General features: G+C 34.2%; 6 protein-coding genes and 2 pseudogenes across 8 annotated transcripts; 4 read left to right on the plus strand and 4 right to left on the minus strand.

The window, feature by feature from the left end:
* Positions 1-314: 314 nt before the first annotated feature.
* On the plus strand, positions 315-8,814 carry LOC114722696 (phosphomannomutase/phosphoglucomutase-like). Of its 3 annotated transcripts, none has more exons than XM_028908784.1 (18): positions 353-429; positions 1,044-1,259; positions 1,536-1,602; positions 2,510-2,693; positions 3,031-3,083; positions 3,664-3,752; positions 4,307-4,543; positions 4,749-4,813; positions 5,755-5,815; positions 5,890-6,007; positions 6,089-6,170; positions 6,275-6,347; positions 6,581-6,642; positions 7,266-7,361; positions 7,630-7,784; positions 7,865-7,961; positions 8,181-8,258; positions 8,338-8,814. In XM_028908784.1, the coding sequence occupies exons 1-18, from the start codon at positions 423-425 to the stop codon at positions 8,446-8,448; spliced, it is 1,851 nt and encodes a 616-aa protein (XP_028764617.1). In that variant the 5' UTR covers positions 353-422; the 3' UTR covers positions 8,449-8,814. The 3 variants fall into 3 exon arrangements, with proteins under 3 accessions (XP_028764619.1, XP_028764617.1, XP_028764618.1); XM_028908785.1 differs by having other exon boundaries at positions 7,865-7,946; XM_028908786.1 differs by lacking the exon at positions 1,044-1,259 and having other exon boundaries at positions 315-429.
* Positions 8,815-11,776: 2,962 nt separating this feature from the next.
* On the minus strand, positions 11,777-12,319 carry LOC114722687 (thaumatin-like protein). The gene has a single exon (XM_028908779.1). The coding sequence runs from the start codon at positions 12,317-12,319 to the stop codon at positions 11,777-11,779; it is 543 nt and encodes a 180-aa protein (XP_028764612.1).
* Positions 12,320-14,696: 2,377 nt separating this feature from the next.
* Positions 14,697-15,397, minus strand: LOC114722688 (protein P21-like). Its single transcript, XM_028908780.1, has one exon. The coding sequence runs from the start codon at positions 15,395-15,397 to the stop codon at positions 14,708-14,710; it is 690 nt and encodes a 229-aa protein (XP_028764613.1). The 3' UTR covers positions 14,697-14,707.
* Positions 15,398-19,924: 4,527 nt separating this feature from the next.
* LOC114722690 (uncharacterized) lies at positions 19,925-20,434 on the plus strand. The gene has a single exon (XM_028908781.1). The coding sequence runs from the start codon at positions 19,925-19,927 to the stop codon at positions 20,432-20,434; it is 510 nt and encodes a 169-aa protein (XP_028764614.1).
* An 8,097-nt stretch (positions 20,435-28,531) lies between these two features.
* LOC114722691 (phosphomannomutase/phosphoglucomutase-like) lies at positions 28,532-33,126 on the plus strand (annotated as a pseudogene).
* Positions 33,127-35,618: 2,492 nt separating this feature from the next.
* Positions 35,619-36,161, minus strand: LOC114722692 (thaumatin-like protein). The gene has a single exon (XM_028908782.1). The coding sequence runs from the start codon at positions 36,159-36,161 to the stop codon at positions 35,619-35,621; it is 543 nt and encodes a 180-aa protein (XP_028764615.1).
* A 7,581-nt stretch (positions 36,162-43,742) lies between these two features.
* Positions 43,743-44,426, minus strand: LOC114722693 (thaumatin-like protein). Its single transcript, XM_028908783.1, has 2 exons — positions 43,990-44,426; positions 43,743-43,854 (listed from the first exon to the last, which is right to left on the minus strand). The coding sequence occupies exons 1-2, from the start codon at positions 44,424-44,426 to the stop codon at positions 43,743-43,745; spliced, it is 549 nt and encodes a 182-aa protein (XP_028764616.1).
* A 17,494-nt stretch (positions 44,427-61,920) lies between these two features.
* LOC114722694 (phosphomannomutase/phosphoglucomutase-like) lies at positions 61,921-71,473 on the plus strand (annotated as a pseudogene).
* Positions 71,474-72,089: the final 616 nt, after the last annotated feature.

Below are 72,089 nucleotides of genomic sequence, written 5' to 3' on the forward strand. Positions count from 1 at the left end.
AAAATAAAAAAATTATAAAAGGGCTTAAAAGGGCCGGCCTGCGGCCCTCCAGGGCCGGCCCTTTTAAGCCCTCAACTCTTTCGAGCTTATTTCTCATTTTAAGAGAAAAATATCAAGCCCGATTCTCATAATTTCAAGGCTTAAATGGGCCGGCCCGACGAGCTCGGCCCGTTTTCCCGGCTCTAAATTTTAGGGGCAAGCAGAGCACGCAGCACGTGGCCGGAAGGAAGCGGCGTTGTCAAGATCCACAACGATTCCCCCCCCCCCCAAAAAAAAACAAAAAACAAAAGCCAAGCAGTGTACAGTACATACCACTTGGCGATTTCTCCATATACCTGCGCGCACACACCTGCCCCTTCTTCCACCTTCTCTTGGTTTCTCCATCGACGAAATCGAAAACCATTCCAAATTTCGATCCTCCAATGGCAGGTAACAGTGGAACCTACTTCCCATATCGGTTTAAATTTGGGTTTCATGTAATTGTAGTTGAAATGATATAGTTTGACTATAATGAAGATATCAGTGAGTGATTTCTTTATTGGATTGTCGTCAGCCGCAATATCCTAGTTTCGAAGCATTAGCGTTTGCGTGTTAGTTCTGACACACTCATGCAATCTGGGCTTCAGCTCAAGTGTTTCTGATAAAACGATGAGTGGATGTTGAAGAAAGCTCCAAAGACTAATTTTTGGCAAAAGCTGGGTTGGATTAGGTGTGATGTCCGGTGAATTAGCTTTTCTTATTTCTGTACTGACGTAATATTGGATGAGGGATTATTGATGGAAGAATGTTTGAAATGGGGCCGTGGGTGTAGCTTAAGAATTTCATGAAAATTCTAATATTATATGGTTTACTTATCCGTAAAGAGCCATTAACAACTTGACCTTGTTGTCAATCTAACCCACGTGGTAAAAAAATATAGAAAGTTAATTTAAAGGAATTTTATGAGATAGAATCATAGCAAGTGAGAACTGAGAAAAGGTTTTTGGCTAAGCTTTTATGAATCTGGATCTGGAATCTGATAAAAATGGTAAATTTTTATGCAGCGAAGATTGTCCAAAATGTTTTTGTATCACAATGCTACCAACAGAATAGGCAGTTCAGCACCCCCAGTCGAAGGGACTATTTTTCCCCTTATAAGAACATCTTTCTTCCCTCCCAACAAGGGAAGTTGGCATGGATTGGCACCTCTTCCATGCAATTGCGAGCATTGGCAAAACACCAGAATGATTTTAGTATCCAGAGAAATATTCACTGCAATGGTCTGTTCTAGACTCTCATTATGCAGGTTGCTATCAAGGGAAAAACTATACTTTTAACACATTCAAACTATAATTCCTTCTCTTTACCAGTCCCTACTCTTCCCTGCACTTCTTTTAATGATTGTTATGCATCTATATTTGTTCTGTGAATGGGCGTACATTGTCCTTGCTCTTTTAGTAGGATTGGTTGTATGATGTATCATGCACCATCTGTCATGGTTATCTAATCTACTTCCTAATGGATATCTGTTTCTTCCATTTGGTCCATTTTTGCAGCTTCTGCCTACACTTCTGCAGTGCCATTTCTAGACAAAGTTGATTTTCTAAAGCTTCAAAATGGAAGGTCAGGAAAATTCCACTAAGATATATCCACATATATATATACATGCATATTTTAAGTTTGGGTTGTTAAGACTTCTAATAACATGAGTTCTAATTTATTTCATATTGTTTTTCCCCTTCCTTGTATTGAATTTCTTGCATAATGTAGCGGAGAGACATTACTGTTTTACTGGAAAGTTAATGCTATATGGATGGAGTTAATAATTCGTGATGTAATTATAATTTTTTTGGGGATTTGCATCTAATTTAGAATTAGGACAACTTCAAATTAAATTAAGGATTTCAATGGAGGCATTTTGACTTACTAGGTATATGCATCCTGATTCCTGAAGAATTCGGCTGAGCATTTGAGGTCCTAGCTTCAAAATTTTATTCATAGTATTTGGCCGATACATACAGGAGGAGAAGTAGGTTTTTCTACAATAAAAAGAAAGTAGAATCTACAATTTAAATGATAGATATCAAATCTTGTCCAATCTGATTATCTTTCCCTAACTAAGATAGAAGATAAAAACACATTAATGTTCTGATTAACAATTAACTAGAGAAACCCATCTCAATGGGCTTGGCCTTATTTTGGTGTCTTCCAGCACATCCTATATTGTAGTATTGTGTTAGGACTCAATTACCTTTTTCCCCTTAAATTGCCTGTAAATCGGCTGCCTGTTAGAAGTTGCCTTGATTATTATTGATAAATTGATACATTGAATTTGAGTTTTCTTGTTTTTCCTTCCTTGCTTCCTTCCTTCATTTTTTTTGTTTTTTGGATGTGATTCCTTTACGCTGGTCCTGTCCTACTTCAGAAATCTCCTTTCTGCAGAAGCTCATCATGTCCCCCCTTTTATGTAGTCAGCTAGGGTCTAGCTTCCTGCAGACTTATGTTGTTTATATGATACAAACTTAAACAGTGACATACGCGGTGTGGCTATTGATGGTGTTGAGGGAGAGCCAGTTAACCTCACCGAACCTGTTGCTGAAGCAATAGGAGCAGCTTTTGCTGGATGGTTAGTGGAGAAAAAGAAAGCAGATCCCTCTAAGCACTTGAGAGTTTCTGTTGGCCATGATTCCCGAATATCTGCAAAATTCTTACAGGTCAACATTTGTTACTTATATCCTGTGGTGGTGGTTTCTATCTTGTGCATTTGTGTCTTTTAAGGCTCTGGTGATTATGTTAAATTTGAAATGGCCTTACAATTTAATATGATTCTATAGAAGCTTACTGTCTCAATCGAATAAACAGGCTCACACAGAAACTCACTGTCTCAATTGAAATTAGCGAATTAGATTTTGATTTCAGTTCTTAATATGCATGGCTTTTGTTTGGAAGAGACCTTTCTTACAACTTTCAAGTGGAAGGGCGTGTACATAAATAGCTTACCATATTATCCTTATCTGGTTACTGACTCATTGGTGATCAAACCAATTTCAGAATGCGATCTCTCAAGGTCTTGTTGGTGCTGGCCTAGAAGTTGTCCAGTATGGGTGGGTGATAGCTGTTTTCCTTGAATTTAGTACTCGTATGTTCTTTAATCTTACACAGGATTGCTAAACTTGTGTGAAACTTTTGCTGAAGTTATAACAGATATTGGCTACAAGATAAATTCCTTAAGGTAAGGATAAGAGGTAACAACGGGGCTCCTTGAGTAATAAAATTCAAGACTCCTAATTAATAATTCAAGCCAGGTCATTCTCCTAATAGTGGTTAGTTTTACAGTAACTCATATAATAGTGAATGAGATTGGTAATCTGCTATTATTGGTTACCTTCTGAGCTTCTTCGAAATGGAAAATAGATTGAGCTGCTTTTACTTTTGATTATAAAAATGGGAGTTTTAATAATCTCTTCAATGATATTTCATGGAAAGCCATTTAAAGTGGAGCATTTGTGCGCTTTAACAGATTTATTCAGTGCTTCTAGGTCTCGGACATAACCTAGCTAGCTTATTTCCGTTTCAACGAATGAGCTTTTCATTGAATATGTTCTTACCATGGATACTGTTATTTTTCTTCCAACGTTATTGATGGCCAAGTGAGCTGATATTTTATTTTTCTCCTCTTTGTAGGTTAGCATCCACACCAGCCATGTTTAATAGCACTCTCACGATGGATGAGGCAGTTTGTTGTCCTGTTGATGGGTCCATTATGATAACTGGTACATTTTGATTTCACTGATTCAATGACTCTTCTTCTACTTTTTAAAACTTTGGACAAGGTAATGGAAATCTTGTCCTATTGTTTAGGAACTATCAAACATAAAAGTTTGAGTTGTCAGACAGAATCGCAGGAATGCCATAAGAACCTTTAACATGCTTTGTTGCTTGAAATCTTTTTTGGCTTGAAGTGTAGAGATGCACAGCCAACAGCATCTGCCTTTCTGTTGAAGTTTTGACGGTTACAAGCAAGGATCTGACACCAAAAGGAAAATAAGGAAAAGGAAAAATAGTTAAGCTTTTAAAAACTTACAAAAACTATGGTAAGACAAACTTTTAATTCATAACAAGAACTCAAGCTGTTAGGTTGAATATTTAATACAAACTCTGCAAGCATGATTTGACACTTTCCTGTTAACTACTGTGTGTGTGTGGTGCAAACGACATTCTAGAGTGAATTTCTATCTGGATTGTGGTAACTAAAGTAGTTTCATGTATACATCACCTTTTAATAGTATTACATCCGCTAATTATAAATTTGCATGTTTATGAACAGCAAGTCATCTGCCTTTCAACAGGAATGGATTTAAATTTTTCACAAACTCTGGTGGGCTTGGGAAGGCTGACATTACAGACATCTTAGAGCGAGCTGCAGACATATACACAAAATTTACAAAAGAGAGTTTGATGAATACGGAGGGAAAGGCTTCAAAATCCATTAAGAAAGTTGATTACATGGCTGTGTATACATCTGATTTGGTGAAGGCAGTTCGTAAAGCGGCTGGAAACATAGGTATGAATTCCCTGAAATACTGCACGACAGTAAGTATATTTAGGAGATATAGATATTAAGTTCTTGAATGAAGTGGAGATAAGAAAAGAGACGCTTTGCCTCTACAGACTCTTTATATTGTGTTGTAACTACTTCTCTGGTTTGCCAATTTTTTCTCTCTATATGTATTGTTCACTAACTATCGCATGATACTATCAATCCACAGAGAAGCCATTGGAGGGATTCCACATAGTTGTGGATGCAGGCAATGGAGCAGGAGGATTTTTTGCGGTAAATGGTCTTTATTATCTCCTTGTTCTTTTTCAAATAATATTTTGAGTATTAAGGCATTTATGTCAGAAAGATCCATCAAAATGAACTTGCAAACTAAAGGAACAAAATATATACTCATTAAATCATTAACAAACATGTAGTTTTCTACGGACAAATTGATAGTGTTTAGAAGTGCCTATGACATTCACACACAATCTTTTTTGAAATCTGACGGGAGGAAGACAAGGGGTGAATGTTGGATCACAACAATCACTGCTCTTGCGAAGCACTAACTGCATTACTTCTAAGCCTCAGATTGGCAAATTGAAATCAGACGAAACAATAGGAGGGCTAAAAACAACCACAACAAACCTTATCTTGTTACATGAAGTTGGCTATGTGGATTACATTACATCATTATGCTCTATCAAAAATCAACTCTTCATATATACCTTTCACCAAGAGATTTCTTTGGTATTCTTTCCAGTCTCCTTCTACGTCTTTTCATAAGGCTAAAAGCTATTTGCTCAACTTTCCTCCCTGACTATCACGCTTCTTTGCACATGTTTAAACCATCTTAAACAATTTCTTTCCATCTTTTTTGGTATAGATGCCATGCCAACTTTTCTTTGTAAGCAGTCATTGTGGACCTTGTCTTTTCTTGTATGATTGTACATCCATCTCAACATCCTTTTCTCCGCTACCTTAATTTTTTTATCTTGTTATCCTTTTAATGCCCAATATCCACTGCCATATAACTTTGCTAACTTTATAGCTATTCAATAAAACTTCCTTTAAGCTTAGGAGGTACATACATTGCAGTCATAAGTGGCTCTCATTGCCTTCCTCCATTATGACCACTTAGCTTGAATCTTATGCATAGCATCCACATAAATTCCTTTTATCTTATGCATAACATCCACATAAGAAATTCATACATTTCATCAATGATTAATCAGGCAAAAGTTCTTGAACCACTGGGTGCAATTACTACTGGAAGCCAATTTTTGGAGCCAGATGGTAATATCTATCTCTTGGGGATTGATTTGAGCTGTGTATTGTGGTCAAAATTTAACTCAATGTTTTGTGTTCAGGCTTGTTTCCAAATCATATCCCTAACCCAGAAGATAAGACAGCAATGAAAGCTATAACACAGGCGGTTCTTGATAATAAAGCTGATCTTGGAATTATCTTTGATACTGATGTTGACAGGTAAAGATTTTCTTATTTGTTTCATTCATGTGCTTATTATTTTTTTAAAAAACAAAATCAACATCTATCACTTTCATCTAGATCTGCTGCTGTGGACTCCACTGGCCGTGAATTCAACCGGAATCGCTTGATTGCTTTAATGTCAGCTATTGTTCTGGAGGAAGTATAACCTTTTCCCTTAGCTATCTCTGCCCCAGTACTTGTAATCTGAGACTTGTGTAAATATTTTGGCTGACTTAATTATTTTCCTTTTATCATTTTCCCTAGCATCCTGGAACAACAATTGTCACAGACAGTGTGACGTCTGATGGCCTCACCTCATTTATTGAGAAGAAGCTTGGTATGAACGAATTTAATTTGGGCATGATCTTTAGCCTCTGACGGCCCCCTTGGTGACTTGGTGTTAGAATAACTCGGACCTATTCTTTGTTATTTGAATTTCAAAGTACTTTTGCCTTCAAAAAAACACTTATGGAATGAATAATCCAAACCTGTCCTTGCTTCATTTTGAATTTCAAAGTAATTTTGCTTTTAAATGGTGTCAGTAACATGCTAACTGCACTTTCTGTTAAGGTGGGAGACATCATCGGTTCAAGAGGGGCTACAAAAATGTGATTGATGAAGCTATTCGACTGGTGAGATGAGAAGTTCTCTATCATGGCTTTTCCATGGATAATATGCATGATTTTTGTCATGTGAGGCAACCCTATCGTTGGATCGGAATTGTTATGGAATTTGATCATGAAAGAGAGAGAAAAGAGAGATGTCGGGAAAACATAGGGGTTTGAGAGTAAGAGAATAATCTGGGAAAATATGAATCTTATTGCAAGGCAAATCAGGTCCGTGTGCTGCATTTATTTATAGGCATAAATCTGAATAAATAAATCTACTAATCTTATCCAAATCTCACTAATATAAATAAATCCTGATAAAAATCCAAATAAGTAATAAATTTAACCAAATCTTATCATAGTTCATAATTACATATCAAGAATACTTCACCATCGTTTGAGATTTGAACGTCATAAATTTTAATTGAATTTATTCGACAATGAATCCTAGTATGCATCCTACCTAGTTATTGCTGCTCATTGACAAGCAGATAAAACGGAAACTGAAGTTATGCACAGAAGAAATTTATATTCTTTATATTCGTCATTCTTTATTTATTTATTTTATCTCCGCATGCTTTGACATGGATCTCTGATTTCTATGTAATTAGCTAGATATTTGCCTCATGAAGCAATATTTCTGACAGAATTCAATTGGCGAGGAGTCACATCTGGCAATTGAAACCAGTGGACACGGAGCTCTCAAGGAGAATCACTGGCTTGATGATGGCGCATACCTCATGGTAGGCTTTTATTAAAGCTATGTCATCTAGTCAATCATTGACTATTGAGTACGCTCTCATTTTGGTCCCTCAACGTATTAATTTGCCTCGATTCTTATTCCATATATCCTTGGCACATTGCATTTTAAGCAAACAAGGCTGTAAAGACTAAATTGAAGAGGACTAAATTACGTGAATACTTGATGAATTATAATAGCAAATCGCATGCCAAGTCAAGGAAAAAATGTCTTGTTAGGACAGAAATGACAGTTGGTCCTGTGATATGCAGGTCAAGATCTTAAACAAACTTGCCTCGGCAAGAGCTTCCGGAAAGGGTGGTGGAAGCAAGGTTTTGACTGATTTAATAGAAGGACTCCAGGAACCAGCTTGTGCTGTGGAACTGAGACTAAAGATCAACCAAAATCATCCGGACCTTAAGGGAGGGTAAGTTGCTGTATATAGACTCTGTTCGCGTGCACCTGTATTCTGATGTTGTGAACTCACTTAGAAGCCAGAGTTTTCAGATCATTTCGGGATTATGGAGAAGCTGTGCTGAAGCACTTGGAGAACTCAATTAGCGCAGATCCAAAGCTACAAAAGGCACCTGTAAACTATGAAGGGGTATGCTTGACCTCATTTGCAGATAGATTTGAATCTGTTGGCAGTAATTAAAATGAATTTTTGCAAAGCGTTTATGAAAAAGGCATCTCAATATCGAAATGGGAAACCATGAAATACAAATCCAGTATAAAAATAGCTTACCTACTCTAATTGGTTTATGTATTCTCATGTTTTCAATATAATTTCATCTTGTCCCCCCTCATTCTGGTTATGAATTAGGTCCGAGTTTCTGGCTATGGCGGATGGTTCCTTCTCAGGCTCTCACTCCATGACCCTGTCCTTCCCCTTAACATTGAGGTAAAGGGTTCTTAAGCCTTTGCTTGAGCAGTTATGCGCTGTACTGAAACATTGCAGCTAATTCGGAATTATCATCTAGGCACCAAGCAATGATGACGCTGTAAAGCTTGGACTCTCTGTGGCTGCAGCTGTAAAGGAGTTTGCAGGCTTAGACACATCTGCTCTGGACAAATTTGTAGGAGCATCATAGTTTTGGTGCTTCAATTCTTGCGAGGCTTGCGAGCTTGGTGCTGAAAATGCTTTTGCTTCTTGTATACCTGCGTAGGCTGCAATTTACCCAGAAGGGGATCTTTGGTCTTCAGCTCCTCATACAGCTTGAACTGTGAGTGAATAAAGAGGTTGAGAGAGCATTTGGAGGAAATCTTAGCTAACACTTAGGGTTGTCCAGTGTATGCTTAGTAGTCCGAACCTAGTAATTTCTGAATTGGATGATCTGATGTATTCAATTTTTAATTTTGTTGCGTATGGCCACCGTGGTGCGCTCTTTTTTGACTCCTCCTTTATTATAGTTAGGAATGTTCTTTGGATTTGGTTAATTTAAAAGTAAGTTCTTTAATAACGGGGTACTATTTTCGGTTATAAATATAAGACTATAATCTACTTTGTCTTTCATATTTATCTAAATTTTCCTAAGGTAGTTTTTGTAATAATAGTAATTTTAGTCAATACACTTTATTAGTAAGGATATTTTAGAAAAAATAACACTTATTTATTGCAAATAACTAATATAACTATTTTCTTAATCTATTCAAATTAGTCAATTAGCTTTTATATTGAAAGAGGATAGCTAAGATTCGAAATAATTAGATTATGCCTTTGAAACTCTGAAACGAATTGTGATGAGAGAGAGAGAGAGAGAGAGAGAAATCTCTCTTTTTAAAATGCGTAAGCCCCAAATCAATCCCCACTATTTAACAAATGCCAAATCAGTCCGAGGCCAAACTTAGCACCAGCTGCCACGCCCTTCTTTGCAGTTGGTTTTTTTTTTTTTACCAGATCTTAACAGTTAGTTAAACCACTAAAGCATCTTAGTAAACTAATACAAAATATAACCTCCCAAGTATAAGTGCCAGTCAAAGATTTAATCTAATTTTAAATATAAAATGTAATCTAGCCTTTAATATTTATTTATTTTACTCTCAAGTAATTATATAGTGATTGCATAAGAAGTTATTGTCAAAAAGTATTTCAAATACACATGATTAATAAAATATTTTAGAAAAAAACAGCATCTATTATTACAAATAACTAATTTAATTAATTTTTTTAATATTTATAAATTATTTATCTAACTCATATAAGAAGCCTATCAAGCTTTGATTGCACAAACAATGAATTAATTATTAACTTAGGTGTTAATCACAACAGATTACTACTTCCGCTCTTTAATATAAGAGTTAATTTGACATTTAATTGGGTTTTAATTATAAGACTCCAATCCACTTTATCTTTCATATTTATCTATTTTCTTCTAAAGTAATCTTTATAATAGTTGCACATGTTAAAGATTTCATCAAATGGCAATTCTAACTAATACACAGATTAGTAAGAGTATTTTAAGAATGACAATACTTATTTATTATAAATAACTAACTTAACTAATTTTTTTAATCTACTCAAATTAGTCTGGTTATTATGTTAAGAACCGGAGGTAGTAGCATTTATCAATTCTTTTCATTTTTGGTTTACAATTTTGTTACAAGTTTAAGAAAATTTTGATATTATAGCTATTAACTATAATATAATAACTATTGACCATTGATCATAACATATTATATTGACTGGACAAACATTGAATTAAACTTAATAAAACACATAAACTTGACACTTGAGATTAAGTTAAGACATAATGTATTCCGTCACTCATCAGCCATTTGTTGCCTCCCTCATTTCGCACCCATCGCCCCCCGTTTTTGTTCAGCTCCACTTCCTTAACTGGTATACAAGAAGAAAATTGAGCTGCAGGTCTAACCCATCGAAGATAAGGGGGTTAGAATCGGTTAAAATCCAACTCGCAATAAATAAGCATTTTTAACCCACCATCAAGCCCGCAACTTGTCATGAGTTAGCTCACGAGAGTTAACTCGCGTTTTATTTTTTATTTTTTTATTTTATTAATTATTATAATGATATTACTAGTTATAGTTTTAAATATAAGAGCTAGTTGATTAATTTGAGTATATTAAGAAAATAAGTTAAGTTAGTTATTTGTAATAAATAAATACTGTCTTTTTTAAAATATCCTTGCTAATAAAGTATATTAGCTAGTACTACCATTATTTAAAGGACTACCTTAAAAAAATACATAAATATGAAAAAACAAAGTGGATTAGGGTCTTATATTTAAAACTAAAATAAAATTCAAATGAAATCTTATATTAATTAAGTACCGGAGGTAGTGTTATATGTCACGTCTTATTTAAAAAAACTAAAAAAATATCTATATCATTTATTTGATGCTTTCAACCAAGTATTTGGAAAGAAAACAAAAATTTCATTATATATTTTTAAATTAAATAAGAAAAAATATTTAAAAAATAAATAATTGTTGCCAAGTCAACCCACCAAGGCATGTCAATGTTGGCTAAAAGCCAACCCTCATACAAGCGAACCTCAACCTGCACTGTATAGATTCAACTCGTCACGAACAAACCCACAATCCATGAATTGGTCTATATTATCACCCCACATGCTGATAACAGAAGGGTTGCATGAGAATTTACCGTAAAAATACTACTTATGTAGAAGCCCAAGGGGTCGAAGAAGCTATGACGACAAGACGATCACAATAAAAATAAAGACATCAATCCAAGTTTACGGATACACACATATATCATCAACCCCCAATTATATTACTCAAGCTGAGAATTTATTACTCCTTCCGTCCCTTATTATAAGAAACAACTTTTAAAATCTTCAAAATGTTAAATTTAATTAAAAGCAATAAATATGTAAAATATATATTTTTTAAATTATACCTTTGTTTATAAAGCGAGTATATAAGAGATAATGAGTAAAAATTTAGTGCAAATAGATAATAAGTGGCATATATCTAATAAAAATAAAAGTGAAAAGATAAATTTAAAATTTTAGATAAGAAGGGTTTGTTTCTCATAAGGACAACCACTATATGAAAGAGATTGCTCCTGATAAACAGGGATGGAGTGAGTATATTTTCAATGATACAAGTTCACATGTAGGACAGATATTCTTGATAGTACTACCACCAACTCATCATGACAGGGTTGGTTAAAACCCAACTCACCTACAAACATACCGTTTCCACAACATGTGAGTTGACCTCCATGTAGTGATAACCGAAAGGTTGCATGAGAATTTAACGTAAAAATACTACTTATGTGGAAGCTCGGGGGGTCAAAGGAGCTATGACGACAAGACGACCACAATAGCAATAAAGACATCCTACATGGGCAGATGTCCTGAGAATGAATCTCATTACATTTACTGCCTTATTTGAAGGTAGGAATATGAAAACATACTACTTTAAATACTTGCATCTAATCTTGAGGGCAAAAGACGACCCTATAGTTGGTTCCTGATGGGCAAGTGTGAGATTTAGTATTGTCCTGTGGATAAAGATAAGCATCAGGGCACTTATTGTCGTCGCATCGGAGGCCACGGCATTCAAAGGTTGGAGTGAGCTTCATCGGAACATTGAAGCCACTTATCACTGAGATAGCATAGTAGTCATTATTCTTCCAGTTAAGGAAGAACTCCGCCACGGTGGCCGACGGTTCGCAAGAGAGCTGGCCTCCACAATCACCGGTCTCGCAGTGCCCACGTCCCCACCAGTAAAAGATGCACTTGGTTTGGCCCCATATGCGAGCACGGAGGGGTCCTGATGTTGCCACGCTTAAGACGGTCGATCGGCCGGGATCCAGCGGTTGGCCTCCTCCTAGCGGGAAGGCGGAACCAGCTGCCCACACCGTGTAGGGGCAACTGTTTGTGACCTCAAACTGTGCGGCCTGGGTGAAGGTGAAGTTGATGAGAGCTGGAAGGAATAGTAAAACCAGGAGGTGGCTTTTGACGATGAGTGCCATTTTTTGAGCTAGGGTTTAAGGGAAGGTGACTGGTTTGTGAAGAAAAGAGACATCAACAATGGGGTATATATAGGGTTTATCAGGCTGGGTTGTTCTGAAATTTTCGACGATGATGATGTTATCAAAGTGATGCAACAGGCCTGACACCATGGAAGTGGATCTTGATATTGTGCTAGTCTAGTCATGATATTGCCCTAAAATATCTTCCATTTGCTCAACTGTACATAAAATACCATCTCGAGTAGGATGACGATAACCCTGCGATATAACTAGACATTCACTCTTGTTTTTCTACATTTTTTTCACTTGCAAAACGATATTAAAGATAAATAAGTAATTTATATTGAAAATAAGTACTACTACCTCCCGTCCTTAATATCATAGTTCATTTAATTTTTATTTTGATCATAAATATAAGAGTTTAATCTATTTGATTTCTCATATTTATCTATTAGTCTTTGTAGTAATAATAATTCTATTCAATACACGTGATCAACAAGAATATTTTAGAAAAGACAACTACTATTTATTACAAATAATTAACTTAACTAGTTTCCTTATTCTACTCAAATTAGTCAGCTAGCTCTTATATTAAAAATCGGATGCCAGGTAATAATTCATAAATGTTACCTTCTTTCTATGTGTTGCATTGAGTTTCACTTCTCATAGTGTGTGAATAATGTGGTGCATCACTTTGTTTTGGTTATCGCCTAATATTTCACATATCGATTTATATAGGTAGATTTTGTTATTAAAAGAATTCTATCAACAAATTATGTGTCATCGTGTTAAAGTCATTTCACGGGTTAAAAAACTATTAGTTCTATAAATATATATTGTGTGAACTCAAAGTCTTCTTAAGTCACTTTAAACTTGAAACTAATCTCTATTGGATTAGAAGTGTTTTGGGATTTAAACTTGCGTTCTCCTTCTTATAGAGATGAGAACTATTAACATATATTGTTAAGTAGGATTAGTCCAGTTGATAAAGAAACAATTTATCTATAATACAGCTTTGGATCCTATTATTGATGTGAAACTCAATGATAAAACAATGTTTGTAAATGCTTTTTGGGCTTCAAGCAATTTGTTGTATCCTTTTTGCACTATCAAGATCTAACTCACATAAACTTTTATAGCCTGTTTGGTTTGATCTTCTCTACATATATTTATCGATTCTATTGAGGATGTTTACTTGTGTTTATGTATAATGGGAAGGAAATGACATTATATGTAATCATAATCTCATGTGCATTAGAATTATACGTTTGAAACTCATGAATGTGGATTACATCACATGTTAAAAGACACTCATATCCTTATTCATATTCCTTAATTCTTACCTTCGTGATTATTCCTCCTTCTCCTTCTACCTCACCTTCATCGCCTCCTTCCTCTGCCCTCTGCCTTTGTCGTCGGCCTCGTCAACTACCTCCGACACCTCTCTGCCTTCGTTGTCACCCTTTTCATCCCTATAAATCGCTGCCACTCTTACTCCTCCCTTTGCCTTTATCGATCACCACCTAAATTTTCTTCATCTTCCTCCCACCTAAATTTGAAGGTCGTTAATTAGACTAAAATCTGTGAGACCCACCAGCCCCACCTTTGTCTTTCCTCTCCCACTGATTTCATCATCATGAATTTATTGCAAATGTGGTCTTATAAATAATTTATTTTTTTAGTTCGCAATGTGATTCTGTGTTTTGCATTTTTTATTTTTTTTAATTGATTGATTTCGGAGTGTGCGTGGGTGGGGTTAATTATTTTATGGCGGCTGGGGAAAGGAAGATTGAAGGGAAGAGAGGAAAGAAACCATAATTTTTATGGTAGATCGAATGGAAGGAAAGGGGGGGGGGATTTTGTGAGGCCGTTATGGTCTTTTCACTTTTAAGAGCGCTAAAATAAATATAGAAAATTAATTTTGTTTCAATATTTCCACTGTTATAGTACGTTCGATCCTTAATATAAGAACTAGTTAACTAATTTGAATAGAATAAAAAATTGGTTAAATTAGTTATTTATAATAAATAGGTGTTGTCTTTTTTAAAATATTTTTTACTGATAAAATATATTGGTTAAAACTATTATTATTATAAGAACTATCTTGTAAAAAATAAATAAATATGAGAAATAAAATAAATTAAAATTTTATATTTAAGAGCAAAATAAAAATTAAACAAGCTCTTGTACTAAGTACGGCAGGTAGTATCAAACAAACCCATGATAATCTGCATTACACTCCATTATATTCTCCATCATTATATTCCCTTGCATTAAAAAAAAATTAAAACACAGCGGATATTTTACAAACCATTGATGTGGTATACATTAAAAAGATAGTGGTTATTTGGAGTGAGAAAACACAACACAACGTACGACGCACATATTCTAATTCAAGGGGCAAAAGACAACCTTATAGTTGGTTGTTCCTCCTGGGCAAGTGAAAACGCTGTCAGCATCATCCTTAGGGTAACTATAAGCATCGGGGCACTTATCCTTGAAGAATGTTGAATAATTAGTGGGTCCACAATTCCCAGAATTGCAACAATATTGATCCGTTTTAAACACCGTGCAAGGGTTGTTGCAACCACCTGGAGCTCTTAACTCGTTTAAGCACTGCCGGTTGATGTCAACGGCGCACCGGATTCCGCGGCACCGATTAGACGTCGGACTAAGCTCCATGGGAACATTGAAGCCATCAACAAGTGAGATATCAAAGAAGTCCAGATTCATGTATTGGTTTAGGGCAAATTCTGCAAGTGTGTTTGGGGGTGTCCCATCGGCTTGGCATCTAAGGAGACCTCCACAATCGCCGGTCTGGCACCGTCCACGGCCCGACCCGTCGAATTTGCAATTGGTTCGGGCCCATATGCGAGCACGGGTAGTGCCAGCAGCCACGTCGAGGCTCCACGTCTGGCAAGGTTTCAGTTGCTGGCCGCCGCCTGGCACAGCTGCCGCCCAAACGGTGTAAGGGCAACTGTTTGTGACGTCAAACCTAGCGCCATGGGTGAAGGTGAAGTTGATAACAAGAAGGAATAAGGAGAACACAGTAAGGAAGCTCTTATTGATAACACTCATTTTTGTGATTGCTTGTTGAAGAAAAGAAGTAAAAACAATGGAGTATATATATAGGGTCAGCAAAGTGGTGGTGCTTAGCACATTAAAAAACCGGTGGTGATCGGTGAATCAATGTTGTGATTGGTCCAGGCAAGAGTTTTGAACAGAGTAATCAAGATGCATGAATTTTCTTAATTTTTTTTTTCCTTCTCTCCCCGGTTTTAACTAAAGTGATCGATGCCATTTTGAATGAAAAAGAATAAGAGTTGGTCATATTTGTGTTTTAATAACTCTTATTTGTTGGATTATGTGTATTTTATACATAAATATGTTCTGAATGTTTTGTGCATTTGTGAATTAATAACTTTTTATTTAAATAATATTCTTTTCAACCAGCTTACATATGAATAATAAGACCTAGATACAATGTATCGATTCACTTTGTTTATATCTATTATATTTGTTTTTTTTTCCAAACTAATTTACCTAATCTAAACTAATAAATAAAATATAATATTACATTGGGTGTGTTTTCAAGATCAAGTCATATTTATTATAATGAACTAATTAATTTATTTAACTGCTTTAATCTGCTCAAATTTATTAAATAACTCTTTCATAAAGGACAAGAGGTAGAGGACTATTTTGATCATCATAACTGAGTTATCCCAATTTAATTATAATTAGACTACTAACACTTTAACTATTATTATCGCTTTGAATGGTTTTGAAGTTGACATTGTGCCATGTATTATGGTTGGAAAACGGGATCCACTTGTCCTAAAAATTGTATCTGCACTTTTTTCCTCCACTCACGAATTTAAACAAACAAACAAATAAATACAAGAACAAATTGCCAAATAAAGGTTATTATTCCGCTTAAAATCAGTTCAAACTACCCGTGCATTTTTTTGTTGTTGCATAGAGTTTGAAGAGTGTGTTAAAAGCAAAAAAACAATTGGTGTAGGAAATTTAATAGCACTCTCTAATATTTAATATAAGATCCATTTTTTAATAATCTTATAATTGTAGAAAACATTTTTTTATACCGGTTTATAATTTGTTTTATAAGCAAGAACTTGATTTTTTTAATATATATTTGCGTAAATTTAATTATATGCAGAATATGGATGTGGTGGCGCTGTTACAACAAAAGTGGCCGAGTATAGCAATGGAATTATGTGGCCCTACTTGGTATTGCCTCCGGTCCTATTTATAAGACCTAGTTGACTAATCTGAGGAGATTAAGAAAATAAGTTAAGTTAGTTATTTGTAATAAATACATGTTATCTTTCCTAAAATATCTTACTAATCAGGTATATTGGTAAAACTAATATTATTAGAAGGATTATATTGAGAAAAAATATCTAAATATGAGAGACAAAATAGATTAAGATCTTATATTTAAGACTAAAATAAAAATTAAATAAGATCTTATATTAATAATCGGATATAGTACATGGGATTGAGAGGTTGGCGTTAGGATAGGGACAGGGATTGGCCTAAATGGTCTTGTTTGGTAGGAGGGTCTGGAAGTACCTTCGAACTGAGGAATTGCTGAAGCTACCCTGGGATTGAAAATTCAGGGACAAAATTATCCTCGTTTTAACTTGAAATTGCCTTCACCCCACCACCTCTTCTCACTTGTCTCCCATGTGCTCATCTGAAGCGTTCAAGGAAGCTTTTTTTTTTTTTTAACTAAGCATATGTATTCTTTTATTAAGACAATCCTATTTGAAGCATTGTTTGAAACTAAGTGTGGACACCTTTCCTAACGGAGATTAAAACCCTGGTTCACCACATTTTGAAAGACTAACCTTTTCTGTTAAATCCAACCCGATTGATTGTTCAAAGAAGCTTTTTTTTTTTAATGCTAGGCACGAGTATTCTCTTATTAGAAACAATCATATTTAAGGCACTGTTAGACACTAAATGTGAGTCAACTCTCCCAACAAGTATTCAAATCTTAATTCGTTGAGCTATAAAGGACTAACTTCTTTTACTAGATCCAACTTTATTAGTCGTTAAAAGAAGATTTTTTTCTGGGTTGTCCAAAATATCTTCCACCCGAATGATAAGAAACTAATCTCTTAAGGTACTATCAGATGTCGTGACGGGAATCCCTCCCAATAATATTTTCTTCAGACACACTGCCCTAAAGATTAAACTTGAAACATGATTTTTAAAGTACTCAAGATCTTTCTACTTAGATCAATACTTGTTGGTAAAGAAGAATTTTTTTGGTAGCATTGACCTAAAAGAATGGGAGCAATTTTTAACATGCGACAGACCGTCAGATGGTCCTGCTAATTTCTGAACTTGACCCAATACTTCCTAATTATGATCCAATTCATCAGAATTAAATGAAGCCGTTGGGCTACTCCCTTTCTGCTCCAAACAAACAATGTGACGTTTTGGGTCTCTTATAGTTGAATGGCTAATACACTGACCATCAAATTTCAAATATATTGGTCCCCAGAGTGTCCACAACAACTTGTTCCTTTTCAAATAAGAGACGGCACTTCAATTCTGAAAACAAAATATATGTTATGAATATTGCATGAGTGGATGTCCATAACCCCTAACCCTTAGAATTCTCATAGGATTCCTCACCTTCAAGTGTCATAAACTACATAACCTCCCTAATGAATGTTTTTGGGAGGAGTTTCTTATTGTTAATGCTATTATGATGTTCTTTATTCCTTTGTAACCTTAGTATAGGACTTCAATGCTTGGAGGCCTATAAATAGAGGGCATACATGAGGCATTTGTACCTTGAACCAAAGTGAATGAGAAAAGGCCATTGTCTTCTCTATCTCTTGCTTTCTTTTCTACTCTTCATTCTCCTTATTTCTTGTAGTTTTACAATATGAGAAAAGGCCATTGTCTTCTCTATCTCTTGCTTTCTTTTCTACTCTTCATTCTCCTTATTTCTTGTAGTTTTACAACACGTTATCAGCACGACCTTGCTCTGAAAATTTGAGGTATAAACCCTTCGTAAGATGATGCACTCTTCTCATCGTCTAATTATCTCCTTACTCAATCATCACAATATATATCTATGTATTGACTACATATTAACTTTATATTATCTCCTTTCTTAATTATCATGTTTTATATTATATAATGTTACTCTATTGTTCTTTTCTTTACATTTTAATTTTTTCATTATGTTATATATATTTATTTTATGTTAACATTCTGTTTTATTTTAAGTCATTTTATTTTTGTTGTCACATTGTAAAATATTATGTTTGTTTCAAATAATTGATGTAATTTATGTATCATCTCCATTTGGTATCTATGGTATTTTACATTATTTTATCTGTGTTGTACTAACTCTCATATACATATAATTTACAGTGTCCCATGTTGTTTTATCTATATTGTACTAACCCTTATATACATACATATATATATATATATATTTACTGTTGTTTTATCTATATTGCACTAACTCTCATATATATATATATATAATTTACACTGTTTATATATATATATATTTTTTCCTATCATTCTATTTGTTCGTATTTATTTATGTTGTTTATATATGTTGTTTATATAATTTATTTATAATAAGGCCTAATAATTTATATGTTGTTTATTCATTATTTATCAATTTATATTTCGTTTATCTCACTGTAGCATTATTTTTATTTTTATTTTTAGTTTAATTTTTATTATATATTAGTTAGTCTATTGTAATATTTATATATTTATTTATATTACCGCATTTACATTACCCCCTTCCCCCTATATATATTTATATATACATTGTCTCTATATTATTATTGTAACTAATTATTTGTGTTGTTTATTTTTTTCCCCTCATATATGTTTATTTGTCATTGTTTATTTATTCATTTATTTTGTTTATAATTTTAAAGAATAATTTATTTATGGGTGACTTTTGAATCCTAATATTTTATTTATTGTGTTTCAGTGTGCATCAATTTTATTATAATTCTAATTTTTGTTATTATCATTTTAGTTTGATCCATGGCCAATCTTACCAAACTCGAGTTTACGGCTCTTGATATCACTGGAAAAAACTATTTGTCTTGGGTCTTAGATGCTGAAATCCACCTAGATGCCAAAGGTCTAGGAAGTACTATTTTACCTGGAAATGAAGCAACTAGCCAAGACAAGGCTAAGGCTATGATTTTCCTACGCCACCATTTGCATGAAGGGTTGAAAGCTGAATACCTGACGGTAAAAGACCCGTTAGAATTGTGGAATAATTTAAAAGAAAGGTATGATCATCAAAAAACGGTAATTTTGCCTAAAGCTCGTTATGAATGGATGCATTTGAGGCTCCAAGATTTTAAATCTGTGACTGAATATAATTCAGCAGTTTTCAAGATAAGTTCTCAATTGAAATTATGTGGTGAGAAAATAACAGATGAGGACTTATTAGAAAAAACATTTTCAACTTTTCATGCTTCAAATGTGCTCCTGCAGCAGCAATATCGTGAAAAGGGTTTTAAGAAATATTCTGAATTGATCTCATGTCTTCTTGTGGCTGAACAAAATAACGAGCTATTAATGAAAAATCATGAGATCCGTCCCACTGGATCAGCTCCATTCCCTGAAGCGAATGTGACTGTACGCAATAATCATCATACACGTGGACGCGGTCGTGGTCGTGGTCGTGGCCGAGACCGTGGTCGTGGTAGGGGACGCACAAATTACCGTCATTATGGTGGGGGAAGCAACAATTATAACCCAAATACCCACCAAAAGAAGAAACTTGGGGATGGGCAGAAAAAAGATAAGAATGGCCCTTCAAGAGTTGTTGAAAATCAATGTTACCGGTGTGGCATGAAAGGACATTGGTCACGTACCTGTCGTACGCCTGAGCATCTAGCAAAACTTTATCAGGCTTCTATAAAAAGAAGTTCAAATAATGTGGAAGCAAATTTGACTTTTCAAAGTGATGATGTGGAGGCAAATTTTGCATACAAAAATGATAATATCAATGAGCTAGATGATGTTAATGGCCTTGATGCTATGGCACATTTGGATGTGGCTGATTTCTTTGAGAATCATGATTAGAAGAATTTGGATAATTTTAGTTTGCTTTATTTATGCTTTTTAATTTAGTTTATGTTTATTTATTTCTCTTTTTTTTAAGAGTATTATTAATCATGATGTACTTCGAATTTATATTAATGAATGTTTTTTTTTTTGGTGAAGAATATGGATGTTTCTCTTCCTTTTGTTGGGCACAAGAATGAAGATATATGCCTGATAGATAGTGCTACAACACACACCATACTCAAAGATAGAAAATATTTTTCTCATCTTACGATAAATAGTGCAAGCGTCAATACTATAGCGGGTAATACAAAACTAATTGAAGGCTCCGGAAGAGCAATTATAATATTACCCAGAGGAACAAAATTTGTTATTAATGATGCTTTATATTCCTCGAAGTCTCAAAGAAATTTATTAAGTTTTAAAGATATTCGCCAAAATGGATATCATATTGAGACTATAAATGAGAAGAACATTGAATATTTGCATGTTACAATGGTAAGAAATGGAGAAAAATATGTCATGGAAGAATTACCGACATTATCTTCTGGTTTGTACTATACAAATATTAGTACAATTGAAACAAATGCTACGGTAAACCAGAAGTTTACTGATAAAGATACGTTTATTGTTTGGCATGATCGGTTAGGCCATCCCGGATCAACTATGATGCGAAGAATTATTGAAAATTCACATGGACACCCATTGAAGAGCCAGAAGATTCTTCAATTTAAAGAATTTTCATGTGCTGCTTGTTCTCAAGGCAAATTAATTGTAAGGCCTTCATTGACAAAAATAGGAGTTGAATCTCCTGCATTTCTAGAGCGTATCCAAGGAGATATATGTGGACCTATCCATCCACCATGTGGACCATTCAAATATTTTATGGTTTTAATAGATGCATCTACAAGATGGTCCCATGTGTGTTTGTTATCAACACGTAATTTAGCATTTGCTAGATTACTTGCTCAAATAATTCGATTAAGAGCACAATTTCCAGACCATGCAATTAAGACAATTCGTCTTGATAACGCTAGTGAGTTTTCATCTCAAGTTTTTAATGATTATTGCATGGCAACTGGAATAACAGTAGAAAAATCTGTTGCTTATGTCCACACTCAAAATGGCCTAGCAGAGTCATTTATTAAACGCCTCCAATTGATTGCTAGACCAATGCTTTTGAGAACAAAACTTCCTATTTCAGCTTGGGGACATGCAATTCTGCATGCAGCAGCAATTATACGCATCAGGCCAACAAGTTATCATGAATTCTCCCCGTTACAATTGACTTTTGGTCGAGAGCCAAATATTTCCCATCTTAGAATTTTTGGATGTGCGGTATTTGTCCCTATTGCTCCACCACAACGCACAAAGATGGGACCTCAAAGAAGGTTAGGGATATATGTTGGCTATGAATCTCCTTCTATAATTAAGTATTTAGAACCATTAACAGGAGATTTGTTTACAGCACGTTTTGACGATTGTCATTTTGATGAGACAATTTTTCCAATATTAGGGGGAGATAATAAGCAGCTGGATAAAGAAATCATATGGAAAGCATTATCATTATCTCATCTAGATCCTCGTACACAACAATGTGAACTTGAAGTTCAAAGAATAATTCATTTGCAAAATATTGCAAATCAACTGCCAAATGCATTCACTGATCCTAAGAGAATTACTAAATCTCACATTCCAGCTGAAAATGCTCCAATTAGAATTGATGTCCCAGCAGGACAACTAGAAAGCGCAAGTGAAACCAAACCACGCCTGAAGCGGGGTAGACCAATCGGTTCCAAAGATAAAACTCCTAGAAAGAAAAAAGGAGCAAATAATCATGATGGTCATGATAGTCAAATTGAGGAGGCAAGTCCTATAGGAGAGGACCGAAACATAACTAATCAAAAGACCTCAGAGGAGGCTCAGGTACCTGAAAATAATGAAGAGATCTCAATAAGTTATGTTACTACAGGAAAAAGATGGAACCGAGAGAACACAGTTGTTGACAATATTTTTCATATAATGTTGCTGTTGAAATAATTAATCAACATGAGGATCTTGAACCTACATCAGTTGAAGAATGTAGACATAGAGATGATTGGCCAAAATGGAAAGATGCAATTCAAGCAGAGTTAAATTCACTTTCAAAGCGTGAAGTTTTTGGACCTGTAGTCCATATACCAAATGGTGTGAAACCAGTTGGATACAGATGGGTCTTCGTGCGCAAACGAAATGAGAAAAATGAGATTGTTAGATATAAAGCACGGCTTGTAGCACAAGGATTTTCACAAAGACCTGGTATTGATTATGAAGAGACATATTCTCCTGTGGTGGATGCAATCACTTTAAGATATATAATTAGTTTGGCAGTCCATAGAAAACTTGAAATGCGTTTAATGGATGTTGTTACGGCATATTTATATGGTTCTTTAGATACTGAGATTTATATGAAAATCCCTGAAGGATTTAAATTGCCAGAGGCATGTAAGAATTCTCGAGAAAATTATGCAATTCGTTTGCATAAATCCTTATATGGATTAAAACAATCTGGAAGAATGTGGTATAACCGACTTAGTGAATATTTGTTGAGAGAAGGTTATAAAAATGATCCAATTTGCCCATGTGTTTTTATAAAAAGAAATGGATCAGAGTTTGTTATAATTGCTGTCTATGTGGATGATTTAAATATAATTGGAACTCCTGAAGAGCTTCAAAAAGCAGTTGATTGTTTAAAGAAAGAATTTGAAATGAAAGATCTTGGAAGAACAAAGTTTTGCCTTGGCTTGCAAATTGAGCACTTGGCAAATGGAATTTTCCTCCATCAATCAACTTATATTGAAAAAGTATTAAAGCGATTTTACATGGATAAGGCACATCCGTTATCTACTCCTATGGTTGTAAGATCACTGGATAAGGATAAAGATCCTTTTCGTCCTCAAGAAGATGAGGAAGAACTTCTTGGTCCTGAAGTACCATATCTCAGTGCCATAGGTGCATTAATGTATCTTGCTAATTCAACACGACCTGATATTGCATTTGCTGTTAGTTTATTGGCAAGATTTAGTTCTTTCCCAACAAGAAGGCATTGGAATGGAATTAAGCATATATTTCGATATCTTCGAGGGACAATTGATATGGGATTATTTTACTCTAATGAATCAGAATCACAATTAATTGGCTATGCAGATGCAGGATTTCTATCAGATCCACATAAAGGCAAGTCTCAAACAGGATATTTATTTATTTGTGGAGGTACAGCGATCTCATGGCGTTCAACAAAACAAACTTTATCAGCTACCTCATCAAATCATGCGGAAATAATTGCAATTCATGAGGCAAGTCGAGAATGCGTTTGGCTGAGGTCAGTGACTCAACATATTCAAAAAATGTGTGGTTTTTCCCTTGAACAGAAGATTCCAACAGTATTATATGAAGACAATACAGCATGCATAGCTCAATTAAATGGAGGATATATCAAAGGAGACAGAACAAAACATATTTCTCCAAAGTTCTTTTTCACTCATGATCTTTTGAAAAGTGGTGATATAGATGTTCAACAAATTCGCTCATGTGACAACCTTGCTGATTTGTTTACCAAGACACTGCCGACTAGAACATTAGAGAAGTTAGTGTATGGTATTGGAATGCGCAGGCTTAAAGACTTAAAATGATGTTATCATTAGGGGGAGTAAATATTGTGTACTCTTTTTCCTTCACTGGGTTTTTGTCCCAATGGGTTTTTCCTAGTAAGGTTTTAATGAGGCACAATACTCATTATGGACATCCAAGGGGGAGTGTTATGAATATTGCATGAGTGGATGTCCATAACCCCTAACCCTTAGAATTCTCATAGGATTCCTCACCTTCAAGTGTCATAAACTACATAACCTCCCTAATGAATGTTTTGGGAGGAGTTTCTTATTGTTAATGCTATTATGATGTTCTTTATTCCTTTGTAACCTTAGTATAGGACTTCAATGCTTGGAGGCCTATAAATAGAGGGCATACATGAGGCATTTGTACCTTGAACCAAAGTGAATGAGAAAAGGCCATTGTCTTCTCTATCTCTTGCTTTCTTTTCTACTCTTCATTCTCCTTATTTCTTGTAGTTTTACAATAATATATAAATAATAAATTTAATGAAAATCAGGTCTTACAAATTTTTAGTAAAAATAAATTGTAAATATCAATTTAAATAATTGCAAAGATTAAGGTTCATCGAATACTCTTAGAAAAAATTTTCAAGTGCTTTGAATACTTTAAAAAATTTTATGGTTCTAATTTTCTTGCCATCATGTGATGATCACAATTGAATTATTTTTAAGGTTTAAAATAAATATCTACCACCTTAACTTATAAAACGTAAAAAATTATTTTAATTTCACATGTTAAAAATTAAACCTAAAGGTAATTTTAAAAAGGAAAGAATATTTGGACCTAAACATATGTTCTCTTCATCAGGACCAAAGCAAGCATCTGGGATCAAAGAGTGCTTATAGGAATGAATAATTATTTATTGTTAGACAGAGTGGAAAAATTGAAAAATTCAGCCTACTGTTTTGTATAATGAAGAACTTATTTCTTAGTGTTTAAAATATTTCAATACAAAAATAAAACTTAGTTATTTCAAATTTGTTTTATTAAAAAAAAACCTTTGTCCAATGACGTAATTTTTAATGTTTAATAAAATATTTTGACAAAATTTTCCAATGCATCAAAAAAATATTTTGACAACAAAACGTAATGAGTTTTAATTTATAATTATTAAAAAATCTACACTAACTAACACCGAAATTACGCACAAAATCACTCAATCCTCAAACCAAATTCCATACATTATAATAATAAAATTAGAGCCACAGAAAATGTGGCCTAATAATCTGCCATAATCTACGTCTTTATCAATAATTAAATACTCCATCCGTTCCTTATTATAAGAGACATTTGATGCTTATGGCATGTTCCTATATATAAGAGACTTAAAAGTTGTCTCTACTTTTTTGTATTGATTTCCTATTTTATCCATATTTATTGTCTCTAATTCACACTCTCTCTCCCTCCCACTTCTCTTTCTTTCAATAATTTAATTGTTCTCTCTCATGCTCTTTCTCCTTATTAATGAGGGCATTTTTGGAAAAAAGATTATATTTTTTACACATTGATTGCTCTTAACTAATTTTAACTACTTTTTTTATCAACATAATTCAGTTATTTGTCTCTTATAATAAGGAACGGAAGGAGTAATCTGGTAAAAAAATAATTAAATAATTAAATAAAATGAATATAAATAGCGTGAAAAGCAGTTATGCGCCCAGCCATAAAAGCAGAGGTTCTTGCCTGCTTTCCGGTGAGAGGGGCAGGAATATGTCTTGGCATTCAATAATAGCTATCCAATGATCAATCGGAGGGCTAGTTTTGAAAAGGAGCACTCTGTTGGCGGCAGCACAGAATCGCCACCCATGATTTGAGCATGTGGATTCCTCGTTCACGTCAGATTCAATCTCCACCATCCATTTATTATGCACCGTCTTTCGCCCCCTTACCCGCACATTTAATGAAGTCTATTTCAAAGGGGTAGACAACGCAACAAATTTATATTGACTTTGACTTTTAAAGCTCTAAAAAACAGGTAGATATTAATTGGGAAAACCATATTAGAGGTACTTATACTTTTTTTCAATTTTCAATTTGGTACCTATGTGTTTTTTGTTCTTAACTAAATCTTTATTTTTCCTCTATTAACATCATTAATCCTTATGTAGAGACTAAAAATATCAATAGAACAAAGTTATAAGAGCTAATGTTGCTAAAAAAGATAAAATTAAATGTTTAATTAAAGGGAAAAAAACACATAGGTACCAAATTAAAAATTGAGAGAAAGTATAGGTACCTTCAATATGGTTTTCCCATATTAATTTCAAGTCTAAAATAATTTAAAGATATTCTGAATTATTTTTCATAAGGTATTTGGCTATAGGTATACGACATCATAAGTTTTTTTTGTACAAAAATACATATAAAATTTTTAAAATGATATAAAAATATCATAACCATTAAGTCAATTTAAATTAATCGCTTACAAATTTTTCATTAAATATGGTTACATCATGTCCCCACAATAATTTCTTTTTTTACCAGCAGTCCCCACAATAAATTTGAACTATTAAATTAAAATAACATACATCATGCGACTCTGTAAATTTTTAGAGAAATTTGATTTAAAAATCTCCTACATGTCAAAAGTTTTATTGATAAGGATAACCTAAATTAGAGCGCCAGTACTCTGTAGAATAACAGTGATTTGTGTGTATAAAAAATTATCAGACCCTTTTTATCAATAAAATATTTAAAAAGAAACTTTACTAAAATATTCTTTACTAAAAATATCAACGCTACTTCTCTGATTATTAATATAAAAACTAGTTTGAGGGTTGGATTTAATTCTAAAGATAAAACCTTAATTCACTTTATTTACTAGCTTTTCCTAAAATATTCTTATCGATTAAAAAAGATTCTTATCAAGAAATGATTCTAACGATGTAATGTATATAATTAAAGATGATAGTTTAAGAAGATAAATACATAGTTCTGACAAATAACTAATTTAACTAATTTTTTTAATATTCTCAAATTAATTATATAACTATTGTATTAAGAACCGGAGATAGTATAAAACAAAATTTATTTAGTTGTGGACCTCACATTTTGTTTCGGCATGGCGCCCCTTGATTTGGTCCTTGACACGCAAAATGCAGCGCACATATAATTTAGTGTTGGGTGGAATTGACGAGGTGTCTATGGTCAGAAACAGTGAGACACTATTGCCTTTGCCCTCATATATCCCATTAGGGTACACAACGAGTTTCCTGCAGCAATAATACCAAAATAAGATATTTCATGCATTTAAAATGTAATTTAGGAAAAGGAATTATGAAGATCATGTAACTTTTATTAATCAACAAAAAGAGACAACAAATCTCATTAAGGGTAAGTAAGTAAATCCTTCTTTAAGGGATGGCAGGCAAATCCCAGAACTTTTTTAAACTCATGAGAAGAGGACCTATATCATTTAACCTCTTGTTTTTTTTTTTTGGGGTAAGGATTAAATCAATAAGGGCTTGGATTAGCTCCCTCTAATCTTATACTCTTTTATAAGGCACCAACATACCTCAATCTTCTCTTCATAATTATGTTTCATATGAAATGAGTGATATTTTAATATTTTATGCAGATGAAATTGCGCGGTACGTATGCCGATTTAATTTCTTTGAAAAATTGTTAAAGATTCATAATTACACCATTTTATCATCGCCAGATATCGCAATATCACTTAAAATTTAATTTAAAAAAAATCACATTTTGAAGATTGGCACATTACCCAAAATAAGAAAATATTAGGAGAAAGCACATTAGGGACTCAAACTCGAGCATATAATAACCAATATTCCATCAAAAACGTTAGTAGGCGATTGGCCAAGAGATTAGGAAGCATTAGTGTTTCATACCATTTGTAGTCTCCAGCAAAGAAAAGTGCGGACTCGTACTTTTCCAAATTAGCTCTCGAAAAATTGTCGAATTTCCACCTATAACAAAGAAGAGGAGGTTCTTCTACCATTGACACGCATTCTTGTTTGGAAGGAGGCTTGATCACAAAGATTTTGGCTCCCAAAACGCAGGCATCCCCCATCAAAAATCCATTTGAAGGCTCCTTGAACGACTGGAGGTCGATGAACTTTGGAATGCCCCATTGAGTTTGCAGCTTATGAAAACGCTTTGTGCCTGCGTCTGCATTTCGGTAACTGAGTTAACAACATATGCACAATACTATCTCCCCCTTAGTTAATACTGCCGTCAATCCTTAATATGAGAGCAACATTAATTAAATTAGTTATTTGTAATAAATAAATATTATGTTCCCGAAATACCCCAATCAATTACGTGCATTTAATCTTCTTCAACTTTTTAAAACTTTGGACAAGGTAATGGAAATCTTGTCCTATTGTTTAGGAACCATCAAACATAAAAGTTTGAGTTGTCAGACAGAATCGCAGGAATGCCATAAGAACCTTTAACATGCTTTGTTGCTTGAAATCCTTTTTGGCTTGAAGTGTGGAGATGCACAGCCAGCAGCATCTGCCTCTCTGTTGAAGTTTTGACGGTTACGAACAAGGATCTGACACCAAAAGGAAAATAAGGAAGAGGAAAAATAGTTAAGCTTTTAAAAACTTACAAAAATTAACTATGGTAAGACAGACTTTTAGTTCATGACAAGAACTCAAGCTGTTAGGTTGAATATTTAATACAAACTCTGCAAGCATGATTTGACACTTTCCTGTTAACTACTCTGTGTGTGTGGTGCAAACTACATTCTAGAGTATATTTCTATCTGGATTGTGGTAACTAAAGTAGTTTCATGTACACATCACCTTTTAATATTATTACATCCACTGATTATACATTTGCATGTTTATGAACAGCAAGTCATCTGCCTTTCAACAGGAATGGATTTAAATTTTTCACAAATTCTGGTGGGCTTGGGAAGGCTGACATTACAGACATCTTAGACCGAGCTGCAGACATATACACAAAATTTACAAAAGAGAGTTTGATGAATACGGAGGGAAAGGCTTCAAAATCCATTAAGAAAGTTGATTACATGGCTGTGTATACATCTGATTTGGTGAAGGCAGTTCGTAAAGCGGCTGGAAATGTAGGTATGAATTCCCTGAAATACTGCATGACAGTAAGTATATTTAGGAGATATAGATATTAAGTTCTTAAATGAAGTGGCGATAAGAAAAGAGACTCTTTGCCTCTAGAGACTCTTTATAGTGTTGTAAAGTACTTCTCTGGTTTGCCAATTTTTTCTCCCTATATGTATTGTTCACTAACTATCGCATGATATTATCAATCCACAGAGAAGCCATTGGAGGGATTCCACATAGTTGTGGATGCAGGCAACGGAGCAGGAGGATTTTTTGCGGTAAATGGTCTTTATTAGCTCCTTGTTCTTTTTCAAATAATATTTTGAGTATTAAGGCATTTATGTCAGAAAGATCCATCAAAATGAACTTGCAAACTAAAGGAACAAAATACATACTCATTAAACCATTAACAAAAATGTAGTTTTCTACGGACAAATTGATAGTGTTTAGAAGTGCCTATGACATTCACACACAATCTTTTTTGAAATCTGACGGGAGGAAGACAAGGGGTGGATGTTGGATCGCAACAATCACTGCTCTTGCGACGCACTAACTGCGTTACTCCTAAGCCTCAGATTGGCAAAGTGAAATCAGACGAAACAATAGGAGGGCTAAAAACAACACAACAAACCTTATCTTGTTAAATGAAGTTGGCTATATGGATTACATTACATCATTATGCTCTATCAAAAATCAACTCTTCATATATACCTTTCACCAAGAGATTTCTTTGGTATTCTTTCCAATCTCCTTCTACGTCTTTTCATAAGGCTAAAAGCTATTAGCTCAACTTTCCTCACTGACTATCACGCTTCTTTGCACATGTTTAAACCACCTTAAACGATTTCTTTCCATCTTTTTTGGTACAGATGCCATGCCAACTTTTCTTTGTAAGCAGTCATTGTGGACCTTGTCTTTTCTTGTATGATTGTACATCTATCTTAACATCCTTTTCTCCACTACCTTAATTTTTTTGATCTTGTTATCCTTTTAATGCCCAATATTCACTGCCATATAACGTTGCTAACTTTATAGCTATTAAATAAAACTTCCTTTAAGCTTAGGAAGTACATTGCAGTCATAAATGGCTCTCATTGCCTTCCTCCATTATGACCACTTAGCTTGAATCTTATGCATAGCATCCACATAAATTCCTTTTATCTTATGCATAACATCCACATAAGAAATTCATACATTTCATCAATAATTAATCAGGCAAAAGTTCTTGAACCACTGGGTGCAATTACTACTGGAAGTCAATTTTTGGAGCCAGATGGTAATATCTATCTCTTGGGGATTGATTTGAGCTGTGTATTGTAGTCAAAATTTAACTCAATGTTTTGTGTTCAGGCTTGTTTCCAAATCATATCCCTAACCCAGAAGATAAGACAGCAATGAAAGCTATAACACAGGCGGTTCTTGATAATAAAGCTGACCTTGGAATTATCTTTGATACGGATGTTGACAGGTAAAGATCTTTCTTATTTATTTCATTCATGTGCTTATTATTTTTTTTATAAAAAAATCAACATCTATCACTTTCATCTAGGTCTGCCGCTGTGGACTCCACTGGCCGTGAATTCAACCGGAATCGCTTGATTGCTTTAATGTCAGCTATTGTTCTGGAGGAAGTATGACCTTTTGCCTTAGCTATCTCTGCCCCAGTACTTGTAATCTGAGACTTGTGTAAATATTTTGGCTGACTTAATTCTTTTCCTTTTATCATTTTCCCTAGCATCCTGGAACAACAATTGTCACAGACAGTGTGACGTCTGATGGCCTCACCTCATTTATTGAGAAGAAGCTTGGTATGAACCAATTTAATTTGGGCATGATCTTTAGCCTCTGACGGTCCCCTTGGTGACTTGGTGTTAGAATAAGTCGGACCTATTCTTTGTTAGTTGAATTTCAAAGTACTTTTGCCTTCAAAAAAACACTTATGGAATGAATAATCCAAACCTGTCCTTGCTTCATTTTGAATTTCAAAGTACTTTTGCTTTTAAATGGTGTCAGTAACATGCTAACTGCACTTTCTGTTAAGGTGGGAAGCATCATCGGTTCAAGAGGGGCTACAAGAATGTGATTGATGAAGCTATTCGACTGGTGAGATGAGAAGTTCTACTTTTCCATGGATAATATGGATGATTTTTGTCATGTGAGGCAACCCTATCGTTGGAGCGGAATTGTTATGGAATTTGATCATGAAAGAGAGAGAAAAGAGAGATGTCGAGAAAACATGGGTTTGAGAGTAAGAGAATAATCTGGGAAAATATGAATCTTATTGCAGGGCAAATCAGGTCCGTGTGCTGCATTTATTTATTGGCATAAATCTGAATAAATAAATCTACTAATCTTATCCAAATCTCACTAATATAAATAAATCCTGATAAAAATCCACATAAGTAATAAATTTAACCAAATCTTATCATAGTTCATAATTACATATCAAGAATACTTCACCATTGTTTGAGATTTGAACGTCATAAATTTTAATTGAATTTATTCGACAATGAATCCTAGTACGCATCCTACCTAGTTATTGCTGCTCATTGACAAGTAGATAAAACGGAAACTGAAGTTATGCACAGAAGAAATTTATATTCTTTATATTCGTCATTCTTTATTTATTTATTTATTTTACCTCTGCATGCTTTGACATGGAATCTCTGATTTCTATGTAATAAGCTAGATAGCTGCCTCATGAAGCAATATTTCTGACAGAATTCAATTGGCGAGGAGTCACACCTGGCAATTGAAACCAGTGGACATGGAGCTCTCAAGGAGAATCACAGGCTTGATGATGGCGCATACCTCATGGTAGGCTTTTATTAAAGTTGTGTCATCTAGTCAATCATTGACTATTGAGTACGCTCTCATTTTGGTCCTAAAACGTATTAATTTGCCTCGATTCTTATTACATATATCCTTGGCACATTGCATTTTAAGCAAAGCAAGGCTGTAAAGATTAAATTGAAGAAATTGAAGAGAACTAAATTATCTGAATACTTGATGAATTATAATAGCAAATCGCATGCTAAGCCAAGGAAAAAATGTCTTGTGAGGACAGAAATGACGGTTGGTCTTGTGATATGCAGGTCAAGATCTTAAACAAACTTGCCTCGGCAAGAGCTTCAGGAAAGGGTGAGGGAAGCAAGGTTTTGACTGATTTAATAGAAGGACTCCAGGAACCAGCTTGTGCTGTGGAACTGAGACTAAAGATCAACCAAAATCATCCGGACCTTAAGGGAGGGTAAGTTGCTGTATATAGACTCTGTTCGCGTGCACCTGTATTCTGATGTTGTGAACTCACTTAGAAGCTAGAGTTTTCAGATCATTTCGGGATTATGGAGAAGCTGTGCTGAAGCACTTGGAGAACTCTATTAGCGCAGATCCAAAGCTACGGAAGGCACCTGTAAACTATGAAGGGGTATGCTTGACCTCATTTGTAGATAGATTTGAATCTGTTGGCAGTAATTAAAATGAATTTTTGCAAAGCGTTTACGAAAAAGGCATCTCAATATCGAAATGGGAAACCATGAAATACAAATCCAGTATAAAAATAGCCTACCTACTCTAATTGGTTTATGTATTCTTATCATGTTTTCAATATAATTTCATCTTGTCTCCCCTTATTCTGGTTATGAATTAGGTCCGAGTTTCTGGCTATGGCGGATGGTTCCTTCTCAGGCTCTCACTCCATGACCCTGTCCTTCCCCTTAACATTGAGGTAAAAGGTTCTTAAGCCTTTGCCTGAGCTGTTATGCACTGTACTGAAACATTGCAGCTAATTCGGAATTATCATCTAGGCACCAGGCAATGATGACGCTGTAAAGCTTGGATTCTCTGTGGCTGCAGCTGTAAAGGAATTTGCAGGCTTAGACACATCTGCTCTGGACAAATTTGTAGGAGCATCATAGTTTTGGTGCTTCAATTCTTGCGAGACTTGCGAGCTTGGTGCTGAAAATGCTTTTGCTTCTTGTATACCTGCGTGGGCGGCAATTTACCCAGAAGGGGATCTTCGGTCTTCAGCTCCTCATGCAGCTTGAACTGTGAGTGAATAAAGAGGTTGAGAGAGCATTTGGAGGAAATCTTAGCTAACACTTAGGGTTGTCCAGTATATGCTCAGTAGTCCGAACCTAGTAGTTTCTGAATTGGATGATCTGATGTATTCAATTTTTAATTTTGTTATGTATGGCCACCATGTTGCGCTCTCTTTTGACTCCTCCTTGTTGGGAATGTTCTTTTGGATTTGGTTAACATGAATTTAGAACATTTAAAAGTAAGTTCTTTAATAACGAGATACTATTTCCGGTCTTAAATATAAGATCACAATCTACTTTATCTCTCATATTTATCTAATTTTTCTCAAGGTAGTCTTTATAATAATAGTAGTTTTAGCCAATACACTTTATTAGTAAGGATATTTTAGGAAAGACAACACTTATTTATTACAAATAACTAACTTAGCTAGCTTTTTTAATCTACTGAAATTAATCAACTAGCTCTTATATCAAAGACCGAAAGTAGTATTATTTAATCTTATCAATTGAGTTGTGCTCGTTTTGCTAAAAACTTGCTTTTACAGTCCCTCATTTTGTTTTGTTTTTATGCTCAATTATGGATATTTCAAGCTATTTCATTCTATAATGCATTTGTTTGTTATAAGGATTAGAAGCTTAGGATTCACAAAAGAAACCACATAATTAGTGTATGTGATTTGGTTTTTGGCTAAGACGCTGACTATATTTTCTCTCTTTTATCATGCAACTGGAAACATTGTATTCGTCGTATAAAATTTGATGAATGAGCTATACTGTATATGTGGTTTGGAAATGTTGCAGTATATCATGGATTTTATGCCCTATTATCCACTCTAGTAATCATATGTTTTCTTTTTCGCCAGGTTTTTGAAAGAATGAAGGAAATAACTGTTTCATATTTATGCCCTGGGCATAAAAGCTTTCTTATTTAAAAAAAAGTCACATGTTCAATGAATCGGCGATGATGCATTCATATAAATTCTTTTGGGTAACGTGATTTGAATTTATATATAAAATCTCACATTTAAAATTAAAAATTCTTTGTCTGGGTAGTGTAAAAAATTCACATCAATTTAAAAAAATTATCCTGCTTGTGTGATCCGTCCACATGTTTGGATAGAATTGAAAGAGGATAGCTAAGATTTGAAATAATTAGATTACGCCTTTGAAACTCTGAAACGAATTGTGATGAGCCAAAAAAAAAAATACATAAATATGAGAAACAAAATGAATTGGAGTCTTATATTTAGAACCAAAATAAAATTCAAATGAAGTCTTATATTAATTAAGGACCGGAGGTAGTATTATATGTTATGTCTTATTTAAAAAAAACTAAAAAATGTCTATATCAATTATTTGGTGCTTTCAACCAAGTATTTGAAAGGGAAACAAAAATTTCATTATATATTTTTATATTGCATAAGGAAAAATTTTTAAAAAATAAATAATTGTTGACAGGTCAACTCACCAAAGCAGGTTAAGGTTGGCTAAAAGCCAACCGGCATACAAACAAACCTTTTAACCTACGCTATATAGGTTCAACTTGTCACAAACAAACCCACAACCCATGAATTGGTCTATATTATCACCCCACACACTGATAACTGAAGGATTGCATAAGAATTTACCGTAAAAATACTACTTACGTAGAAGCCTAAGGGGTCAAAGAAGCTATCACGACAAGACGACCACAATAAAAATAAAGACATCAATCCAAGTTTATGGATACACACATATATCATTAATTAAGCCCAATTATATTACTCATAAGCTGAGAATTTATTACTTCTTCCGTCCCTTATTATAAGAAATAACTTTCAAAATCTTCATAATGTTAAATTTAATTAAAAGCAATAAATATGTAAAATATATATATTTTAAATTATGCCTTTGTTTATAAAGTGAGTACATGAGAGATAATGAGTAAAAATTTAGTGCAAATAGATAATAAGTGGCATATATTTAATAAAAATAAAAGTGAAAAGATAAGTTTAAAATTTTAGACAAGAAGGGTTTGTTTCTTATATTTAAGGACAACCACTATATGAAAGAGATTGCTCCTGAGGGATGGAGTGAATATATTTTCAGTGATACAAGTTCACATGTAGGTAGATATTCTCAATAGTACTACCACCAACTCATCAAGACAAGTTAGGGTTAGCTAAAACCCAACTCATCTACAAACATACATCTGTCACGAGCCAATCCACAACATGTGAGTTCCCGTATTATCACTCCATGTAGTGATAACCGAAAGGTTGCATAAGAGTTTAGCATAAAAATACTACTTATGTGGAAGCTCGAGGGGTCAAAGGAGCTATGACGACAAGACGACCACAATAGCAATAAAGACATCCTATGTGGGCAGATGTTCTGAGAATGAATCTCATTACATTTACTGCCTTATTTGAAGGTAGTAATATGAAAACATACTACTTTAAATACTTACATCTAATCTTAAGGGCAAAAGACGACCCTATAGTTGGTTCCTGATTGGCAACCATGAGTTTTAGTATTGTCCTCTGGGTCAAGATAAGCATCAGGGCACTGATCGCCGTAGCATCGGAGGCGAGGGCAATTAGAGGTTGGACTGAACTCCATCGGAACATTGAAGCCATCTATCACTGAGATATCATAGAAGTCCATATTATTCCATGTGTTAAGTGAGAACTCCGCCAGGGTGGCCGGTGGTTGGCCGGAGAGTTGGCAATTGAGCTGGCCTCCACAATCACCGGTCTCGCAGTGCCCACGTCCCGACCAGTCAAAGTTGCAGTTGGTTCGGCCCCATATGCGAGCATCGCCAGTTCCTGATGCTATGCCGAAGCTCCACCTCTCGCCGGGGTTCAACTGTCGGCCTCCTCCTACAGGGATGGCAGCCGCCCACACCGTGTAGGGGCAACTGTTTGTGACCTTAAACCATGCGGCCTGGGTGAAGGTGAAGTTGATGAGAGCTGGAAGGAATAGTAAAACCAGGAGGTGGCTTTTGATGATGAGTGCCATTTTTTGAGCTAGGGTTTAAGGAAAGGCGACTGGTTTGTGAAGAAAAGAGATATCAACGTGGGGTATATATAGGGTTTCTCAGGCTGGGTTGTTCTGAAATTTTTGATGATGATGATGTTATCAAAGTGATGCAACAGGCCTGACGCCATGGAAGTGGGGCTCGATATTGTGCTAGTCTAGTCACGATATTGCCCTAAAATATCTTCCATTTGCTTAATCGTGCATAAAATACCATCTCGAGGAGGATGAAGATAATCGTGCGATATAACTAGACATTCACTCTAGTTTTTCTACATTTTTTTCACTTGCAAAACGATATTAAAGATAAATAAGCAATTTATATTGAAAATAAGTGCTACTACCTCCCCTCCTTAATACGTTTGAAACTCATGAATATGTGGATTACATCACATGTTAAAAGACACTCATATCCTTATTCATATTCCTTAATTCTTACCTTCGTGATTATTGCTCCCTCTCCTTCTACCTCACCTTCATCGCCTCCTTCCTCCGCCCTCTGCCTTCGTAGTCGGCCGCGTCAACTACCGCCGACACCTCTCTGCCTTCGTTGTCACCCTTTTCATCCCTATAAATCGCTGCCACTAGCTCTTACTCCTCCCTTTGCCTTTATCGATCACCACCTAAATTTTCTTCATCTTCCTCCCACCTAAATTTGAAGGTCGTTAATTAGACCAAAATATGTGAGACGCAGCAGCCCCGCCCCTGTCTTCCTCTCCCATTGTGATTTCATCATCATGAATTTATTCCAAATGTGGTCTTATGAAAAATTTATTTTTTAGTTCGCAATGTGATTCTGTGTTTTGTATTTTTTTTATTTTTTATAATTGATTAATTTCGGAGTGTGCGTGGGTGGGGTTAATTATGTTATGGCAGCTAGGGAAAGGAAGATTGAAGGGAAGAGGGGAAAGAAACTATAATTTTTATGGTAGATCGAATGGAAGGAAAAAAGGGGGGGAAAAATTTTGTGAGGCGGTTATGGTCTTTTCACTTTTAAGATCGCTATAATAAATATAAAAAATTAATTTTGTTTCAATATTTCCAGTGTTATATTACGTTCGGTTCTTAATATAAGAGCTAGTTGACTAATTTAAATAGATTAAAAAAATTAGTTAAATTAATTATTTATAATAAATAGGTGTTGTCTTTTCTAAAATATCTTTACTAATCAAATATATTGATTAAAACTACTATTATTATAAGAACTATCTTGTAAAAATAAATAAATATAAGAAACAAAATAAATTAAAATTTTATATTTAATATCAAAATAAAAATTAAATAAGCTCTTATATTAAGTACAGCAGGTAGTATCAAACAAACCCATGATAATCAGCATTACACTCCATTATATTCTCCATCATTATATTCCCTTGCATTAAAAAGAAATTAAAACACAGCGGATATTTTACAAACCATTGATGTGGTATACATTAAAAAGATAGTGGTTATAATGATGTGATGGTAATGAGGTAATCTGTAGATAGTGGTTATCTTTCTGCCCGTGCCCATTAATTTCTAACTCAGGTCAATTTTGTATCCATGCGTGGTAAAAAAAATGGAATTAGAATATATATTATTTCAATTAAAGTTCACAAAAATCAATTAGATTAAAAATTATTAAGGAACTTGAGATGTATTTTTTTTATTTGTTTACCCATATTGACAGTTGTTGTCAATGATCATCAAGTATTGATTGGCAAACACTTAATGGTTATTTTCAGTAATCGTTAAGTATTTAATACAAGAAGATGATTAATACGTTACAATACTTGACGGCTTTAATTTATTGTTAAAACCATCAAATATTTTTGCAAATATTTGAGGGTTATTTACCATGTGAATATACGATGCTTACATATTTGATGGTTTATAATCGTTAATTATGATAAAAAAAAAATAACCATCAAATATTTGTATTTTTGTTGTAGAGTGAACATGTATAAATCTCTAAAAATTTTGCGGGAGTTACTTGCAAATAATTTCACTCGCTAGCTGACTCGAACCAGATGCGTAATAAAACCATAGAGACTTCTGGAGTTTTAGTTGACTTTTGGTTTTTGATGATTTCAACTCTTGTTTTACTATGTTCTTGTTGGTTGGCTTCTTGCAAAAGTTTACAGATCAAATTCTGATCTTTCACTCTTGAATAGAATTCTGGGAGTTTTAAAGTCTATTTTGATCAATAATGTTGAAAGAAAAATAATAACATTTATTGTACTGTATGTATAACTTTGCAGCATAATAGAATATACTTCGTCCCTTATTATAAGATCTTTTTAATTAAATTACACAATTTAAAAAAATAGTTAAAATTAGTTAAAAGTAATTAATATGTAGTAAATATAATTTTTTCTCCAAATATACCCCTATATATAAACGGATAAACGTAAGGGAGTAATAGCGAGATAAATGAAAAGGAGAATATATTAAGTACATTAAATTAGGAGTAAAATAGGTAATACTACATTAAATACTCAGATAAACTCAAAGAGGATCATATAAAAAGGAAAAAACTCATTCAAAAAATTAGATCTTATAATGAAGAACAGAGGTAGTAAACATTAGCATGAGCCTATGTAAAAACGTTAAATTCAAAAAGTGAACTCGTGAGTTTGATAACAATAATCATAGCAAACAATCCATCACCACAAACAAAAATATTACAACTACTACTATAGATGGTACTTTCTATATTACTCCTCCAGTCCTGAATATAAAACTCTTTTTGTAATATAATTTATACTATAAAAGGGGTTTTACATTTATGATCGGAGGAGTAGCTAGATACTTGCATCAATTAGTAGAGGATAGTTGTATAGAAACGTAGTAATTTTGTCCAAAATTTATGTTGATCGGTTAGACAAACAACATAGACAAGGAAGGGAAAAAAAAAAAAGAGGATGTTTTACGTCAGTCACATAATTGAGGTTAATATTTTATCGGCATTAATGCACATGGACATAATGAGATATTTATTTCTTTATTAAATCATCCTTCACTTCACATAGTTAAGTCTTCCAATTAATGCAGAAATACCCCTTCTTTAAACATTTAAAAATGGAAGTGAATAATGACTACAACTTTAAACAATTCAAAGAATCGACAACTGTAGATAACGAAGGCTGCTTAATTACTTAGCTTTATAATTATGACTATATTGATCATGAATTCGGTGCGTTAGTAGTGCTGCAAAAAGTAATTTGCAGTGGACAGTCCCGATTAGTAAAAATTAATTTTATTTAATATAATCGGTTTTACTATTTGAGCAATCTTTTAGTGCTCATCCACTAATGCCCAGGGAAGAAAAATATTCAACTTAATATAAATTATATACATTTCAATGTGGGTAAACGACAGCTTCTTGCTAACTAACAAGATTGGATCTAACAGAAGAAACTAGTTTCTCATAACATAAAGAATCAATATTTAAATCCTTACTAAGAAAGATGTCTATATTTAGTATATGACAGTATCTTGAACAAGAACGCTAACCTCTGTAATAGCGAGATACCTATGCATAATTTTTTAATAATACACTCTTCATAGTTTCCATGAATGACCAAAAGGAACATGGTGAAGCCATTTCATGGTAATATTTCCCCGGCAGTATATGACACGAAGAAGGAGGAACCAAAGGAATAATTATTGTTAGGCAAAATTACATATAGTTCTGAGGCAGGAATACAGGGTAGAGGTACCCAAAAAAATTAATTTATTTTTGTAAAAGTTGACTTATAAAAGACACAACTCCACTTATAAATATGAAAATTTGACTTGTTATCGCTATTCAGGTTTAACTTATAAATATGAATTTTTTTTTTTTACCTCTTTGTGTTTAATTTTCTTGCATGAAACTTATGGGCAACTTTTTTTCTTATGGTTAAGCTTGAGATTGTGTGATGGATCTTGTGGTTAATGGTTATGATAATAACAAAATCATGATTTTAATCATTTCCTAATATATTTTTTCTCAAACTAATATGATAAGATATGAGAATTATGCAACATTTAAGATATGTCATAGTGCTGGATACATTATAAAAAAAATCGGAGTGCTGAGTATACTTGGAAAATAAGAAAAAGTAGTTGGATGCATCTTTGTCCTATTTTTAATTAATAATATAGTATTATATATATATATATATATGTGTGTGTGTGTGTGTGTGCTAGTTGTCTAGTTGCAAAAAGGAGAAAAAAAATCTTGATTGAGCAAGAATGGAGCAAACTGTTTGATTGGATTTTAACCTAACATTTGGACATAATTAAAAGCCACCTTCTTGGCCTACCTATTTTTGAAACACAGTAATTTCTCTCCATTTTCAGGTTCTAGAATCTTTAATTAATAATCATAGGAAAACCATAGGATAAAGGTATGCCAACAAGGTCCACCAAAACATCATAATCCTAAAATGGTTCCTCGAAATTTTATTTCTATGAAATTTAAAATTTTTATGAACTATTTTGAAATGGTAAAATGATCTAATTATCCTTATATTGAAAAAAAAAATATCTTTCCTGTCCGTCGCCAGAATTTGAGCAACAATATATTATTGGGAAAATCCCATATAAATACCTATTGAATTCTAAAATCCCAAATAAGTCACTCTAATTTCACAAAAGACAAATAAGCCTACAGGTATTAAATCGGAATTTGCGAATTTTGACAAATTACCTCCATGCCCTTTTTCTCATTTCCTTATCTTCTCTCTCTTCGTCGTCTTTTTTACGGCAGAGACACAGCTTGTATAGAAAATTACTTTATGACGTGGCTGCATCATTCTTTCAATGGGTTTTGTTAGACATTGGAGACACAGTTGAAATATTTCAGGATCGAGAAGAGAGATCGCCATTGATTTTGGGAGCACACCATTTTACAACGGATCCTCTTCTTCTTCAAATAGCGGCCATTGCGAAACTTTGTTGCTTATATTTATGAATCAAAAGAAGCCGTGGGAACCAAAATATAACAACTATAAGTCATCTTCTTTAGAGATAGAGAGAGAGAGAAGACACGGCTAGATCTTCTTTTTCCTCAGTCATGGTAGCACTAAATATAGTTACTGTCATAGAACATTCTGGTTTTTGGTAAATGTCATTAGTGCAGTTGTCAAACCCATTATAAATGTTGTCAATCATATTATTTTGTAATAGATTGACTTTTGTAGTCTGAATGACAAGAAAATATTATAGATATTAGTTTAATCTTAATGCTACCTTGTCATTTGAATATATTTAATGTAACTTCTGTCATAGGCTTGTTGTTTTTTCGTAAATATTGTCATTTTAGTGGTCAATTCCATTACACATGTAGTAAATTATGAAAGTTATTGATATTATGTTTATTATGATGTTTTTCTAGTGTACTTGTATACTACCTTGTCAATACATTTTGACCCTTGTTTAATTCCCCCAAAAGGCCAGGCTTAAAACAGGTTGCAAAACTTGCTATGGATGTAGTAATTTTCATTACGCAAGTTATCATTCCCATTACATGTTTAATAAAGTTGCCTGCAAATGAACTAAAATTGGATTGCAAATAATCAAGTTACAAGTCTCATAATGCTTTTGTGCAACCTGTTTTAAGTCATTTACATATTATTTTACAAAACAAGTAACGAAAATGACAACTTGCATAATGCAAGTTATCATTTCCATCAAGCGACTTGTAACTTGATTATTTGCAATCCAATTTTAGTTCATTGGCAGGCAACTTTATTAAACATGTAATGGGAATGATAACTTGCGTAATGAAAATTACTACATCCATAGCAAGTTTTGCAACCTGTTTTAAGCCTAGCCTTTAGGGGAATTAAACAAGGGTCAAAATGTATTGACAAGGTAGTATACAAGTACACTAGAAAAACATCATAATAAACATAATATCAATAACTTTCATAATTTACTACATGTGTAATGGAATTGACCACTAAAATGACAATATTTACGAAAAAAAACAAGCCTATGACAGAAGTTACATTAAATATATTCAAATGACAAGGTAGCATTAAGATTAAACTAATATCTATAATATTTTCTTGTCATTCAGACTTCAAAAGTCAATCTATTACAAAATAATATGATTGACAACATTTATAATGGGTTTGACAACTGCACTAATGACATTTACCAAAAACCAGAATGTTCTATGACAGTAACTATATTTAGTGCTACCATGACTGAGGAAAAAGAAGATCTAGCTGTGTCTTCTCTCTCTCTCTCTAAAGAAGATGACTCATAGTTGTTATATTTTGGTTCCCACGGTTCTTTTGATTCATAAATATAAGCAACAAAGTTTCACAATGGCCACTATTTGAAGAAGAAGAGGATCCGTTGTAGAATGGTGTGCTCCCAAAATCAATGGCAATCTCTCTTCTCTATCCTAAAATATTTCAATTGCGTCTCCAATGTCTAACAAAATCCATTGAAAGAATGATGCAGCCACGGCATAAAGTAATTTTCCATACAAGCTGTGTCTCTGCCGTAAAAAAGACGACGAAGAGAGAGAAGATAAGGAAATGAGAAAAAGGGCATGGAGGTAATTTGTCAAAATTCGCAAATTCCGATTTAATACCTGTAGGCTTATTTGTCTTTTGTGAAATTAGAGTGATTTATTTGGGATTTTAGAATTCAATAGGTATTTATATGGGATTTTCCCATTATTATATAAGATCACTACCAATGAAACGACAACAACTTTTTAATTAAAGTATTGACAACTAGTACTACTTTAGCGACTAAAAACTATGTGATAACAAAAACAATTTTTTAATTCACCAACACCTAAAATCGCAGAGACTGAATTCCAAGAGAATAGTTCTAATTCATATTATTGTTCCATAAAAAATAATTCTTACATTCTATTGTTAATATAAGAGCTAATTTGACATTCAATAATTGGTTATAAATATAAGATCCTAATTCACCATCTCTCATATTTATTTATTTATTTAAGGTAGTTTTTATAGTAATTATATATATTAAAGGTTTTATCAAATAATAGTTACAGTTCATAATACACAACTAACTTAAGTCATTTATTTAATCTACTCAAATTAGTCAACTAGTTCTTATATTAAGGATAAGAAGTAGTATATTATAACTTTTTCATGAATTATAAATTTCTTAACTTTCTAAAACTCAAATAAGAGTATTGATTCGAATACATAACCTGTTTATATACATTTTGCAAAAGCTATTTAGCATTCGTCTGATTTTATGATGTAATCATCGTATTTATGGTTTAATGATCCCATGCAGCAGTGCCACCAGAATCAAAGAGATATTTTGGAAAATTAGCGCAAATTTTATATAAATAACTAACTTAATAAATTAAATTAGTTATTTGACTCTTATATTTCACGATAAGGTAAACATAGGTTGGGAATTTAATATAACCTCATCAGCAAGTTTTTTTTTTTTTGGTGAAACCTCATCAGCAGATTAATATACCAGTGCTTGCACCGTAGATATGGAAGATTGACGCACGTCTGATTGCATATAGTCTTTTATTTGGAGTGAGAAAACACAATACAACGTAACGTACGACGTACATATTCTAATTCAAGGGCAAAAGACAACCTTATAGTTGGTTGTTCCTCCTGGGCAAGTGAAAGTGCTGGTAGCATCATCCTTAGGGTAACTATAAGCATCGGGGCACTTATCCTTGAAGAATCTTGAATAATTAGTGGGTCCACAATTCCCAGAATTGCAACAATATTGATCCGTTTTAAACACTGTGCAAGCGTTATTACAACCACCTGGAGCTCTTAACTCGTTTAAGCACTGCCGATTGATGTCAGCGGCGCACCGGATTCCGCGGCACCGATTAGACGTCGGACTGAACTCCATGGGAACATTGAAGCCATCAATAAGTGAGATATCAAAGAAGTCCAGGTTCATGTATTGGTTTAGGGCAAATTCTGCAAGTGTGTTTGGGGGTGTCCCATAGGCTTGGCATCTAAGAAGACCTCCACAATCGCCGGTCTGGCACCTTCCACGGCCCGACCCGTCGAACTTGCAATTGGTTCGGCCCCATATGCGAGCAGCGGTAGTGCCAGCAGCCACGTCAAGGCTCCACATCTGGCCGGGGTTCAGCTGCTGGCCTCCGCCTGGCACGGCTGCCGCCCAAACGGTGTAGGGGCATCTGTTTGTGACGTAAAACCTAGCGCCATGGGTGAAGGTGAAGTTGATAACAAGAAGGAATAAGGAGAACACAGTAAGGAAGCTCTTATTGATAACTATCATTTTTGTGATTGCTTGGTGAAGAAAAGAAGTAAAAACAATGAAGTATATATATAGGGTCAGCAAAGTGGTGGCGCTTAATTAGCACATTAAAAAACTGGCGGTGATCGGTGAATCAATGTTGTGATTGGTCCAGGCAAGAGTTTTGAACAGACTATGATCAAGATGAATTTCTTTAATTTTTTTTTTCCTTCTCTCCCCGGGTTTAATTAAAGTGATCGATGCCATTTTGAATGAAAAAGAATAAGAGTTGGTCATATTTGTGTTTTAATAACTCTTATTTGTTGGATTATGTGTATTTTATACATAAATATGTTCTGAATGCTTTTTGTATTTGTGAATTAATAACTTTTTATTTAAATAATATTCTTTTCAACCAGCTTATATATGAATAATCAGAACTAGTTTGGAGTTAAATTTAATTCTAAATACAAGACACAATTCACTTTGTCTATGTCTATTATATTTGTTTTTTTTTTTCAAACTAATTTACCTAATCTAAACTAATAAATAAAATAAAATATTACATATAGGGTGTGTTTTCAAGAGCAAGTCATATTTATTATAATGAACTAATTAATTTATCTAACTGCTTTAATCTGCTCAAATTTATTAAATAACTCTTTCATAAAAGACAAGAGGTGGAGTACTGTTTGATAATCATAACTGAGTTATCCCAATTTAATTATAATTGGACTCCTAACACTTAAACTATTATTATCACTGTGAATGGTTTTGAATTGAAGTTGACATTGTGCCATATATATGGTTGGAAAACTGGATCCACTTGTCCTGAAAATTGTATGTGCACTTTTTTCCTCCACTCACGAATTTAAACGAACAAACAAATAAATAAACACAAGACCAAATTGCCAAATAAAGGTTATTAAATCAGTTCAAACTACCTATGCTTTTTTTTTTGGTGTTGCATAGAGTTTGAAGAATGTGCTGAAATTAATATTTGCACTACAAGCAAAAATGTAGAATTAGCAGCGGAACATTTCTAGCGGTTCAACAAAACCGCTAGAAATGCTAACATTACTAGCGGTTTTTAGAAAAACCGCTGCAAATTACAGACGGTTTGACCATTGCCGTACATTTCTAGCGGTTACCACCTAACCGCTAGAAATTTAGAGCTAGAAAATTTCCGGGTTTTGGCGGGAACTTGGCGCCAAATTTGTAGCGTTTATTTTCTAGCGGTTCAGGCCAATAAACCGCTAGACACTGAAAATTTCTAGCGGTTGATGCATGAACCGCTAGAAATATTTTTAATTCCCGAGGAGTTTAGAAATTTCTAGCGGTTCGGTCCAAACCGCTAGAAATTTCTAGCGGTTTTGGACCGAACCGCTAGAAATTCTGCCAATTCCCGAGGCACATGTGACCGTTGGGAATTTCTAGCGGTTTTGGACCGAACCGCTAGAAATCTCGGTCTATATAAACCCCCCCCCACCCCCCTTTCACTTCTTCAATCGTTCTGGAAGCGAAGCTCTGCTGAATTTTCTCCACAAACATATTCGAGTTCTGATTCAGTTGCAGATCCTTATTTTCAGGTAAAAATAGTAATTTATTGATAAATAATTTTTATTTTATGTTTTATTTTATTTAATTTATTATGTTGTAGCTTATAAAAATTTTTCTTTTTATTTTATTTATAAATAATTACTATTTGTTGTTATTAGGATGACTCGTCGGCACGGGAAAGACCCAGTTGATCCTGAGAGAGCTGGACCCAGTGAGGTTCATCATGATGCTGGTGAGCCATTCCCCAGCATTCATGACTACGATCTCAGCGAGGAGGATATCCTCAGTTTTATGGAGCAGGATGATGTTGAGCGGACTGAGGAGGCTCATTTTACTGGGGATGAGCAACCCCATGCTGATGCTGATGCTGCTGACGAGGAGGAGGAGGAGGAGCAGGATCAGGATCAGGGAATGAGTATCCCCAGGCTGCGCAGCGTCCTGCTCCGAGACGTCAGGCTGGTTATGAGGTGGAATTTGTCGGTAAGTATTTATTTAACTTTTTAAAATTTTGATCAGTATTTAATTTATATAGAAATTGTATTAATTTATTGATATATAATTTATTTCTTAATTAAATTTTGCAGACACTGAGGGGAACAGGTCCTATCGGAGGCTGACAGCCAGAGAGCTGTCTATGATGACGAGCGGACGAGTGGTTGTGCCGCTCAATGAGTTGGGCCAACCGACGAAGAAAGGTGGCCAGTTGTACAACAAGTACGTGCGCCTCCTTGGTCAGCAGTGGACGCTGTTCCCCATCTACGTGCAGGACTGGAAGAAGATCACCTCAGACAAGAAGCAGCAAGGCTGGGAAATGATGAAGGTAATATAAAATTGTTATTTATAATTTTTTTTAATTTAAATAAATGATTATATATTTTGTTTTCAAATAATTTAATTGTTTGATTATAATTTTTTATTTATTTAATTTGTTTGTTATTTATAATATTTTTAAAAGTAGTTAAATGAATATATATATTTTTTATTTAAATTATTTAAAAGTAGTTAAATGAAAAAATTTGTTATTGATTTCATTAATTTATTACTTATAATAATTTTAAATTTAGTTGAGTAAAAATATTTTTTCATTTAAATTACTTAATTGTTTAATTATTATTTGTTTTTGATTAATTTATATTTTATTTATAATATTTTTAAATTAGTTAAAAACTAATTATTTGTTTTTTATTATTGAAATTGCTTAATTATTTGTTTATAATTTGTTATTTAGTTAATTTATTATTTTAATCATAGAGTAAATTTATTCTGGGGGAGGAGTTGAGGGCTGACACGATCAAGAGGCTTGGGATGGCATGGAAGAACAGGAGGGCCGACCTGTGGAGGGAGAAGAAAGGTGACGGGACGAGGCCCCTCCAGGAGATACTGGCAGATGTACCTGGTGGAGTCCCGGACCAAGACTGGTCCAGTTACGTCTATTTTAGGATGACGGCTGACCAGATGGTATGATAATATTGTATTAATTATAATTTCTTTATTTTTTATCCGACTTGACTCATTTAATTTAATTTTTTTACATTTTGCTTCAGGCTCTTTCTAGGAGAAATGCTGGGAGCGTCAGGCATCAGACGATACGTCATAGGGCTGGATCCAGGAGCTTTGCGATCACTTATGACGAGATTGTGAGTACTTGAAATAAATTTATTAAATATGTATATGTATTTAATTTGTAACTAATTATTTCTTTGATTTCATTTACAGAGGGAAAAGATACGCAGGAGCGGGGATACACGGCCACTTATGGCGAGATGTGGCCGATGGTGTATAGACCTCGAGACGGGCGTGCGTCGGATGAGGTTGAGGAGATAGCGGTAAGTAATAAATTAAATATTAATATAATATCACAGTGTAGATATCATTATATTATAATTAACTTCTTTATATTAATTTTGGTAGGCACGGATGACTCAGGTCGATTCCGAGTTGCGTGAGTCTCAGGGGTCTGCCTTGGATCCCACCGCCTCACTTTTAGCGGGTCGTGGCCGGCCGCAGCACCCTGGTCGAGTTAGCGGGCTTGGACTTGGACCTACACCGACTAGGTTGCCCCGCTCAAGTGGCGCTGGCCCTTCATATACTGCCGGGAGCTCTCATGCTAGTGCGAAGCGGCCGGGTTCCTCATCCTCAGAGGAATTGCGAGAGGAGCTCAGACAAGAGTTCGAGGCCAGGATGGAGGCCAGGATCGTGGAGCGTGATCGTCAGCTGCAGGAGCGTGATCGTCAGCTCCAGACGCAGCTTGACCAGCTCTTGGCAGCTGCTACGGCTCTGCGTCATGTGGTGGTCAGTATAGCTCCAAACATCTCGGTCCTGAGATCCCCGACCTACACCTGCCACCAGTCCCGCCCCTACCCCCCATCCGCCAGTCCAGTCCCAGCAGGTTGAGCGGCCTGCCCACCCCCAGCCGGAGGATCCAGCAGAGGATGATCACGATGATGCTGCTTCTGCCCCTCACCCATGATTTATCTTGCTTTCATTGTATGGGATTTTATTAGAATTTTGATTTTACGGTTTTATATACTATTTAGATATTTATTTAAATTTTATATTTATTTGTTTACTTTATTTATTTATTTCTATAATTTTATTTATGTCAAGTATTAATTAATATTGAAATATTTATTTATTTATTACAACATCAACATTACAATTTATTAAACACGTTAAACATGTTAATTAATCAAAATAATTCTATAATCATTTATTAATTTAATAAATATTTATTTTTGTAATGTTATTAATTTATTGTGCAGTATTTCTATTTAATATTTAAAAATAATATCAACTGAAAATTACTGATTTAATATTTAGTAATTTTCTAGCGGTTTACAAAACCGCTAGAAAATTACCTCTTTTTCTAGCGGTTCATAAAAACCGCTAGAAACCGATTTTCTAGCGGTTTTATAACCGCTAGAAATTTCAAAACCGTTGGAGAAAAAATTCCCGTTAAACCGCTAGAAATTTCTATCGGTTTGTAACCGATATTTTGAATTTCTAGCGGTTAATAACCGCGGTTACAAACCGCTACAAAAAAATGACCGTTCCACCAGCCTCCTTTATAAGCTGAAGCACTCCAACTGAATTCCATTTTAACTTCTCTTTGAGCTTCCTGTGTCATATTTTCACGAAATTTGAGCATTATTAGTGATGGATAGGTCGTGGATCAACTTGCACCGGTCGACTCCGCAATACTTGGCTGGTCTAAACTATTTCTTGGATTTTGCTTTCGCCAATGCTGCCGTAAATGGTAAGATTCAGTGTCCCTGTCCTAAATGTAATTTCAAAAAGTGGCATCCCAAAGATATTGTTAGGGAACATTTAATCTTTAAGCCTTTTCCGCGAGAGTACGTATTTTGGCAACTACATGGGGAACGGCTAGATATGGGTGCTGAGTCAGTTCCAGTAGTTTCACGGATGGGAGTTCGAGTGGATGAAGCCGATGCCGTGAATGATGCTGTGCGTGATGCTTTTGGTGTTCACGAAAGCTCGAATCCCAACGAAGATGAAGTAGAGGGACCTCAACCGGAGTTTCTAAGAAACGAAACTGCTCGGGAATTTTTTGACCTCATGACCGAAGCTGACAAGCCTCTTTATTCTGGGTGCACAAAGTATTCGAAGTTGTCATTCTTGGTGAGGCTGTATCACATCAAATGCTTGTGCGGTATGACTGACAAGGCGATGTCCATGTTGCTGGAATTACTGGGAGATGCTTTCCCCCAAGCTGAATTCCCTCCATCTTTTTACGAAGCAAAAAAGATTATTAACAAGCTTGGCTTGAACTATAAGAAGATAGATGCATGCCCAAACGACTGTATGCTATACTGGGGAGATGATGCCAACAAAGAGATTTGTACGAGATGCAAGACGTCACGCTATAAGTCGGTACGGAAGGGCAAGAAGCAAAAGAAGAAACCGGCCAAAATTCTCAGGTACAAATTATTACAGCGTGTGTTACTTGTTCCGTCTCTAAATATTCGATATTTGAAATTCTTAAAACAATTGATTATGTCATCAATTTTTTTAAATTGAGTCGATATTTAGTATTTAAATATTCGGTATTTTAAATTTTTAATATATTATTTTCTTAGATACTTTCCTTTGAAACCACGGTTGCAAAGAATGTATATGTCATCAAAAATGGCTCAGCATATGAGGTGGCACGCGACTGAGGAAAATCTAGATGGTAGGTTAAGGCACCCACGAGACTCGGAGGCGTGGAAAGCATTTGATGCGAAATTTCCAGACTTTGCCAATGATCCTAGAAATGTACGTCTTGCATTGGCAACCGATGGTTTCAATCCCTTCGGAAACATGAGCACAAGTTACAGTATCTGGCCGGTGGTGTTAATTCCATACAATCTACCACCTTGGATGTGCATGAAGCAGAGCTCCTTTTTGCTTTCCATGATCATTCCTGGCAAGAAAGCACTAGGAAATGATATTGACGTATACCTGCAACCGTTGATACACGAATTGATCGACCTATGGACGAATGGTGTTGAGGCATATGACTCACATGACAAGCAACTATTCAATCTCCGTGCAGCCTTGATGTGGACAATAAGTGATTTTCCCGGTTTGGGAACTTTGTCTGCTGGCTGGAATGTGCATACTGGGTTGGCCTGTCCTGAGTGCAATTTTGATTCTGTGCCATGTCGCCTTCCACACAGTCGCAAGTGGTGCTTCATAGGACATCGACGGTTCCTTGATTCCAAGCACAGACTTAGATTGCAACGGATTCGCTTCGATGGGAAACAGGAGAAGAGAGATCCTCCTGTTACTTTGTCTGGTATGGATATTTTGCGGCAGTTAGAGATGTTCATGTCGAGTTTGGTAAGAGTGTGGATCCCGAACGATTGGGACGACGATCTCGTGGGACATCTGATACGCAACCTATGCAATGGCGAAAGAGAAGCATATTTTTCACTCTTCCTTATTGGGAATCTAATTTGCTACGACACAGTTTGGATGTTATGCACATTGAAAAAAAATGTGTGCGATAATGTGCTATATACGTTGCTCAATGAAGCTGGAAAGTCCAAAGACCATCTCGCAGCTAGAAAAGATTTACGGGCCTGGGGAATTCGTGAAGAGGCTTGGCCTGATAAAACGACAAGTTTCAGCCAGCTAAATTCACCTTGACAAAGCAGAACAAGGATATCTTCCTCTCGACGTTGAAGAACATAAAAGTACCAGATGGATATTCTAGCAACATCTCAAAGTGTATCGATCTGCAGGCTCGAAAGGTTACTGGGTTGAAAAGTCATGACTCTCATGTTCTTATGCAACAGTTACTTCCATTGGCCTTGAAAAACACACTTCCTTCTGATGTATCGGTGGTTTTGGTAGAATTATGTTCATTTTTCAAGAAGTTGTGTGCGAAGGTCTTGGTAGCGGAAGAGCTTGATCAGCTGCAAAATAAAATTATTCTTACACTTTGTCACTTGGAGATGATATTTCCTCCATCATTCTTTACTGTTATGGTTCACTTGACTGTCCACCTTGTTCGAGAAGCAAAGGTTGCTGGCCCAGTTCACTATCGATGGATGTACCCTATAGAGAGGTACTAGATTATCTTTTATTCCCGCCTCTTTAAATTTCACATTGTTCTTTCATTTACTCGGTATTATAATGCAATTTTAACTTACAGGTACTTGGAAAATTAAAATCATATGTTAGGAATAAGGCATGGCCTGAGGGGGTCAATAGCAGAAGGTTATTCCGGAGATGAGGTCGTAACTTTCTGTTCGAGGTACTTTGATGACATGGAGACATCTTTTAACCGCCCGCGTCGCGTAGATGATTCTCCTCCTGGTCCTTCCACGTCAACTTTATTTCCTCCTGTAGGAAACCAGTTGGAGGATATGAATTCTTCAGACTCACTCCTACAGAGAAACTCCAGGCACACAGACACGTTTTTGATAAATTGCAACCAAGTTGAACCCTTCATGCAGTAAGTATATCATATAAGCTCACTAGCTTTTACACTTATATTTGTTTCTTACTGACTCTTCTAACAAATTACACTTTACTATAGTGAGTTTAGAGTTATCTCAGGCGTTAGCTACGGGGCCGTGCGCATTCTGCTGACATTGATAAAAGAGTCCGCAAAGAGTTTCTAGTTGGTTTACACGTCGAATACGTAATGACAACACCCATACATACACAGAGAATTCAAAGCTCTTTCTCTCGGTCCGTTAGACCATGCACGAAGGTTTACCGCGTACAATGTCAACGGCTTCCAAGTTCTATACGGTTGGACGTGATCAGGGATTGCTCACACAAACTCTGGAGTTTGTGGGACATTCGGACGAGATGTTATGCTAGCAGTAGTGATGGCGATATGCGCTTTGGAGGCGTCACTTACTATGGAAAGCTAATTGACATTATTGAGTTGAGTTACCAGCTTTTCACCGTGACACTGTTCAAGTGCTCCTGGGCAAATACGACAACTTCACGGGGACTCGCTACTGACCATTTGGGCATCACCTCAGTTAATTTCTCTAGACTTATTCATACGGGGGCATCTGAAGATGATGAGCCATATATCCTTGCTTCTGAGGCACACCAAATTTACTATGTCGAGGACGAGAAACATAAAGACTGGAATATGGTCGTTCACCTCAAGCCACGGGATCTTTATGATATGGGTGATGGTGACATTATTTACGACAGTGAACCCTTCCAACCCTCGAATTTTGAAGACTTCTTTCCTCAAGGAGATGATAATTTGCCAATTATCAGGTACACGTCTTTTCTTAAATTATTTAAATAATTAACTACTAATTACTAATTTTTTCCAAATACATTATAAATTTAACAAATTTTTTTAAAATGTGTCCTTTCAGGCCGGATGATGATGGAGAATAGCAGCATCCAAAATAATTATTAAAAAAAATTTCCGTCCATAAATACATATGTATAAATTAAAATTCGTACAGTTTTTTTAAAATAAAAAAATTTTAATTTGTAGCGGTTAAATAACCGCTACAAATTTATTTTACAAAATTATAATTTGTAGCGGTTATTAACCGCTACAAATACATATCTATAAATTAAAATTCGTTCAATATTTAAAATAAAAAAATTAAATTGTAGCGGTTATTAACCGCTACAAATATATTCTATAATTTAAATTCGTTCACATTTTAAAATAAAAAAATTAATTTGTAGCGGTTATTAACCGCTACAAATATATATCTATAAATTAAAATTCTTCAGCTTTTAAAAATAAAAAAATAATTTGTACGGTTATTAAACGCTACAAAATACTAGCGGTTATATATACGCTAGAAAATGAATAACAGCTACAAAATGCAAAAAAACGCTACAAATCACCGCTACAAATGTGTCGCTGATCTCTATAAATACCATATCTTCTCTACATTTATTTACTCCATCTCTTTTCTTTCCTCTCCTATTCTTCTTCATAATTCTCTCTTTTTTTTCTTACTATCTCATATGGTGGTTTCTTTCTCCTTACTGTATGGTAAGTGAATTTTATTTTATAATTCATTGTATCTTTTATTTGTTTTTATTTAAAATTTACTAACATATTTATTTCTCCTTTTCTTTCAGATTTTTCTTCTCCACACTTGTCATGCCCTCCTCAACTGATTCAAATACTCCTCAACCTAACACTATAGGTTCAATATTACAAAATATATCATCTTCAATTCAACTATCTTATTAAATATTCAATTAAATTATCTTATTAAATTAAATTCACTTCTTTTGACACATTCATAATTTAATTACATATTGTTTATTACAAAATTTAAATATATAAAATGTAACATATAACTAATTATACAAATTAACAAAAATTCTTCAACATAATTTATTTAATGGTTTTTAAATTATTATATGAAAAACCAAAAATTTTTTTTTTCTGGCATGGTAAACATTTCTAGCGGTTACGAACCGCTAGAAATATTTCGTCAAATTTAAATTTTGCGCCAAAATTTCTAGCGGTTCAAACCGCTAGAAAATTTTTTTTGCCGCCATTCCAAATTTAATTGGCGGGAAATTTAATTTTCCAAACATTTCTAGCGGTTCTATAACCGCTAGAAATTTCCGCGCACTACTGAAATTATTTATTTCCCGGCAAAATGGATTTGTTTAGCATGTTTCTAGCGGTTATAAAACCGCTAGAAATTTTATTCCGGGCACATTTTCTAGCTTTTATAACCGCTAGAATGTTTTTCCTTTATATATTTTCTAGCTAGCGGTTATAAACCGCTAGAAAGTTTTCTAGCGTGTTGACCAAATGTGTAGCGGTTGCCATAACCGCTAGAAATTTTTTCTTGCGCCTGTTTTTTCTAGCGGTTTTGTTAACCGCTACAAATGTTATTTGTTGCGGTTAAAACCGCTAGAAATGTATCACTCTAACCGCTACAATTGACATATTTTTTTGTAGTGTTGGTTTTTTAATAAATTATGATTTTGGTAATGTTCTGTAATATATTAATATAATTATATTCTTGAGTGTTTTAAGATAATATTGCTTCTTTTTGTAGCCAAACAAAATTGTATATCTTCAAAAACAAATGTGGCGAAAGGTAAAACATTCTATCATAAAATGGTCACAAAAAGTCTTTTTACAGAAGTTAGCAAAAAAAAAATGGTGTAGGAAATTTAATAGCACCCTCTGATATTTGTAGAAACATTTTTTTATCCCGGTTTATAATTTGTTTTATGAGCAAGAACTTGATTTTTTTTTTTATTTGCGTAAATTTAATTATATGCAGAATATGGATGTGGTGGAGTTGTTTCAACAGAAGCAGATGAGTATAGCTATGGAATTATAGCACTCATATGAGCATTCATTGGGGGAAAAGGAACCTAATAAACATCAGTTCTAGTGAGGAGGGCTTTAGCCTTTTAAAGACGGATCTCGAATTTGACTTTTACTAACTCCTGCATTACCCTAGCTTTGTTCTTACTTGTTATATTCTAATTATATATGTTCATTATTTTGCCTTTCTTTAAAAAAAAAAACAAAAGAAAAGCAGGAAAATCCTTTGGAAAAGCATTTCCTAATTAGACCCGACAATGATCAAATTGACACAAACAATAGCCATATAAAGAAAACGCTTCACACATCTTTGTGGAAGATAATATATAAAACATAATAATTTGTGTTAAATTTTAAGTCCATAAAACAACAACGTAGAAGGGCTACATAAAGTAGATTCAGCCCCACAACTTTCCACTTAAAAGCTTTTATGCCATTAGATTACAAACCATTCAAATTATTTTTTTTAATGGACTATTGAGATTATTATTAATTATGATGAGGCACATTTGGATTCATTTAAGTAAATAGGGATATTTTACATTCGTTTGAGAAGCATTTTTTTTTCTGAGTACATGTATTCTCTTATGGAGTCAATCCTATTTAAAGCATTGTTTGGAACTAAGTGTGGACGTCTCTTCTAATGGAGATTCAAACCTTTGTTCAGCACTTTTAGTGACTAACTCTTCTGCTAAACCCAACCTGATTAGTTGTTCAAAGAACATTTTTTTAATGTTAGGCACGGGTATTCTCTTATTGGAAGCAATTATATTCAAGACCCTATTAAAACATGGAGGTCCCGTTTGGAAGAGGATAGGGATTGAGATTGAAAGTGTAAAACTATATTAAAAGAGTGTTTAGTATAAATAATTATATATACTTGGATTAGATAAACCCATATATGTAAGATTGGGGATACCATGAAGGAAGGTGATATTCTCCAATCTTATCTACATGGGATTGCCTAATCCCATGTGATGAGAAATCACTCATACTAAGCATCTTTTTAATATATGTTTTCAACCCCGATCTCAATCCTTGTCTCTCATTTTCAATATTCTATACCAAACCTAAACGTGAACATCTTTTTCAACAAGAATTTGAATCTTAATTTGTTGAGTATAAAGAACTAACATCTTTTACTAGATCTAGCTCTATCATTCGTTCAAAGAAGATTTTTTTTTTATTGCCCAAAGTATCTTCCCACCCAAATGGTAAAGAGATTAATCTTTTGGGTTATTTCCAAGCGCCATAACAGAGACCTTTTTCAACAGTGTTTTTCTTCCATACACACTGTTTCAAAAATCAAACCTAAAACATGATGCTTAAGGCCCAAGCCTCTTACATTTAGACCAATACTTATTGGTAAAAAAGAATTTTTTTGGCAACATTGACCTAAGAGTGTGAGCAATTTTTAACATGCGACTGACCATGATAATCAAAAAAATATATAAAGTCTTATACTTAAATCAAAAATAAAAGTTAAACAAGCTCTTTTATTAAGTACGGCAAGTAGTATTAAACAAACCCATGATAATCAGCATTACACTCCATTATTCTCCATCATTATATTCCCTTGCATTAAAAAGAATTTAAACACAGCGAATATTGTTAAGCCAGCTCTTTGGTTTTCACAAACCATTGATGTGGTAAATATTAAAAATCAAAAAGTAATCTGTAGATAGTGGTTATCTTATCTTTTCTGCCCATGCGCATTAATTTCTAACTCAGGTCAATTTTGTATCCATGCGTGCTAAAAAAAAAATGGAATTAGAATATACTACCTCCGGTCCTTATTATAAGAGCTAGTTGACTAATTTAAGAAGAGATTAAAGAAATAAGTTAAGTTAATTATTTGTAATGAATAGGTGTTGTCTTTCCTAAAATATCCTTGCTAATCAAGTATATTGGCTAGAACTATCATTATTGGAAGACTTCCTTGGAAAAAAAAAAAGCATAATATGAGAGACAAAGTAGATGGGGTCTTATATTTAAAACCAAAAAAAGTCAAATAAAGTCTTATATTAAAGACCGGAGGTAGTATATTATTTCAATTAAAGTTCACAAAAATCAATTAGATTAAAAATCATTAAGCACTTGAGATATTTTTTTTTATTTGTTTACCATATTGACAGTTATTGACAATAACCGTCAAGTATGATTGGCAAATACTTGATAGTTATTCTCAATAATCGTTAAGTATTTAATACAAGAAGATATTGATAGGCTACAATACTGACGATTTTAATTTATTGTTAAAACCGCCAAATATTTTCACAAATATTTGTTTTCCAAACTGATTTACCTAATCTAAACTACTAAAGAAAATAAAAATATACATATAGGGGTGTTTTTCAAGATCAAGTCGTATTTTATTATAATGAACTAATTAATTTATCTAACTGCTTTAATCTGCTCAAATTTATTAAATAACTCTTTCATAAAAGACAAGAGGGTAGAGTACTCTTTTGATCATGATAACTGAGTTATCCCAATTTAATTATAATTAGACTACTAACACTTTAACTATTATTATCACTTTGAATGGTTTTGAAGTTGACATTGTGCCATATATTATGGTTGGAAAACTGGATCACCTGTCCTGAAAATTGTATCTGCACTTTTTTCCTCCACTCACGAATTTAAACGAAGAAACAAATAAATAAACACAAGAACAAATTGCCAAATAAAGGTGTATTCCGCTTAAAATCAGTTCAAACTACCTCTGCATATTTTTTTTTTGTTGCATAGAGTTTGAAGAGTGTTGAAAGCAAAAAAAACAAGTGGTGTAGGAAATTTAATAGCACTCTCTGATATTTAATATAAGATCCATTTTGTAATACTCTTATAATTGTAGAAAACATTTTTTATACCGGTTTATAATTTGTTTTATAAGCAAGAACTTGATTTTTTTTTCAATTTGCGTAAATTTAATTATATGCAGAATATGGATGTGGTGGCGCTGTTTCAACAAAAGTAGATGAGTATAGCCATGGAATTATGTGGCCTTGTTTGGTACTACCTCTGATTTTATTTATAAAAACTAGTTGATTAATTTGAGAAGATTAAAGAAATAAGTTAAATTAGTCATTTGTAATAAATACGTATTCTCTTTCCTAAAATATTCTTACTAATTAAGTATATTGGTTAGAACTAATATTATTAGAAGGATTATATTAAAAAAAGCCTAAATAAAAAAACCAATGAATTAAAAATATTATATTTATGACTAAAATAAAATTAAATGAAATTTTATTAATGATCGGAGGTAACACATGGGATTGAGAGGTGCATTAGGATAGAGATAGGGATTAGCCCAAATGGTCTTGTTTGGTAGGAGGGTTAAGCAGTACCTTGGGACTGAGGAATTGCTGAAGCTATTCTGGGATTGAAAAATTCGGGACAAAATTATCCTTGTTTTAACCTAATGCTTCATCAACCCCACCACCTCGTCTCACCTGTCTCCCAGTACTCATCTGAGCATTTTATTTTTTTTGTTCTGGGGGGGGTGGGGGGGGGGGGGGGTGGGGTGGGGGTTGGGTGTAAATAACATCAGTTCTAGTGGGGAGGGCTTTAAGCCTTTTAAAGGCGGGTCTCGAATTTGAGTCTTACAAACTCCTGCGTTAGCCCTAGCTTTGTTGTTACTTGTTACATTATAATTTTATATGTTCATTATTTTTGCCTTTTTTAAAAAAATGCAGAAAAATCCTTTGAAAAAGCGATTCCTAATTAGACCTGACAATGATCAAATTTGACACAAACAATAGCTAAAACGTTTCACACATCTTTGTGAAAGATAATATATAAAAGCATAATAATTTGTGTTAAATTTTAGAAATCCCAAAAAAAAATCATTGTTAATTTTAAAATTCTAGATTAGGAATTACTACAAAAATGTGTTATAATTATTTTTTTAGTGTAGTTTTTTTTTTTTACTAGTATAGTAACCAATATTGATTTGAAATTTTAAAATTCAACGATCATTTTTTTTAGATTTTTCCTAAATTATAAGTCCATAAAACAAACAACATAAAAGTCTATATAAAGTAGATTAAGCCCACAACCTTTCACTTGAAAGCTTTCATGCTACTAGGTTAGAAAACTATTGAAATTAGTTTTCTTAAATGGAATTATTGAGATTATTCTTAATTAATGCGGCAAATTTGATTCACTTAAGTAAATGGGTTATTTTTACATGCGTTCAAGGAAGCTTTTTTCTTTTTTTAAATGCTAGGCACAGGTATCCTCTTATTGAAAGCACTGTTGACACTAAATCTGAGTCAACTCTTCTAACAAAAATTCAAATCTTAATTTCGTTGAGCTATAAAGGACTAACTTTTTTTTTACTAGATCCAATTTTGTTAGTTGTTAAAAGAAGATTTTTTTTTTGGTTGCCCAAAATTCTTCCACCCGTATGATAAGAAACTAATCTCTTAAGATACTATCAAGTGCCGTGATGGGAACTCCTCCAATAATATTTTCTTTGTATACACTGTCCCAAAGATTAAACTTGAAACATGATGTTTAAAATACTAAGTTCTTCTACTTAGATCAGTACTTGTTGATAAAGAAGAATTTTTTTGGTAGCATCGACCTAAAAGAACATGAGCAACTTTTAACATGCGACAGACCATCAGATGGTCCTGCTAATTTCTGAACTTGACCCAATACTTGCTAAATATGATCCAATTCATCCGAATTAAATGAAGCCATTGGGCCACTCCCCTTCTGCTCCAAACAAACAGTGTGACGTTTTGGGTCTCTCATAGGTGAATGACTAATGCCCTAACGATCAAATTTCAAATATATTGGTCCCCAGAGTGTCCACAACAACTTGTTCCTAAAAATATATATAAATAAATAAATTCAATGAAAATCAGTTCGTACAAATTTTTAGTAAAAATAAATTGTAAATATCAATTTAAATAATTGCAAAGATTAAGGTTCATCGAATACTTAAAAGAAAATTTTTTCAAGTGCTTTGAATACTTTTAAAAAATTTTATGGTTCTAATTTTCTTGCCATCATGTGATGATCACAGTTAAATTATTTTTAAGGTTTAAAATAAATATCTACCTACTTAACTTATAAAACGTAAAAAATTATTTTAATTTCACATGTTAAAAATTAAACCTAAAGGTAATTTAAAAAAAGAAAGAATATTTGGACCTAAGCATGTGTTCTCTTCATCAGGACCAAAGCAAGCATCTGGGATCAAAGAGTGCCTATAGGAATGAATAATTTTTTATTGTTAGACAGAGTGGAAAAATTGAAAAATTCAACCTAATTTTTTGTATAATGAAGAACTTATTTCTTAGTGTTTAAAATATTTCAATACAAAAATAAAAGTTAGTATTTCAAATTTGTTTTATAAAAAAAAAACCTCAGTCCAATGACGTAATCTTTAATGTTTAATAAAATATTTTGACAAATTTTTCCAGTGCATCAAAAAAATATTTTGACAACAAAACGTAATGAGTTTTAATTTATAATTATTAAAAATCTATACTAAATAACACCGAAATTACGCACAAAATCTCTCAATCCTCAAATCAAATTCCATACATTATAATAATAAAATTAGAGCCACAGAAAATGTGGCTAATAATCTGCCAGAATCTACGTCTTTATCAATAATTAAATAATCTGGTAAAAAATAATTAACTAATTAAATAAAATGAATATAAATAGCGTGAAAAGGAATTATTCCCCCAGCCACAACAGCAGAGGTTCTTGCCTGCTTTCCGGTGAGAAGGGAAGGAATATGTCTTGGGTTTCCGTGACATTACATAATAGCTATCCAATGATCGTTGGCAAAATGATCGATCGGAGGGCTAGTTTTGAAAAGGAGCATCTCTCTGCCTCTGTTGGCCGCAGCACAGAATCGCCACCCATGATTTGAGCATGTGGATTCCTCGTTCACGTTAGATTCAATCTCCACCATCCACTTCTTATGCACCGTATTTCGCCACCTTACCCGCACATTTGATGAAGTCTATGTCAAAGGGGTATACAACGCAACAAAGTTATATTGACTTTGACTTTTAACGCTCTAAAAAACAGGTAGATATTAATTTCAAGTCTAAAATAATTTGAAGATATTCTGAATTATTTTTCATAAGGTATTTGGCTATAGGTATGCGACATCATAAGTTTCTTTGTACAAAAATACATATAAAATTTTTAAAATGATATAAAAATACGTAACCATTAAGTCAATTTAAATTAATCACTTTCAAATTTTTCATTAAATATGGCTACATCATGTCCCCACAATAATTTCTTTTTTTTACCGGCAGTCCCCACAATAAATTTGAACTATTAAATTAAAATAAAATACATCATGCGACTCTGTAAATTTTAGAGAAATTTGATTTAAAAATCTCCTACATGTCAAAAGTTTTATTGATAAGGATACCTAAATTAGAGCGCCAGTCCTCTGTAGAATAACAGTGATTTATGTGTATAAAAAATTATCAGACCCTTTTTATCAATAAAATATTTAATAAGAAACTTTACTAAAATATTCTTTACTAAAAATATCAACGCTACTTCTCTGATTATTAATATAAGAACTAGTTTGAGGGTTGGATTTGTTTCTAAAGATAAGACCTTAATTCACTTTATTTACTGGTTTTTCCTAAAATATTCCTATCAATTAAAAGAAATTCTTATCAAGAAATGATTCTAACGATCTAATGTATATGATTAAAGATGATAGTTTAAGAAGATGAACACATATTTCTGACAAATAACTAATTTAACTAACTTTTTTAATATTCTCAAATTAGTTATATAACTATTGTATTAAGAACCAGAGATAGTATAAAACAAAATTTATTTAGTTGTGGACCTCACATTTTGTTTCGGCATGGCGCCCCTTGATTTGGTCCTTGACACGCAAAATGCAGTGCACATATAATTTAGTGTTGGGTGGAATTGACGAGGTGTCTATGGTCAGAAACAGTGAGATACTATTGCCTTTGCCCTCATACATCCCATTAGGGTAGACAACAAGTTTCCTGCAGCAATAATACCAAAATAAGATATTTCATGCATTTAAAATATGATTTAGGAAAAGGAATTATGAAGATAATGTAACTTTTATTAATCAACAAAAAGAGACAACAAATCTCATTAAGGGTAAGTAAGTAAATCCTTCTTTAAGGGATGGCAGGCAAATCCCAGAACTTTTTGAAACTCATGAGAAGAGGACCTATATTAATTAACCTCTTGTACTCTTTTATAAGGCACCAACATGCCTCAATCTTCTCTTCATAATTATGTTTCATATGAAATGAGTGATATTTTAATATTTTATGCTGATGAAATTTTGCGGTACGTATGCCGATTTAATTTCTTTGAAAAATTGTTAAAGATTCATAATTGCACCATTTTATAATCGCCAGATATCGCAATATCACTTAAAATTTAATTTAAAAAAAACCACATTTTGAAGATTGGCACATTACCCAAAACAAGAAAATATTAGGAGAAAGCACATTAGGGACTCAAACTCGAGCATATAATAACCAATATTCCATCAAAAACGTTAGTAGGCGATTGGCATGTTTATATTTCTATCTGGATTGTGGTAACTAAAGTAGTTTCATGGACACATCACCTTTTAATATTATTACATCCACTGATTATAAATTTGCATGTTTATGAACAGCAAGTCATCTGCCTTTCAACAGGAATGGATTTAAATTTTTCACAAACTCTGGTGGGCCTGGGAAGGCTGACATTACAGACATCTTAGACCGAGCTGCAGACATACACACAAAATTTACAAAAGAGAGTTTGATGAATACGGAGGGAAAGGCTTCAAAATCCATTAAGAAAGTTGATTACATGGCTGTGTATACATCTGATTTGGTGAAGGCAGTTCGTAAAGCGGCTGGAAATATAGGTATGAATTCCCTGAAATACCGCATGACAGTAAGTATATTTAGGAGATATAGATATTAAGTTCTTAAATGAAGTGTAGATAAGAAAAGAGACTCTTTGTCTCTAGAGACTCTTTATAGTGTTGTAGGTACTTCTCTGGTTTGCCAATTTTTTCTCCCTATATGTATTGTTCACTAACTATCGCATGATATTATCAATCCACAGAGAAGCCATTGGAGGGATTCCACATAGTTGTGGACGCAGGCAATGGAGCAGGAGGATTTTTTGCGGTAAATGGTCTTTATTAGCTCCTTGTTCTTTTTCAAATAATATTTTGAGTATTAAGGCATTTATGTCAGAAAGATCCATCAAAATGAACTTGCAAACTAAAGGAACAAAATATATACTCATTAAACCATTAACAAACATGCAGTTTTCTACGGACAAATTGATAGTGTTTAGAAGTGCCTATGACATTCACACACAATCTTTTTTGAAATCTGACGGGAGGAAGACAAGGGGTGGATGTTGGATCACAACAATCACTGCTCTTGCAAAGCACTAACTGCATTACTCCTAAGCTTCAGATTGGCAAAGTGAAATCAGACGAAACAATAGGAGGGCTAAAAACAACCACAACAAACCTTATCTTGTTAAATGAAGTTGGCTATATGGATTACATTACATCATTATGCTCTATCAAAAATCAACTCTTCATATATACCTTTCACCAAGAGATTTCTTTGGTATTTTTTCCAGTCTCCTTCTATGTCTTTTCATAAGGCTAAAAGCTATTTGCTCAACTTTCCTCACTGACTATCAGGCTTCTTTGCACATGTTTAAACCACCTTAAAGATTTCTTTCCATCTTTTTTGGTATAGATGCCATGCCAACTTTTCTTGGTAAGCAGTCATTGCAGATCTTTTCTTTTCTTGTATGATTGTACATCCATCTCAACATCCTTTTCTCCACTATCTTAATTTTTTTGATCTTGTTATCCTTTTAATGCCCAATATTCACTGCCATATAACGTTGCTAACTTTATAGCTATTAACTAAAACTTCCTTTAAGCTTAGGAGGTACATTGCAATCATAAATGGCTCTCATTGCCTTCCTCCATTATGACCACTTAGCTTGAATCTTATGCATAGCATCCACATAAATTCCTTTTATCTTATGCATAACATCCACATAAGAAATTCATACATTTCATCAATGATTAACCAGGCTAAAGTTCTTGAACCACTGGGTGCAATTACTACTGAAAGTCTATTTTTGGAGCCAGATGGTAATATCTATCTCTTGGGAATTGATTTGAGCTGTGTATTGTAGTCAAAATTTAACTCAATGTTTTGTGTTCAGGCTTGTTTCCAAATCATATCCCTAACCCAGAAGATAAGACAGCAATGAAAGCCATAACACAGGCGGTTCTTGATAATGAAGCTGATCTTGGAATTATCTTTGATACTGATGTTGACAGGTAAAGATTTTTCTTATTTATTTCATTCATGTGCTTATTATTTTTTTTAAAAACAAAATCAACATCTATCACTTTTGTCTAGATCTGCTGCTGTGGACTCCACTGGCCGTGAATTCAACCGGAATCGCTTGATTGCTTTAATGTCAGCTATTGTTCTGGAGGAAGTATAACCTTTTGCCTTAACAACAATTGTCACAGACAGTGTGACGTCTGATGGCCTCACCTCATTTATTGAGAAGGAGCTTGGTATGAACGAATTTAATTTGGGCATGATCTTTAGCCTCTGACAACCCCCTTGGTGACTTGGTGTTAGAATAACTCGGACCTATTCTTTGTTAGTTGAATTTCAAAGTAGCTTTGCCTTCAAAAAAACCACTTATGGAATGAATAATCCAAACCTGTCCTTGCTTCATTTTGAATTTCAAAGTAATTTTGCTTTTAGATGGTGTCCGTAACATGCTAACTGCACTTTCTGTTAAGGAGGGAAACATCATCGGTTCAGGAGGGGCTACAAAAATGTGATTGATGAAGCTATTCGACTGGTGAGATGAGAAGTTCTCTATGATGGCTTTTCCATGGATAATATGGATGATTTTTGTCATATGAGGCACCCCTGTCGTTGGAGCGGAATTGTTATGGAATTTGATCATGAAAGAGAGAGAAAAGAGAGATGTCGAGAAAATAAGGGTTTGAGAGTAAGAGAATAATCTGGGAAAATATGAATCTTATTGCAAGGCAAATCAGGTCCGTGTGCTGCATTTATTTATGGGCATAAATCTGAATAAATAAATCTACTAATCTTATCCAAATCTCACTAATATAAATAAATCCTGATAACAATCTAAATAAGTAATAAATTTAACCAAATCTTATCATAGTTCATAATTACATATCAAGAATACTTCACCATTGTTTGAGATTTGAACGTCATAAATTTTAATTGAATTTATTCGACAATGAATCCTAGTACGCATCCTATCTAGTTATTGCTGCTCATTGACAAGTAGATAAAGTTGAATGATGCTTCACGTGCACCTAACTGATTTATTTTATTATTATTTTATCAATTGAATAAGTCAAGTTAGTTTCCCACATTCCTGCATGTAATCCGATTCCATATCCCCCCTTTCCCACTTTCATTGTTTTAATTATTATATTCAGTTTTTTCATGGAGTGGACTCCAAGTCATTGTAGGCCTATATATAGGCTTCCATATTCATCAATAAAGTGTTGAATTGCATCTGCCTCTTTCCTCTCTCCAACAATCGTGGTATCTGAGCCTGTGAGATATATACAGAGTGCAAGAGTGAAATAGCCTTCCTGTGAGCGAGCGACCTGTGTGAGAGTGCAATACAATTCCTGTGAGTGAGAGATACCTTGAGTGAACTGAACCAGAAATCGCATTGCAGCGTACTTCCTCATCTTCACTGACTGACAGCACTAAAGCTCTGTTCTCTCATTGTACTGGGTGTCTTCCGCTGCGGCTATATATGGCGACCAATGGTATTTCTTCAGTAACCAACGGGGTTTCTACAACCTCCCAACCATTCATTCCTATATTATATGGTGATAAATATGAGTTTTGGTCTATCCGAATGAAGACCCTCTTCTGCTCTCAAGACTTATGGGATTTGGTTGAGGACGGTTTCGCAGACTCAGATACAGACTTTCAACATCTGAAGGAAAATAGAAAGCATGATGCAAAAGCTTTATTTTTCCTCCAGCAAGCTGTGCACGACAGTCTCTTTTCCAAAATCGCTTCTGCAGTGCCTTCTAAAGAGGAATGGCAGATTTTGAAGATTGAGTTTCAGGGTTCTGACAAGGTAATCTCTGTAAAACTCCAATCACTCTGTCATGAATTTGAGAATCTCAGAATGCAAAAGGTTGAGTCTATCCAAGATTACTTGTCTAGAGCTAGTTCTGTGGTTAATAAAATGAGGTCCTATGGGGGGAAAATTGCTGATGAAACAATTGTTGCAAAAATTCTATGAACTCTTACTCTTCATTTTTTGTTGTTGCTGCAATTGAGGAGGCACATGATATGTCAAAGTATTCTTTTGATGAATTAATGAGTTCCTTGCAACCTCATGAGGACAAGATGAATAAATTTCAAGAGAAAAGTAAAGAGCAGGCTTTTCAGGTGAAGGGGGATTCTGCAGGTAGAGGCAATGGTAGAGGTGGTTCTCGTGGAAGAGGTAGAGGCAGAGGCTGTGGTAATGGCAGAGGTCGCGGTCAATTGAATGAGCCAAAGCAATATGGAGCTTTTCAAAAAGGCTCTATTCAATGTCATTGGTGCAAGAAACTTGGGCACAAGGAGGCAGACTGTTGGGCAAAGCAGAGAGGTGAGAAAAAGCATGCTGACTTTGCAGAGACAGAGGGAGAGACCTTGTTTAGGGCACATTTCCCAGACACTCAATCTTCAAAAGATATATGGTTTATTGACAGCGGGTGCTCCAATCATATGACTAGCTCACATTCACTGCTTGAAGAGCTAGATGAATCACACAAATCTGATGTTTGACTTGGTGATGATAAGCAAGTTCAAGTCAGAGGTAGAGGTACGATTGCTATTCATAATGACCATGGTAAAAAGAAGTTGTTGAATGATGCTTTGCTTATGCCTAGTTTGGCTAATAATTTATTGAGTGTGGGAAAAATGATGGAAAATGGCTTTAGAGTCACATTTGATGATTTCTGTTGTGATGTTTTTGATAAAAAGTCTGGTCAAATAGTTGCAAAAGTTCCCATGACTAAAAATAGAATGTTTCCTCTTGACATCTCTTCTGTTGAAAAAAGATCTTTGGCTATTAAAGAAGTTAGTAGTTCTGATTTGTGGCATTTACGATATGGCTATTTGCATCTTAATGGGTTGCAATTGTTGAGTAAAAAGGATATGGTTTTTAGGCTGCCAAATATTGATGCTATTGATTTTTGTGAAGGCTGTGTTTTGGAAAAACAGAGTAAAAAAATCTTTTCCTGTAGGGAAGTCTTGGAGGGCTTCTCAATGTCTTGAATTGATACATGCAGATTTGTGTGGGCCAATGAATACTGAATCTTTGAATGGCAGTTGATATTTTTTGTTGTTAATTGATGATTATAGCAGAATGAGCTGGGTTTATTTCTTGAAATTAAAGTATGAAGTGTTTGAAAATTTTAAGAAATTCAAAGTTCTTGTAGAGAAGCAAAGTGATTGTTGCATAAAGGTTTTGCGTACAAATAGAGGAGGAGAATTTTGTTCTAACGAATTTGCTAGCTTTTGTGAGGAGAATGGTATTCATAGGGAACTCACTTCACCACACAAGCCAGAGCAAAATGGCATTGCTGAATGGAAGAATCAAACTATGGTTGAAATGGCTAGAAGCATGATGAAAGCCAGAGAGCTTCCAAATCAGTTTTAGGCAAAAGCAGTAGCTACAGCAGTGTATCTACTTAATCTTTCTCCCACAAAAGCAGTCCCTAACATGACACCTTATGAAGCATAGAGAGGTGTAAAGCCCTGGGTAAGCCACTTAAAAGTTTTTGGTTGTATAGCCTATGCTTTGGTAAAATCATCTCGTCAAAAACTTGATGAAAAATCTAAAAAATGCATTTTTGTTGGTTATAGCCTGCAATCCAAAGCTTATAGGCTATATAATCCAGTTAGTGGCAAGATAACTATTAGTAGGGATGTTGTTTTTAATGAAGAAGTTAGTTGGAATTGGAGTAGCAAGGTAGATGAAAAATCTGTTTCTGTTCCAACAAGTTTTGAAGCAGGGAATTCTGAACCAGATCAAACAGGTTTAGAGTTATCTACATCAGGTGGTAGTAGCTCACAAACACCACAGTCATCACCTTCTAGTGCTGACAGAATTACATCTTCACCAGCAAGTTCATTCACTAGCTCCTCAAGTGAAACTCCTCCTAGAAAGGTTCGATCTTTGATAAAGATTTATGAATCTTGTAATTATGCTCTTTTCGTTTCAGATCCTGAGTCTTATGTGGATGCTGAAAAAGAGCAAGTTTGGAAAAATGCAATGATTGAAGAGATGAATTGTATCAAGAAGAATGATACATGGGAGTTAGTTGATCTTCCAAAAGGTAAGAGAGCAATTGGGCTCAAGTAGGTGTTTCAAATCAAGTATAATGCAGATAATAGTGTGCAAAAGCATAAAGCATGCTTAGTAGCTAAAGGCTATGCTCAACAACAAGGTATTGATTTTGATTAAACCTTTTCTCCCGTGGCTCATTTTGAAACGGTGAGAACTTTTCTAGCTTTTGCTGCTCAACTTAAATGGCCTGTATTTCAATTTGATATTAAATAGGCTTTTTGAATGGTGAGTTGAAAGAGGAAGTATATGTTTCTCAACCTGAAGGTTTTGTTATTACTGGCCATGAAAGTAAAGTTTATAAGTTGAAAAAGGCTTTGTATGGGCTTAAGCAAGCCCCGCGTGTATGGTATCATAAAATTGACTCCTATTTTCATAAAAATGGATTTAAAAGGAGTGATAATGAGCCCACTCTTTATCTTAAACAGCATGGTGATTCTGATTTTTTAGTGGTTTGCCTCTATGTTGATGATATGATTTATATGGGATCTTCTGAAAAGGTGATTGCTGATTTTAAGTTAAGTGTGATGCAAAAGTTTGAAATGTCTAATCTAGGATTATTGCATTATTTTTCTGGGATAGAAGTGAAGCAATGCTCTAATGGTATTTTCATTTCTCAAAGAAAATATGCTATGTATTTGCTCAAAAGGTTTTGTATGTTGGGCTGTAAAACGGCACGTTCTCCTATGAATGTGAATGAGAAATTAAGAGCTACAGATAGTACTAAACCTACTAATGCAAGATGGTATAGAAGCATGGCAGGTGGTTTGAACTACTTATCTAATACAAGGCCTAATATTGCACATTATATGAGTGTGGTTTCCAGATTCATGCATAATCCCACAAAACATCATTTTGGTGCTGTAAAGAGAATCATTCGTTATGATGCCGGCACTATTGATTTTGGAATTTAGTACTCAAAAAAATCAAATTTCAAACTATTTGGCTTTTCTGATAGTGATTGGGCAGGTTGTATTGATGATAGAAGAAGCACTTCGAGATATCTTTTTTCCCTTGGTTCAGGTGCTATTTTATGGAGCTCGAAGAAGCAAGACACTGTGGCTTTATCCTCATCTGAGGCAAAGTATGCAGCAATAACTTCAGTAGCCTGTCAAGCTATGTGGCTTAGAAGATTATTGGTAGATTTTCTTCAACCACAACAACATGCAACAGAGATTTATTGTGACAACAAATCAGCCATTGCGATGACAAAGAATGCAGCTTTTCATGGCAGAATAAAGCACATTGATATCCGACACCACTTCATTCGTGATCTTGTAGTAGATGGCATTATTGCATTGAAGTATTGTGGAACAAAAGAGCAAGTTGCAGATATAATGACCAAGTCACTTTCGATTGGAAAAGTTGAAGATTTTAGAACGCAAATGGGTGTCTATAGCTTTGAAGCAAAGGGGAGTGTTGAATGATGCTTCACGTGCACGTAGATGATTTATTTTATTATTATTTTATCAGTTGAATAAGTCAAGTTAGTTTCCTATATTCTCGCATGTAATCCGATTCCATATCCCCTACTTTCCCACTTTCATTGTTTTAATTATTATATTCAGTTTTTTCATGGAGTGGACTCCAAGTCATTGTAGGCCTATATATAGGCTTCCATATTCATCAATAAAGTGTTGAATTGCATCTACCTCTTTCCTCTTTCCAACAGATAAAACGGAAACTGAAGCTATGCACAGAAGAAATTTATATTCTTTATATTTGTCATTCTTTATTTATTTATTTATTTATTTATTTATTTATTTATTTTACCTCCGCATGCTTTGACATGGAATCTCTTATTTCTATGTAATAAGCTAGATATCTGCCTCATGAAGCAATATTTCTGATAGAATTCAATTGGCGAGGAGTCACATCTGGCAATTGAAACCAGTGGACACGGAGCTCTCAAGGAGAATCACTGGCTTGATGATGGCGCAGACCTCATGGTAGGCTTTTATTGAAGCTATGTCATCTAGTCAATCATTGACTATTGAGTACACTCTCATTTTGGTCCTAAAACGTATTAATTTGCCTCGATTCTTATTCCATATATCCTTGGCACATTGCATTTTAAGCAAACAAGGCTGTAAAGATTAAATTGAAGAAATTGAAGAGAACTAAATTATCTGAATACTTGATGAATTATAATAGCAAATCGCATGCTACTTCAAGGAAAAAATGTCTTGTGAGGACAGAAATGACAGTTGGTCCTGTGATATGCAGGTCAAGATTTTAAACAAACTTGCCTCGGCAAGAGCTTCAGGAAAGGGTGGGGGAAGCAAGGTTTTGACTGATTTAATAGAAGGGCTCCAGGAACCAGCTTGTGCTGTGGAACTGAGACTAAAGATCAACCAAAATCATCCGGACCTTAAGGGAGGGTAAGTTGCTGTATGCAGACTCTGTTCGCGTGCACCTGTATTCTGATGTTGTGAACTCACTTAGAAGCTAGAGTTTTCATATCATTTCGGGATTATGGAGAAGCTGTGCTGAAGCACTTGGAGAACTCAATTGGCGCAGATCCAAAGCTACAAAGGGCACCTGTAAACTTTGAAGGGGTATGCCTGACCTCATTTGTAGACAGATTTTAATCTGTTGGCAGTAATTAAAATGAATTTTTGCAAAGCGTTTATGAAAAAGCATCTCAATATCGAAATGGGAAACCATGAAATACAAATCCAGCATAAAAATAGCTTACCTACTCTAATTGGTTTATGTGTTCTTGTCATGTTTTCAATATAATTTTATCTTGTCTCCCCTTATTCTGGTTATGAATTAGGTCCTAGTTTCTGGCTATGGCGGATGGCTCCTTCTCAGGCTCTCACTCCATAACCCTGTCCTTCCCCTTAACATTGAGGTAAAAGGTTCTTAAGCCTTTGCTTGAGCTGCTATGCACTGTACTGAAACATTGTAGCTAATTCGGAATTATCATCTAGGCACCAAGCAATGATGACGCTGTAAAGCTTGGATTCTCTGTGGCTGCAGCTGTAAAGGAGTTTGCAGGCTTAGACACATCTGCTCTGGACAAATTTGTAGGAGCATCATAGTTTTGGTTCTTCAATTCTTGCGAGACTTGCGAGCTTGGTGCTGAAAATGCTTTTGCTTCTTGTATACCTGCGTGGGCTGCAATTTACCCAGAAGGGGATCTTTGGTCTTCAGCTCCTCATGCAGCTTGAACTGTGAGTGAATAAAGAGGTTGAGAGAGCATTTGGAGGAAATCTTAGCTAACACTTAGGGTTGTCCAGTATATGCTCAGTAGTCTGAACCTAGTAGTTTCTGAATTGGACGATCTGATGTATTCAATTTTTAATTTTGTTGTGTATGGCCACCGTGTTGCGCTCTTTTTTGACTCCTCCTTTATTATAGTTGGGAATGTTCTTTTGGATTTGGTTAACATGAATTTAGAACATTTAAAAGTAAGTTCTTTAATAACGAGGTACTATTTCCGGTCCTAAATATAAGATCACAATCTACTTTGTCTCTCATATTTATCTAATTTTTCCCAAGGTAGTCTTTATAATAATAGTAGTTTTAGCCAATACACTTGATTAGTAAAGATATTTTAGGAAAGACAACATTTATTTATTACAAATAACTAACTTAGCTAGTTTTTTAATCTACTGAAATTAATCAACTAGCTCTTATATCAAAGACCGAAAGTAGTATTATTTAATCTTATCAATTGAGTTGTGCTCGTTTTGCTAAAAACTTGCTTTTACAGTCCCTCATTGTGTTTTGTTTTTATGCTCAATTATGGATATTTCAAGCTATTTCATTCTATAATACATTTGTTTGTTATAAGGATTAGAAGTTAAGGATTCACAAAAGAAACCACATAATTAGTGTATGTGATTTGGTTTCTGGCTAAGACGCTGACTATATTT

The sequence above is a fragment of the Neltuma alba genome, unplaced genomic scaffold, assembly GCF_004799145.2.
Source record: "Neltuma alba isolate B1F8T4 unplaced genomic scaffold, ASM479914v2 tig00012103_pilon, whole genome shotgun sequence".
Classification (NCBI taxonomy): Eukaryota; Viridiplantae; Streptophyta; class Magnoliopsida; order Fabales; family Fabaceae; genus Neltuma; species Neltuma alba.

Bases quoted from the DNA above. Each gene is read 5' to 3' on its own strand.
- LOC114722696 (XM_028908784.1), top strand. The intron at 7,362-7,629 runs GTAGGCTTTTAT...TGTGATATGCAG, and splicing joins ATGATGGCGCATACCTCATG to GTCAAGATCTTAAACAAACT. The intron at 8,259-8,337 runs GTAAAGGGTTCT...ATTATCATCTAG, and splicing joins TCCTTCCCCTTAACATTGAG to GCACCAAGCAATGATGACGC.
- LOC114722690 (XM_028908781.1), top strand. From the start codon at position 19,925: ATGAAAAATCATGAGATCCGTCCCACTGGATCAGCTCCATTCCCTGAA.
- LOC114722693 (XM_028908783.1), bottom strand. From the start codon at position 44,426: ATGATAGTTATCAATAAGAGCTTCCTTACTGTGTTCTCCTTATTCCTT. The intron at 43,855-43,989 runs GTGCGCCGCTGA...TAATTATTCAAG, and splicing joins AATCGGTGCCGCGGAATCCG to ATTCTTCAAGGATAAGTGCC.
- LOC114722688 (XM_028908780.1), bottom strand. From the start codon at position 15,397: ATGAGTGTTATCAATAAGAGCTTCCTTACTGTGTTCTCCTTATTCCTT.
- LOC114722692 (XM_028908782.1), bottom strand. From the start codon at position 36,161: ATGGCACTCATCATCAAAAGCCACCTCCTGGTTTTACTATTCCTTCCA.
- LOC114722687 (XM_028908779.1), bottom strand. From the start codon at position 12,319: ATGGCACTCATCGTCAAAAGCCACCTCCTGGTTTTACTATTCCTTCCA.